Source organism: Bubalus bubalis, chromosome 16 (genome assembly GCF_019923935.1).
Source record: "Bubalus bubalis isolate 160015118507 breed Murrah chromosome 16, NDDB_SH_1, whole genome shotgun sequence".
Lineage (NCBI taxonomy): Eukaryota > Metazoa > Chordata > Mammalia > Artiodactyla > Bovidae > Bubalus > Bubalus bubalis.
Window position 1 is genome coordinate 10,745,239 of NC_059172.1, and position 71,736 is coordinate 10,816,974.

At 48.2% G+C, this 71,736-nt stretch overlaps 3 long non-coding RNA genes across 5 annotated transcripts; 1 reads left to right on the top strand and 2 right to left on the bottom strand.

The window, feature by feature from the left end:
• Positions 1 to 3,539: 3,539 nt before the first annotated feature.
• Positions 3,540 to 12,666, bottom strand: LOC123329708. 2 transcript variants are annotated; one of them, XR_006545239.1, is made up of 2 exons: positions 12,529 to 12,666; positions 3,540 to 4,318 (listed from the first exon to the last, which is right to left on the bottom strand). It is a non-coding gene; the product is annotated as an uncharacterized LOC123329708 (long non-coding RNA). The 2 variants fall into 2 exon arrangements; XR_006545238.1 differs by lacking the exon at positions 12,529 to 12,666 and adding an exon at positions 5,843 to 6,762.
• A 50-nt stretch (positions 12,667 to 12,716) lies between these two features.
• LOC123329707 lies at positions 12,717 to 25,267 on the top strand. Of its 2 annotated transcripts, XR_006545237.2 has the most exons (4): positions 12,717 to 12,952; positions 16,381 to 16,536; positions 20,969 to 22,956; positions 24,333 to 25,267. It is a non-coding gene; the product is annotated as an uncharacterized LOC123329707 (long non-coding RNA). The 2 variants fall into 2 exon arrangements; XR_006545236.1 differs by lacking the exon at positions 24,333 to 25,267 and having other exon boundaries at positions 12,731 to 12,952; positions 16,368 to 16,536; positions 20,969 to 22,001.
• On the bottom strand, positions 18,327 to 20,972 carry LOC102390251. Its single transcript, XR_326529.3, has 3 exons — positions 20,661 to 20,972; positions 20,070 to 20,546; positions 18,327 to 19,739 (listed from the first exon to the last, which is right to left on the bottom strand). It is a non-coding gene; the product is annotated as an uncharacterized LOC102390251 (long non-coding RNA).
• Positions 25,268 to 71,736: the final 46,469 nt, after the last annotated feature.

Below are 71,736 nucleotides of genomic sequence, written 5' to 3' on the forward strand. Positions count from 1 at the left end.
CAGTGGCTCTTGCCTTTCCCAATTCCCTCTTGGCTGCACATGAGTGTTAATCATAAGGATTTTGGGGGCCTTTGACCCAGACACCGATGGGGCTGCACTCCCCTGTGACCCTGGCCTCCAGCTGTCTTTGCCCACCAGGGGCTTCTTGGAGAGGGGCTTTGCTTAGAACTCACTGGGATGCAGCTGAGACTCCCTCATGGTTATCATCTCCAGCAGGGGCCTGAGTCCCTCTAGACCTTAGAAGGCTGTAAAACAGGAAAGGTGGAATGTGCAGTCTCATCAAGGGGGAAGGCGTTCATGAGGGTGCCAAAGCTGTTTTGGAGGCACCAAAGGCCAGCCCTCTACCTTCATCTGCCTATGCATTCAAAGCTTCCCCTTAAGCCTGGGCATATATTCTCACTCAACATCAAATATGACCTTGCTGATAGCAGGACCATATGGCTCAGTCTCTAAGTGGTATTGGAATCAAATGACACAATTCAATGGTTCACAATTCATCTAATAGATTTTTTCCAAAGCTCACATTTTTTTAAAGGGTACTTAAGAGGAACCAGCTCACAAGTTCTGCAAGACACAGTTTTGTCTTCCTGCAATTTTTTTTCACACCCATGTTCAATGGCACTCTTCTCTTAATCCTTCTCCTCCATCTAAGTCCTGGCCTAGACCTAAGGAACTGGCTGACCACTCACAGACCCTCCTATGTGGTTGAGGAAGGAGAGAAATGTCAGAATCCTCTTCCAACAGCAAAGGCCTGAGGACACCGAAACCACATCAGTCTTTCCTGTTCAATAACAAGGGAGGCTCCCATTCACAGACCCTTGGTGGCTCAACGGTGCAGAACTCATCTGCAAGAGACATGGGTTCGATTCCTGGGTCAGGAAGATTCCCTGCGGAAGGAAATGGCAACCCACTCCAGTATTCTCACCTGGGAAATCCCAAGGACAGAGAAACCTGGCAGGTAACAATCCATGGGGCCATGAAAGAGCCAGACAGGACTTAGCAACTAAACAACAACAAACACGGCATTGTGCTTAATTTCAGTAACACAACAGCAAAGATAAGAAAAACTGCCATTTATTTGTTAAGCATGTGGGCTCTGGAGCCAAACCCTTTGGCGCTGAATCCTGGCCCTGACACTATTTAGCTATAGGAACTTGGACCTCAGTGTCCTGGTCTGTAAACAAGGGCTGATGTTAGCACCTACTTCCAGGTTCGTTGGGAAGATGGAATTCGCTGATACAGGTAAATTGCCCGGCACCTGGGAGTGCTCCCTCAGACCATTTAAAGCAGCAAAACTAGGAGACAGGTATTATCACCACTGCCATACCCAGTGGCCCAAAGAGGCTAAAAAACTTGCCCAGATGGACACAGATCACATGTGGGAGGTCTGCACTTAAAACTCACGCAGCTGCAAATGGCCTTCCTTTCGGTGGCTAAGTAATATTCCAATGTATATATGTACCACATATTCTTCACCCATTCATCCATCATAAATTTTTAGATTGTCTCCATATCCTGGCTATGGTAACCAGCACTGCAATGAACATTGGGGTACAGGTGTCCTTTTCAATTATGGCTTTCTCAAGGGATATGCCCAGACATATATACACTACCATGTGTAAAATAGATAGCTAATGGGAACCTGCTATAAAGCACAGGAAGCTCAGCTTGGTGCTCCTTGATGACCTAGATGGGTGGGAAGCGGGTGGGGTGGGAGGGAACCCCGAGAGGGAGGGGACATACGTACGCCTATGGCTGATTCATTTCACTGTACGGCAGAAACTCACACAACATTGTGAAGCAATTATATTCCAATAAAAACAAAACAAAAAACTCCTGTGGCTGATCCCAAGCCCACCTTCTAAACTCTTGTACTCAATGGACAAACTCCACTTTTACAGATAAGAAAAACAAGGCTCAGAGGAGCCCTGATCACCCCAATGACAGAGTAAGAATGGTCCCCACAGTGCTGATCTGGACCCTCAGCACCGCTCTGAAGGAGGGCTGAAGGAGCTCTCTGAGAGGTAAGCTGCCAGCTGACCAGAGCGTGATCAGGCGCTGTGGTCCAGGCCCTGACCCTGGGCCATGCGGTTCATGGTGACTGTACCACCTCAGCTTTCTGCAGGGAGGAGGGCTCTCATTCCCACAGCGGTCAGGGTCCCCAGCAGCACCTCCAAGAGCAATCACTGAGCATCTGTGTATGGCCTGGAGTAAGTGGCAGCCGCAGAGGATGACTCATCCTGGGCTGAGAAACCTTTGGCAGATGTCCTCTGGACACTGAAGTATTGGCAGGTCCAGCTGGATGGGACAATGAGACAGAAGCCTGGCAATTGGCCTGGAGAATCCGCCGCCATCTCCCTCTCCAGGCTGGACCACAGTCTTTTGTACACAGTGCTGGGTGGATGCTGTCTGGGCAAGAACTTCCTTTCTACATGCAAGTGTCTGATGCCCCTCGAGGGAGAGGTGAACCCTACCGTGCTATCTCCAGGAGTTGGGACAGATATCACTATACCATCCAAACTCCCGCCTGCACGTTCTTGTAACCAAAGGAATAACGATGAGCGTGCACAGAAGGCCTACTGTGTGCCAGCCCTGGACTTGTTCATTCCATCCCACCATTGTATCCTGTGATCCTGACCACAAATTGTCAAGGCACGCATTATTATCCCCATTTACCAGAAGGCTAGCCTGAGGCTCAGAGAAGTTGAGTGCCTAGCCCAAGGTCACTCAGCTTCTGATGGCTGAGGCAAGTTTCAAGTGCTATCTTTCCCACTACACTTAAGTGCCTTGTCTTGGGCTAAATCCAAGGCCTGGTCTCTGTGAAAAAACCAGGAGTTGGTTAAGAGGAGCTAGGGGGCCGATGACTGCCTAGCCACCTGGAAGACTATTGCTAAGGGGGATCTTGAAGCCCCGGCTTTTGCTCAGACACTCCCCTGAAGAAACAACTCTAAATTCCACATCCAAGAGGGACATCTGGGAAGTCTCGGGCCTTGGGGCCTCCTTGTCCAGGCTCTGGTGTGTCTGGCCAGGAAGGGGGCCTGGAGCCGGGGGCTGCTTCTCTTAAACTGATTTCCAATAAAACTCAGCCCCCAGAGAGCCATCAATCTGAGGGAGAAGGAGCATGTGACACTCGGGGGCAGCCCCAGAGCGGATCTGCAAAATCCCAGAGCAGGCCCGAGGCAGTCTGCCCCGAAGCTCCTGCCCCCAGGGGCTACCAGGTGGCACCGACTCTGGCCTTGTATGGGCAAAACTGTCCTGGAAAGCCTGGCTTTGGAGTCGGCTTTGTCGCTATTTTAGTCCCCGGGGTAGTGTCGGTCTCTCCCCTCGGCTCTCATTGGCTCAAATATCCAGCCAGGCCTGCCAGGACCCTGATGCAGCCTGGGGATGGGGGTGGAGCGGTGTTAGCTTGAGTCCCCAGCCCCAGGGAGGAGGAGAGCACTAAAAATAATAACAACAATAATAGCAACAACTAGCTGTTATTTCCACCAGGCATCATACTGAGAGCTTTCCATGTACTGTCTCTTTAAGACCTTCAAGCGGGGGGCATCATTGTTATCCCCCTTTAGGGAGCACCTTCTAGCAGAAGTTAGGTAACTTGCCCAAGGTGACAGAGTCAGCTGAGGCGGCAAAGCCAGGCACACGGACTCTCAGCCGCTTGGATGAGCTACATCCAGCTGGCAGGCAGTGCTGGAAGGGGCTTCTGCCTGCCGGCCTTCAAGCCAACCTTTCCTCCCCACAAGGGAGGCTGGGCCTCCGCTGTGGCACTTTGGTGGCAGGTCCAGGCTGAGATCACCCAGGCTCCGAGGCCAGGGCATTGCCCCTTCCCTGAGCGCGTTGTCCCCAAGGTCCAGTCAGGTCCTGGCTCTGCACTGTCCACCCCCGCTGAGTCTGGCCCAGTCGTAGGGCCCGGGAGAGACGGTCTGTACAGAGAAAGGTGGAAACTCTATGGGCAGCTGGTGGGCGGGGACCCCAGGCCTCAGCCAGGGTTCAAAGAAAAGATGGGGCAGGGCAGGGGAGGGCGGAGGGGAGCACTCCACGAACTTGAGTGTGAGGACCTGCCCTCCCTGCTCTTTGGCATTAGGGAGGATTCCACGCCCTGTGGATCTTTGGAAGCAGATAGGCTTGAGTCCAAGTCCAGCTTCTGGCACTTAGCAGCTGTTTTGCCCTGGAAAATCCTCAACCCCTCTGAGCTTTGGTTTCTTCATCTGTAAAATGGGGTTAGTGGCTCTGCGGTCTCTTCAAGTTGTTGAGAGAATTACGTGTAGTGTGAGCATCTGTCCAGGTTTGCTTGGAACTGATAGGGGGTGGAGGACGGGTTCTGGAAATGCAATAAAAATGGGAACGTCAGGAATTCCCTGGCAGTCCAGTGGTTGGAACTTGGTGCTTTCACTGCTGGGCCGGGGTTCAATCCCTGGTTGGGGAACTATGATCCTGGAAGCCGTGCGGCGCTGAGAATGTCCCAGGGAAACTGGGGTGAGCTGATCACTCATGAAGTCTGGTATACAAAGCACAGAGCACAGACCCTGGCTGGGAACACACCCAACGCACGAAAACTCTTTTGCGTTACCAGGCCCTCTTCTGAGCTGTGGCTCCCTCCACCAGCCTGGCTCATCACAGACAGTCTGCCTCCAAGCCCAGAAGCCCAAGACCCCACCAAAGCCCAGTGCTGCCCTCTGGGCCCTCCTCCCCACTGCAAAACCCTTTGTCCTCAGAACGCGCCCTTCCCCCGCCCAAGGCAGGCTGGGTGCCAGCAGTAATTACAGAATCACTTATTCACAGGAGCGGCACGTGCAAACCCTGATCAGCCGCAATTAGGCAGCAAGGGCCTTTGAAAGCCTGTCAGCCAGTGCTGGGAGGGGGTGCTGAATGGGGCAATCAGCTTCGCCAGCTGGGGGCAGGGAAAGATTGGAAGTCTTGGGGAGGCTGCCATTGAAACGGCTTCCCCCCACCCCCTCTCCAGCTGCTGTGTACAATGAAGGGTGGGGGTGCGCTTGCAGAGGACTGAACAGCACAGGGCAGGCTGGCATGAGGGAGACGTGGTGGGCGTGAGGCCCCAGGAGGGAAGGGTCTTTGAAGACAAGGCCACCCTCATCACCCCAGTGTGGCCCCATAAAATAGACCTTCCGAACACCCTCCTTTGGGGGTCGACCCTGTGGTATCCTCTCTGGGTCGGGAGGTTGCATTATCTTAAGGGAAAGAACTTCTTTAAGGCAGTGCTTCTCCAGCTCTAAAGTGCTTGCAAATTACTAGAGTTCTTGCTAAAATGTGGATTCTGGTTGGGAGTCCAGGGAGGGGCCTGAAATTCTGCATTTCTAACCAGCTCCCACACCGGTGCCCTTGAGTCGGACCACACTTTGAGCAGTGAGATTATACATCTCTGGGGAAGGGTGGGTGAAGGGAGAGGAAGACCCTGGGGTCGTTTTCCTGCTCTGTGACATTGGGCAAGCCCTCTCAATTTCCAGAGCCTCATTATCCTAACGTAGAAAAGAGGGACATCATGCCTGCATCACAGGGCAGAGAATGAATGGGAAACGAGGGCTGTGGACAAGGCCCGCATTTATGGGGCGGGGGCTGGACTTCAGCTTGGCCCAGAAAGCCCCGGGTAGTGGGGGGTGAAGGGGTGAGGGGGAGGGGGATAGGAATCAGCCAGAGCTCAAATTTCAGAACAAGATGGTGAAACTGCTTCTCCCACCTGGGGTCTGGATGTAGTTTGCGGGTCCCCCAATGGTTCAGCAAGTAAAGAATCCGCTTACAATGCAAGAGACTCAGGAGACATGCATTTGATCCCTGGGTCAGGCAATCCTCTGGAGGAGGAAATGGCAACCCACTCCAGTATTCTTACCTGGGAAATCCCGTGGACAGAGGAGCCTGGCGGGCTACCATCCATGGGGTCACAAAGAGACATGACCGAGCACACGGCACCCAAGGGAGGCAAGGGGGTGGGCAGACACCAAGAAGAAGAGACTGGCCTAGGATGGCCTGATCTGGGCCTCTCCCCTGACTGCCCTTCTGCTCTGGGGTCTCTGGGCTCCCAGCCTGGGACACTTTTCCGCCTGCACCCGACTCACTCCTGGGAGCCCTCAGCCTCTTTCCCCCGCCCACCCACAGACAGCCCCATCCCTGGTTCTCAGCACCAGTCAGAACCAGAGGTTGTAGATAGCTGGCAGCCTCTGCTCAGGGTCTCGGATGTCTGGTTCTGGTGACCCTGACCCCAGCCTCTCCCAGGAGCCCTACCTTCCTCCTCCAGGAGGGAGGAGCTCCCTGCTGCAGGCTGCTGCTCCCGGGGCCACGGTCTTCCAGGGCAAGGCACTCAGCACCTGGTGCATAACAGGTGCCCCCAGCAGAACCCAGACCCACAGCCCAAGGGCAGCAGTCAGGGTCAGAGCTCCCGGAAACTTTCCGGGCTGCCTCTCCATGCTGATTACCTGAAGGGCAGGTGGAAAATCAACAGGGAGAAGCTGGCAATGGCTGAAGAGGCCCTGAGAAGTTCCTTCCAAGGCCCTTCTCTGCCAAATCCCAGAACTTTGTGCTATATTTTAAGTTTTCTCTTTTCTTCTCACTCCTTTTAAAAACAGGTTTCCTATCCATTAGATTACTTTTCTGCAAAAGTTAATAACATTTAACCATTTACAAACATGTGTTAGTTCACTTGCTCCTTGGAAGAAAAGTTATGACCAACCTAGAGAGCATATTCAAAAGCAGAGACATTACTTTGCCAACAAAGATCCGTCTAGTCAAAGCTATGGTTTTTCTAGTGATCATATACGGATGTGAGAGTTGGACTATAAAGAAAGCTGAGTGCTGAAGAATTGATGCTTTTGAACTGTGGTGTTGGAGAAGACTCTGGAGAATCCCTTGGCCTGCAAGGAGATCCAACCAGTCCATCTTAAAGGAAATCAGTCCTGAATATTCATTGGAAGGACTGATGCTGAAGCTGAAACTCCAATACTTTGGCTACCTGATGCAAAGAGCTGACTCATTTGAAAAGACCCTGATGCTGGGAAAGATTGAAGGCAGGAAGAGAAGGGGACGAGAGAACGAGATGGTTGGATGGCATCACCGACTTGATGGACATGAGTTTGAGCAGGCTCCGGGAGCTGGTGATGGACAGGGAAGCCTGGCATGCTTGCAGTCCATGGGGTCGCAAAGAGTCGGACACGACTGAGCGACTGAACTGAATTGAACTATTTGTTATGAAATAATTCACGTGAACTATAAGGTCTTATCCGTGTACACCCACCCAGCTTATACATCATTGACACATGCCTCCTGATGCCTGTATGGGGTCACATCTTCTCCCCGATCCCAGAGGGGCCACCATTACAATGCCCCCATCCGATCCCTCCAGCCCCCAGCAAGGCCATAGCAGCCACGCCCTTTTTATGGAGTCACTTCTCCACCAGGAGCCTAGATGGTGCTTTTTGCATATTATCTCACTTAGTCTCCACGACAAAAGTCACTCTAGGTAAGGTGACTATCCCTTTTACCAGGGAGGATTCTGAGGCTCAGAGAGGTTGAATAGTTTGCCTGATGTCACACACACAGCATTCGGACCCATGGAAGGTAGATTCCCAGACAGCCCTTTGCCAGATGCCAGTTAGGTCTAGGAGAGCCCCTCCCACCCGAGTAAGGGCAGGGGGAGGGGGTGGTGGCCCTTAGGGAGTGACCACCTGACTACAGTCTCTAAAGTCACTGGCAGTTCCCAAAGTCCAGTCTCTTGGGAAGTGAGTGGTAAAACCATGGGCTGGCCCCAGGGATGACTTTTGGTCTTCCTATGTCAGGACTAATTATAAACTGAAGCCAGAGTCATAAACTTTGCTTGAAAACCATCTGTGCAACTTCTTCCTATAAATGAGTCATTCCTGGGGGTCCTGTGTACTCCACTTGGGCGCAAGCAGGCCCGGGGTGGAGGATGGGGGAATGAAGGGTGGGGGGTGGTCTGGGGAGGACTCTGAAGGGATGAGTCTTCAAGGCCAAGTTCAAACAAAGCCCAGAGCAGTGTGGAGAGGCTCCATCCCCCAGCCTGCCCCAATCTCCTACCCCACCGGAATGCACCCCCGCTCCCAGTGGTCTGGGGCCCCAGGACACAGGAGAGAGGAGAGTGTGTGTTACCTCGGCCCAGGAACAGGGACCAAGGAGCAGAGACAAACCTTTTCCCTGCCTCCTGCACCTGCAGATTAAAAAAATAAACAAAGATGATAATTGCAAACCCATTTCCTTTACCCTGATCAGCTGCCACCAAGGCACCCTTCCTGAGCCGTTAATACTGGGAACAGCCATTCTGGCCCTGCAAAGACTGTCGTACACCTACCAGGGTTAGGAGATGCTGAGGAGAAAGGGACTGGGTTCCTCCTAGGCCCTTTCACCCAAGGGGTAGGGGAGGGAGCCTGTGGGGAAGCAGGGCTCTGTCTCCTTAAGCACACACACATACTCCTGCTCGCCCCTGCACCTCCACCCCCTCCATCCCACCCCAGCTATGATTCCAAGGCAGAGATTGAGCCTCCGTTTCTATAATTCCTCCTGCCTGTCCTCTTACTGTTTGGATGTATAATTTGGCTCTGGAAGCAGGTGAATAGGATCTCCTATTTTCTTGAATGAATACAGGAATCTACGAATGATTCCCATTGGACAGATGGACAAACTAAGGCTAGACTCTGCCACCAGCAAGTCATCGCAGACGAGGCTCCCACTTCCATTCTTTTCTCTACAGCTTCACCCCAGAATCTTATAACATTTCCCAATTTTAATAATTTTGATAGTTCTGTTCCATTTTTTTTTAAAATGTGGATCTCTGTTGCTGATGGTAGCATAAGACTGAACAGAAACAGCAGTTAAAAACTGATGGGGAAGCTCAGAAACAAATCACCAGCCAAAGCTGGACAGCTTGGGTGTCTGGGTGTCTTTGCCCCTGGATGCAAGAACAATCCTTGTTTGTGACTTCATTTTTCAGATACAAATAATGAGTATCATTTGCCAATCTTTCTTCTGGTAAAATGGTTCCCGGTTTCCACATGGCTCAGCTTTATGTTTGTTTCTGTCTCCCCCACAAGACTGGGAGCTCCCTGGCGGGAGGGAGTGTATTTTATACATGGATCTCTGTGACCCCTGTGACCAGGACAGGCCTTGGCCAAAAACAGGTGATCAGCTAATGTTTGAATAACAAAAATAATGGCGGCTGTTTCTTGAGGAGGCAGCTTAGTTAAGGGTTATAAGGACGAGCTCCAGGATCACGTTTGCCTGGGTCTGGGTCCAGACTTGATTTTCTTAAACTCTCTGTGTCTCAGGCTCTTCGTCTGTGAAATGGGCTGATAGTACAGTCAACCCCTGATTTCCACAGGAGACTGGGTCCAGGGCTGCCCCACCCCCACCTCCATCCCTGTAGATATCAAATCCCGGGATGCTCAAGTCACTTATATAAATGGCCCTGTGCCTGTGGACTCTGGATCCGAGCATATGGAGAGCCGGCTGCACTTCCTTCACAGAGCTAAGTATAAGACTGAATGGCTATGGCAAGCCAGCTCGAACCAGGCTCACATCCGTACACCACAGCAAGGAGGACACGGTTCCATTCAGTCGCTCAGTTGTGTCTGGCTCTTTGTGACCCCATGGACTGCAGCACGCCAGGCCTCCCTGTCCATTACCAACTCCCAGAGCTTACTCAAACCCAAGTCCATTGAGTTGGTGATGCCATCCAACCATCTCATCCTCTGTCGTCCCCTTCCCCTCCTGCCCTCAATCTTTCCCAGCATCAGGGTCTTTTCCGAGTCAGTTCTTCACATCAGGTGGCCAAAGTATTGGAGTTGCAGCTTCAGCATCAGTCCTTCCGATAAACACCCAGGACTGATCTCCTTTAGGGTGGACTGGTTGGATCTCCTTGCAGTCCAAGGGACTCTCAAGAGTCCTCTCCAGCACCACAGTTCACAAGCACCAGTTCTTCAGTGCTCAGCTTCCTTTATGGTCCAACTCTCACACCCACACTTGTATCTGTTTAGCCTCTGCCTTGTGACGGTTCCTGGCTAAGCTGTCCACGTACTCCGGTCACTCCACCATCACAACCCCTGTTCAGTGAGGTCTACTGTCGCCCCTTTTGCACATGTGGGGAATTTGAGGTTCAAAACGGTTAAGAAACTGCAGAACTGGATTTAATTCAAGGTTTGCCTAACTCCAAATGCCATGCTTTTAACCACCATGCAAAGCTGCTGGTGATCTTGTGAGCGAGTAGAGATGCCAGTGGATGGCTGACCCAGCACATCCCTTCTCCTCTGCCAGTGTCCCCCATCCCCACCCCCTGTAGGTGCTGGAGACGGGAAAACATCCTCTCCACAAGGCCAAGAACAGCAGCCACCAGCACTGCCGAGCCCCTGAACCAAAGTCTTCAGCGGCTAAAGTTAGCCTCTTGTGTGGGATAAACAACACATTTGTTTTAGCCATCATTCCTTGGGTTTCCTATTACACACAGCCAGGAGCCTTCCTGATGATCCATTGGCAACAGGTGATCTGTATTTCAAGGTGTTCACACAGGTTTCTTGGCTGGATGAAGCTTAAACACATCCATCCACTTTTGAATCTCCCCCAAACCACACTGAAACAATAATCAAGGGATGGTTTTGAAGCCGTGAAACTACAAGGATAGGGAGAATAGGAGAGGGGAAAACAGCATGAAAAAGCCTGCTGCTAACCGGCAACCAGACAGGTTGTAGCTGACTTAGATCCCAGACGGCTGGATCCTAAACCAACACTTGGGGAAAAGCAGACATTTAACCTGATTGGTGCTGCAGAATCCCCTGGAGGATCAGTAATTGTCAGCCCCCAGGATCTCTGGAGGGCTTCACAGGTGGCTCAGTGGTAAAGAACCTGCCTGCCAGTGCAGGAGATGCAGGTTCGATCCCTGGGTCAGGAAGATCCCCTGGAAAAGGAAATAGCAACCCATTCTGGTATTCTTGCCTGGGAAATCCCATGGGCAGAGGAGCCTGGCGGGCTACAGTTCATGAAGTTGCGAAAGAGCCAATCACGACTGGAAGTGGGAATGGTGGGCTGAAATAAGGGGTTTGGTTGAAAGTTCATAGAAAAGCAGGTGGAGTCACAGGTCCCCTTCCCATTCCTTGCAGTTGGGCAACCCCACTTGGACCCTGCTCCTCCCGCTCACCCCCACCTGACAGAAGATGCTGAGAAACTGAAAGAATCTTGTCTGGAACTCCCGCGACCCCAAAGAAACCGACACCAGGGGTTCCCAGAAACACGGGTTCACTCCAACCCCCCTACAGTGAAGCTGCAACACGGCACCCTCTGCTAAGCTAAAAAAACAAACAGAAAACAAAAACCCCTGACACTTGCATCCCACATGAGAGATTCCAGTTTAATGGTCCGGGATGTGGCCTGGACACGGGGATTTTAAAATCTCCCCACACAAGTATAATGTGAAACCAAGGCTGAGAACATCTGTTGAGGACATGTGTCTCCCTCACTGAGGTCCATCAAAGCCACTCTAGCTAAGTCCCCAAGGCAGAGGCTTCTGGAAACATCTTGGAAGGAGAGACCAGTCTTTATCTCCGGTCCAAACTTTCCTGGGGGCCAGAACCGGCAGCTCCACTGGATGCTTTAAAAGCACCTCAGATCCAGACACACACCACGATATTTACCCTCAAACCTTGCCCTCATCACCCCTCATCCCAGGGACAGCCATTGCCATAACAGAAGGCAGCATCCTAAGACTCATCCTTGACGTGCCCTGTAAATTCTGTCTTCTGAGCGTCTCCCACGACTGCCACCTTTGTCCCCCCATCTGCCCCAGTCACACTGAACAACCATCAGCTGTCAGTAGAACGTAATGTGACTGTCTCCTCCTGACAGATCTCCCCATAGGTCCATTCTCTATGCCATCCCAAGCAAGACCATCTCAAAACACCAGAGCTAGTCATGCCGGTCATTCCTCTGCTACAAGCCACCCATGCTGGATCAGTTGCCAGGGGCTGCTGTAACAAAGAACCACAAGCCAGGGGCTTATGCAGCCGAGCTCTATCGTCCCACTACTCTGGAGGCCATAAGGCTGGGACTGGGTGAGGCAGGGCTGGTCCCCTCTAAGAGCCGTGAAGGAGAATCTGTCCCACGCCTCTCCTTGGGCTTCTAGTGGCTGGCACACGGCTCTCCCTGTGTCTGTCCATGGTCTTTCCCCTGCTTGCATCTGTCTCTGTGTTCAAATCTCTCCTTTTTAAAAGGACATCAGTCATATAGGATGAGGGCCCACCCTCATAACCTCCTCTTGATGGTCTGCAAAGAGCCTATTTCCAATAAAATCACTCTCACAGGGGACTTCCCTGGTAGTCCAGTGGTTAAGAATCTGCTTTGCAATGGAAGGGGATGCGGGTTTGATCCCCGTTCAGGAAACTAAGATGCCACATGCCATGGAGCAACTAAGCCCGTGCCCCCTCTGCTGAGCCACGTGCTCCGGAGCCCACGTGCCGCAACAAACTCGTGTGCCACAACCAAGACCCAACGTAGCCAGATAAACAAATAAATGTAAAAACTCACATTCACAGGTACTGGGGGTTAGGGCTTCAGCATCCTTCTTGGGGAGGGAGAGACACGATTCAACCCGAACACATGGCTTCTCACTGTTTTTAGAATTAAGACCAACCTCACCCCAGGCCATCCTATTCCTGCGAGGGCTGGCCCAGCTGCCTCTCCCGCTTAATTCTCTCCCTTGCTCTCTGGGCTCCAAATGCTCTGGCCTCCTTCCTCTTAAACGCAGCTCACCTTTCACCGTCTCCTGGGGAGTGGAACTCTCTCCTTCCTGCCCCCTCACTTACCAGCTTTTACTAGCCCCCTCCACCCCCTCACAGTCTCTCCCAGGTCAGGTCATGTTCCCTGGGACACACTCTCCTTTGCCCTCTCCACCCTCAAAACATCTACATGGCAACGAGCTATTCATGCTGTCTTCTCCACCAGAAAGAAGGTAAGCTCCCTGAGGACAGGCACTAAATCCGTTCTGTTGACAACATCACGCATGCACTCCCTCCATGTGGGCAGAGAATCATATGCACGACAGGAAGATGTCATCCTCCAATACAGAGGCATGATAGCCTTCTTAGTCGCTGTGGAACCAGAGTCTCAGGTTGGAATCCCAATGCCGCAACAGCCATGGTAGGTCACCTAACCTTCCAGAGCACGAGTCTTCATTGAACAATGGGACTAAGGACACCCTCCCCCATAACACCTGGCACCCTGCCCTGCAAGTTCTAAGTGGGGGTTCATTCTCCTCTGCCTGGAAAATGTATGAAACTGGGGATCACAGCAGGGGCAGAGGCTCCCAGCGCCACTGTGCCCGCATCACTCTCCCTGTCTGGGGTGTATTTTATTCTGTCCAGGGTGGGAGTGGGACCAAAGCAGTGGTCTAACCTCTGACGCAGTGTCCCCCCTTTTATAGTAAATATTTAGTAACATCCCCTTTACCTCCCAAGATGAAATTCTTGGGAACAAAAAACAACCCGTTCACTAAACTAAAATACAAATACACACACACACACTCTGCTCTAATGCTAATACAAAGGAGAAACAAAAGAAAAATATTTTATACTAAAATCACAGACATTTCAAAACTATTTCAGTAATGATATGACTACACCAAAATCACACATTTGAGAGATGACCGCAAATGACCCAGCTACAAATCCAGACCACCCCGGAGCCTTAAATCAGCCGCTCAGACACCTCCTGGGGCATTGCCGGGGAGGTCTCTATTTTCTGAGCTGGTGAAAAATGCCTGGTAAACAGTACAAAAGGGATTAATGTAATTGCAATCTCAAAAAATGAACCAAATATAAAAAGGCAAAAAATATTTTGTATTTAGATGTCAAACAGAATGATATTCCAGGTTCAGATACTTAAAAACAGATTTTCCCCCACAACAGCAGTTTTTGAAGTGTGGTCCCCAGACCATCAAAGTCAGCATCACCTGGGAGTTGTTAGAAACACATACTCACTGCAGACCCAGTGAATCAGGAAGCTGGGTCGGAGCTCAGGGGTCTGTGTTTTCAGGCCCCGTGCGTTCAGGTGTGGAAGTGCTGCCCTGCAGGAACGTGGGAGGCAGGAGAGTTTCTGCCCAGCCCAGAATCTGCAGCATCCTTGGCCAGTGGGCCGCCCGTCACTGGAGTCACCCAAGATGCACCCACTGAGTTCTGAACATCCCAGCTGAGAACCACTGGACCATCTATGGTGTCAATAGGAATCCTCTCTTCTCAGGTTTCCTGAAATCCTTGACCTTGGCGTGGGACCACTGAGAGGGGGCAGGCATTGGAATGAGCAGGCGGCGGGGCAGGGAGTCGCGGAGCCAGCTGGGATGCCAGGTGTCCTGGCCCAGCCATGCTGCTCACCCCCGCAGGGTTGGCCAGGGGACTGGTTCTGCTTCCAGTGGCTGGAAGTGTTGGGGGAAAGGGAGGCTGAGCTTCCAAAGGGCCTTTCAAACCGCAGCTGCGCACGCTTGGCCGTGGAGGCAGGCCTGGTCTCGGCTCCCTGGCTGGTACAGGGGATGGCGCAGAGATTTGTCCTCTAAGCAGCTGTGACCATCTGAGAGTCTGAGACATTACCCATGACCCAGCCCAGCCCATTCCACGAAGGAAGGAGAGGGACAGCCTCCTGGGGTCTGGGCTCCTGCAGCTGTAAAATTTGGTCCTAGAATGCTGAGAGTGCCCGGAGGCCCCCAGGAAGGGTGCTGGACCTAGAGCCACGCTCCCACCCTCCATGAACTCTCCCCACCCCCGGCCTGACCGATGGGCAGCCCAATAGACCAGGAAGGGCGGGGATCCATGAACGGCTCCAGTCATTCCAGTCCAGCGTGGTCTGGACTGTGTCTATGCCAGCACGTGGGGGTGGCCGGGGGCCCATCTCCCTCCATGGTCGGGGGTCTGCCTGTTGGTCTCCACACACACACACAGGAGCTAGCATCACACTGGTGGTTGCCTTGGCAGAGATGGTCAGTGCTCACTTGAATCCACATCCTCCCCTCCTTCTGGGGCATGCACTAGCCCCCCAGGTCCCACTTCCTCACTCAGGAGTGGCCATGTGATGGGGTTTTAGGCAACAGGACAGGAGTAGAGGCAGCCTGTATCAATTCTTTTAAGTGTAGCTGGACCGCCTCACATTCTCACTTTCTCTTTCTGCCCACTGGGTGCAGATGACAACAAGGACCTAAATAATCGTAGAGCCTCAAAATGGAGGGAGCTTGGGTCCACTGATCACTGTGTGGAGGAAGCCACATGCAGACAGGAGCAAGCCTCTCAACCTTACATGTGAAAGGAGCATACTTCCAGCATGTGGGCACCATCAGAGAGTATGTGGTCTACACTGGCTAACATATCCCATTAGACCAGCGTGTAGAGACTCTCAGGTCTTCTCTGTTAGAGTTGGCAGTGGGGATGGCATTTGTCAAGGTCTTTCCCTTACAGTAGGGTGTGAATCTCTAACACTGATCCCGCCTTCCACTTAAGTAAATTGAAGTTGATCATTGGAGGTGTCTTGGCAGCCATGAATGCACTCATCAAAAGTCAATGACGAGTCATATGCCAAAAGCTAATGCTTGTCAACACGCCAAGCCCCTACTAGGCTCTGAGGGCACAAGGTAAACGTGATGCTTTCCTGCCCAGGGTCTGAGGGGATAGATCTTGGCCACGTGATAATGGTCACCACGGGGAGGGACACATTGGGGGCATGAACACCTGGCAGGTAGAGCCCAGATCCAGGAGGGATTTGTGCTGTCCAAGAGGCTGGGAAGACTCTACCCAGCAGTGGCAGGTAACTGGGACAGCCCTGAAAAGAGGAGGGAGAGGTTAAGAAAAGAAGGGGAGGGAGGGAGAAATTCCAAGAAAGGAGAAGGGCTCGTGCAAAAGCAAGACTTGTGAAAGGGCTGAGTTGTTTGGGAAGTAGTGATGGAGACGAAGTATCCTCAGGACCAAGTTAAAGACAGGGTTGGTGGGGGATGGGGAAGGCGTCAATGGGACCAGATCACAGAGAGCCTGAGTCCAGCATGAATGTCGGAAGGTTATGAGGAATGGAATGACACCATCCTTACCATCCTCATCCCAGGGTAAATATTTCACATACTGTGATAGAAGAGCTGTGTAGTCTGCTGACACTCACAGCAAACCCATGGGGTAGGTTCTCTATGATCCCATTTTGCAGATGACAGAATTGAGGTTCCAAGCATTTAAAAACTTGCCCAACGCCACCCAGTTGTAGGGCTGGGACTTGCACTCACTAGAACATGAGCTTCCTACTTCATTTAGGTTACTGCTGTAGCAGAGTCAGACCACAAATATTTTGGGTGCGGTGGTGAATGAATAAATCTAATTCCAAAACTCTACAGCGCTAATCAGACTTTTTATTTAGAAAGATGCCCTTGGCTCTAGCGGGATGGAGAACAGAGGCGGCAAAGCCAGCAAGAAGGTTTGGCAGCGTCCCAGGAGAGGTTGGACCAGCACAGCGGTAGAGGAGACGGAAGTGATGTAGAAGAGCTGGACTGGGCAGACTTTGCAGACCAATCAGGTAATGGGAGCTACAATTTATTGAGGATAATACGATGAGATGGTTGGATGGCATCACCGACTCGATGGACGTTGAGTTTGAGTAAGCTCCGGGAGCTGGTGATGGACAGGGAAGCCTGGACACAACTGAGCAACTGAACTGAACTGAACTGAATAGGAGCTACAGTTACTAAGTGTCCAGCCCTGTCCTAAGCACTTCACCAGTATTAACTCAATATCTCTTCCCCGCAGGCCCGTGAGTAGGGGGATCTCCTTAGCTCCATTTCGCAGATGAATACATTGAGGCACGGAAAGATGAAAGGTCACAGATCTAGTAAATGAGGGATGTGGCACACCAGGGTCAGAGCTCTGTGCAGGGAGGAGGAGGGGCAGGAGCGGAGGCAAGGGCGGCTCCCAGGTTTCTTGAGGGGTGACTGGGGCAATTAAGACCAGCCAGGCAGCAAGCCAGGGGACTGTCCGGCCTCCTGGCTGGGCCAGCGTTCTGGGTGGCTGTTTGTCTGCGGGCCCCTGAGGTCACTCTGGAGGGAGCCGTGTATGGGACTACAGATGACTCCACCCAGCACACCAACCCAGCAGTGATGACTGCTGCCGGGGGCCTGAGGATGCTTATGGCCACGAGGGGCCAGGCTTGCAGAAGTGGGGGCCTGGGTGGGCAGGGGCTGAGCCCTGACAACGGGGGAGCCAACCCCAGCTCCCCACTTTCTCCATATTGCCAACAAATGACCAGCCCCCACCCAAAGCCCCCTTTGGGCACCTGACCTTTGCCCCTCCTGGCCGAGGGTGTGGTGCCTGAGCTGGGAGTCAGGATGTGGGGGCTCAGGCCACGTGGAAGGAAAGGGCTGGGGGCAAGGAGCCAGGGAAGGACACGGTCCGGCTCGGAGTCCCTCCCGTGAGAGAGACCTGCAGCCACCACATGGCCCCAGGCAGCAGAGGAAACAGGAGGCTTCTCAAAATAGACCAGGAGCGTGCAGCTCGGAGGCATTTCCCTGCTCCCACCATCTGGCCGAGCCTGGGCCGGAAGAGAGGCAAGGGGGTGGGGGGGCGGGGGGCAGGGGGTGGGGGAGCAGCGTGTGGATGGGCTCCCCCTGAGCCAAGCCGACGCCCAGCACCTCTCCCTGCCAGGTTTGCCCTTCCTCTTCTGTGGACTCTCATGACAGGGCTGCCAAGGCAAGGACATTGCCACGCAGGAAATGAGGCGGGTGCGGCTCAGAGAGGTGAAGCGTTTGGTCCAAGGCCACACAGCTGGCAAACGGCAGAGCTGAGTGGGTCTGAGTCCCGGATGGAGGCACGAGGCAGCCTGCCCACCCCGGAACCTACTAGGAGTCTCCTGCCTGTTGGCTCAATCTCTGCTTAGACCAGCTCCCCTTGAAAGCCAAGTTCATAAGCACCCTCCTGGTGGCACTGGCCTGCCTGCACTAGGCGGGCCAGGGCAAAGGGAGGCTCGATGCCGAAGAATGGTAGGGGCATGGTGAGCAGACCCTGCTAGGGTTCTGCAGGGGAGGAAGGCGGGGCCCCCGCAGAGCCTTGAGGTTCTCCCATGCTGGGTGGTTTCCTCAGGATCGCTCAGCCCAGAGCGTTCGATCCCCTTCCAGCCCCAAAGAAGGGGCCCCGCACAGGCTTCTCCCGCCATTACCATCACAACCTGCCCGCCTGGAGGCACCGTCACACCTGCTCCTCTCAGCTGCCCCGAGGGGGTGGACAGGGCCGGGCAATTCCTCCTCGTTTTAACCGAGGGTCCTGAGGCTCAGAGAGATGAAGGGGTGTCTCTGAAATGAGGCAGCCAGCCAGGACTTCAGTCTGTGGTTTTCATTCAGTCGCTCAACAAGCATTTGCTGGATGCAAGCTGTGTCTGGGGATACCGCTGGGGCCACGTACTCAGGGAATGCAGTCTTGAGACGCCTACTCCAGGGCACTTTCCTTGGCCCCCGGACTCCTTCCTGCACTTGGAGCAAGGAAGGTGGAGGGGGTGGCGGTGTCTTGTTTCCAGCGCTGGCCCAGCAGGGTGGGTGGCGAGGGTGGGGTTGCTGGGTGTCACCACGAGGTCACGCCGCCCGACACTCAGCCCAGAGGAAGGCCCACAGCGCCCAAGGCTGGCACTGCGCTACGCAACCCAGTGAGCAGACCTCGGGCCGGTCTCAACGCCCAGCAGTCTGGAGGTGGGCTGAAGGCAAAAGTGGCCTCGAATCTTCCATGAAACAGTGCTGGAGTGAAGGAAGGAAATGAGGAGATGGAAGGAAGAAGGGAATGAGGCAAGAAGGGAATGAGGCAAGAGGAGAAAAGAAGGGAGAAAAAGACAGAAAAGCAAGGATGACTGAGAGAGCCTCTTCGTGAGAAGAGGGGAGAAGAGGACGGAAACCATGATCTGGAACTGAAAGCCCAGTTCTGAACCCCGAAGAAGCCTGAGTCTTGCTCTCCCATCTTCTCCCCAGAGCTGTGGCCGCCCCGAGCTTCCTGGAACCCAAGCGAGCAGTATAACAGGGTGTGTGGGTGGGGCGCACCAGGGAGGGCTTCCTGGAGGAGGGGAGCCAGGACCCAGGTGATGGAGATGAGCGTGGAGGCTGTGGTTAGCGGCTGGTGGCAGCCTCTGCAGGTACCTGCATCCTGCGGCTGTGTCCCTTCTCTGCGGGCTTCCCTTTCAACGAGAAGTCTAGGTGAAGGCCAACCTGGTTACGGCCTTCCTCCCCGCTTTGAGGCTGCTGAGGGAGCTGGAACTGGGGGTCACTGGGCTCCAGGGCCAGCTCCTGGAGCAAATAGCACCAGGCCCTGTGTACCTGCCTGGGGAGCCCCTGGTGAACTACAGATCCTGGTCTTGTGGAGCGCACCATCTGATGGGAGAGACGAACACCTGTGCAGAGTGAGCCACGAGGAGGGCAGACAGGGGACCTCTGAAAAATAGGGGCTTCAGGTGAACCCAAAGTGAGCCTCCCTGCCCTCCAGCAAAGGCTTGGCTTCCCTGAGCCTTTTCCAGGCCCGCCCTGAAGCTGGGAGTCCCAGGGGCCCCTATATTTTCACCAGGCAGGTGGGAGCAGGAGAGAAGGCAGGGAGGAAAACTGCATCCATGGACGCCTTTTGGTCCTCTCCAGAAGCGCTCTGATCAGGATTTGGTTGACATCTTCCGGTCCTCTCCCAAATCACTCTGATCGGGATTTGGTTGACGTCTTCTGGTCCTCTCCCGAATCACTCTGATTGGGATTTGGGGACTTCCTGAAAAAAAAAAAAAAAAAACCCACACTCATGGAAGCCTAAAATTCATCATTAGAGACATTTGGGAAGAGGAGGTGTTGAGTGTTTTATAAAAGAACTTCAGATCGAGCCTAATTAACCTTGGTCCAAATTACCTAGCTTACTCCATTAAGAACGTGCATTTGGGAGTCAGGTTGCTGTGATTTGAACACTACCTCCACCGCTTTAGATTCCCGGATAAGTTATTTCACCTCCCCGAGCCTCAGTTTCCTCCTCTGTAAAATGGGGAAAAGTACAGTACCTACCACACAAGGTGAAGATGAGATAAGGTTGCATACATAAAGCCCTTACCTGATTCTGTGGCATTTAGAAGACATCCAGTAGTTGTTAGCTGTTATGATTTATTTTTGCTATTGCTGTCTTCTTTATGATGATCCACACAACACCAACTCTGAACCAAGCCTTGTACCTGGCACTGAAACCATGAAGAGGAATAAACCAGTCCCTGTGCTCCAGGAGTTCATAGTCAGATACACAGGGCAGGCGAAGGTCAGCAGGCACTTGTTCACGTATTAGTATGAATTAGCTTCATAAACCACTTGTCTTTGAAAGGGCGATGGTTGTGAGATCAAGTCCATGGGAAAGAGAGGTTCACACCGTGGAAAACACTTGCCTGTGCCTAGAACATCAAGGGAATTCATCCATCCTGTTTTGTTGTATCGGGATCAGAGTGGGGATACAGAGCTGACCTCTGGAACATAAACCAGGGAAATCAGCTTCCAGGCAGATTCTTCCAGATTTTGCTGGTCCTTGGCCTGAGGAAGTTCCCTGCAGGAGGTGGGGGAGCGGGAAGGCATCCGCCTAAAGTTCCAGAAAGGAAAAATCTTCTGGGCCTGCCAAAAGCATATCATTGTTCCCACCACACCCCAGCCTCAGACCCACCTCCGCAGGGACCTCCGCCTTGCCTTGGCCTTGAACTTGGGAACGCTGGCTTCTCTGCATTCTGTTCGCTTGGGAAGAGCTGCGGGGCTTATTCTGGGAAGTTGGCTCGACCTCCTGCCCTGTGTTCCCCGCTCCTCCCCTAGATGGGGACAGACACTGCATGGGGCCTGGGCCACCCCCGTGGTCTGCAAAGAGGCTCGGTTCAGAGGCAGGCAGAGCAAGCCTGGGAATGTGGGTGGTGGAGTGGGGAGGCTGGGTGGGCTGGTGACCCAGATTTCACTTCCTGTCCTGCTTCCCTCCATTCCCAGACACCAGCTGGGGCTGGACACAGACCACAGGCCAGCAGGGAACCGACAGTCATCTCCTCGCTGTGAAGCCAGGACTCAAGTTTTGCTCCAGCCTGGAGTCAGGCGTCCTGGAGCCCACCTGGACCCCGCCTGGACGGCGTCCCCAAGGCCTTTCTGATGGAGGCGAGGAGTGTGTCCACCAGGTCCACCACCCCCACCTCCGCTTCGGCACAGGAACAAACTGAGCCCGGGGTGCAGCTGAGACCTGACGAAAGTGACACAGTGGGTTGGTGGCAGGGGTCGCATCCAGGCCCAGCTCTTCTGACTTCACGTTGCTGGGAGGTTCAGGATAAATGCAGGCGTGAATAAACAAATGTATGAAAATCCTGATGCCTATGCCCCTGCCACAGTAACAGGGGAAATTAAGAATCCATTAGACAGCTCTTCATGAGGACTCTAGAGGACCAGGACACCAGAAAGAAGGAAGAGGGTCTGGCAGTGCCCACACCATGCCAGTTCTTGGAGTGGGGGCATCCCTAGAACTTATTTACCTCTTCTGGGATGGGAGTGGTGAGGGAACGCTTTCCTTCATTTAGTTAACAGAAGTTTATTGGGGGAATGTCAAATGCTGGGGGCTTCCCAGGTGGCGCTAATGGTAAAGAATCCTCCTGCCAAAACAGAAGACATGGGTTCGATCCCTGGGTCGGGAAGATCCCCTGGAGGAGCAAGTGGCAACCCACTCCAGTGTTCTTGCCTGGAAAATTCCATGGACAGAGGAGTCTGAGGGGCTACAGTCCACGGGGCCCCAAAGAGTCAGACACGACTGATCAACCGAGCACACACCTATCAGCATTTGCTGCCGTGAAATTTGCCCAGCAAACCCCTCAGATAAGGTCCCTGCACTTGTGGGCGAGACAATCAAATGACAAGCCAGCAAAGGAATGCGGGATGGCCAACAGCAACACCCGTGTGACAGGAGCAAACGGGGCTGGGAGGCACTTGACAGAAAGGAGGGTTTGGAGGCCTTTGCCTCTCTGAAGAGGTGACATTTAGGCTGAGCCCACGGAAAGAGAAGGAACCAGCCTGGTGGAGCTCTGGAGAAAGGGCTGTTCCAGGCGGAGGAAACAGCAGGTGCAAAGGCCCTGAGGTCAGCATGATCTCAGCATTGTCACCAAAAAAGATAAAAGGCCACGACAGGCGGCTGCAGCTCCGTGAGGGAGCAGGGCCGGGGGTACCAAGAAGGTCTGTGATGCGGGCCAGGCCACACAGGGTTTTGTGACCAGGGTGTGAAGCTTGGGTCTTATTCTGAAAGCACCAGGGATCCAGGGAAAGGTTATAAAGCAGGAGGGTTGATGGGATCCAGTTTATGTGTTAGGAACATATTTTACTCTGAATGGGCTTCCCCGGTGGCTCAGACGGTAAAGACTCCACCTGCAATGCAGGAGGCCCGGGTTAGATCCCTGGGTCAGGAAGATGCCCTGGAGAAGGGAATAGCTACCCATTCCAGTATTCTTGCCTGGAGAATCCCATGGACAGAGGAGCCTGGCCGGCTACAGTCCATGGGGTCGCAAAGAGTCAGACGTGACTGAGCGACTAACACTTGTACTTTCAACTCTTTACTCTGAATAAAGGGTGGATGGGGACGAGACGGGAGAGAGGCGGGCAGCAGGGAGACTGGCCAGGAGGCTGTGCAATGATCAGCATGAGCGATGCTGTCACCCGGAGGGAGGCAGTGCGGACGGGAAAAGAAGCGGGCTGCCTGAAGAGAGCTATAGGGAACAGGAGTGCCAGAGCTGCTGAAGGAGTTGATGACTGAGAGAGGGAGAGACAAGGCTGCTTTCTGGCTTTAGCGACCGGACAGATGGCGTTTCGTAAGCCTCGGGGAGAGTGAAATGAAGTGCTTGGCTTCAGACAAGCTAAGTTAGAGACGCCTTTAGACATCCAAGGGAGATGTGAAGGAGACAGCTGGATGTTCACAGCAATGACAAGAATCCTGATACTCATACATGGTTTGTGTTTCTATTTCCTGTTTGCCGTGTGTCTCTCCACCAGGCTTTGCCCTGCAAGGGCAGGAGCTGAGCCTGGCTTTGCTCCTAACCCCGTTCTCAGCCCTGAGGCCAGTGCTGGGCTGGAGCCTGGTGGGCGGGGAGGTAGGGAAGTGCTCAGTAAATATTTATAAAATAAACTGAACAGAGAGAGGCTGCTGGGTGCGTAGCCTGTTTGCTGGGTGGGAGCTGGAAATCAAGCCCCCCCACCCGCGCCCCAAGAAAGACCCTGCCCGAGGAAACTGTCCAGGTTGACTCCCTAGGAAACTCGGGTGGGTAGCTGGGTGTGTAGCCTCTCTCTGCTGGGTGGGAGCTGGAAATCGAGGCCCCCCGAGACAGACCCTGTCCGAGGAGACTGTCCGGGTTGACCCCCTGGGAAACTCGGCCGCTGGCTTCCAGCTTTCCTATCTCTCACTGTGGTCTTCTTCCCTCCGGCCAACTTCCTGCCAGGAAACACAGCCCCTCCAGGCATAAATCATTAACTAGCACCACCTCTTAGGCAGGCGCTGTGCTTCGGTTCCCAAAGCACTTTCCTGCCATTATCTTGAGTGATCCTTCAGACTACCGTGGGAGGTGGGCAGAGGAAGGCCCACTCGATGGCTGCTCCCCCAGGAAACGAGGGAAGAAGTGTTCAGGGCCTCACTGACATGACCGAAACTCACCAAGAGTCTGGGGGGTGGTGCTCTGTTCTCCTGGGATATTGCCCTGAAAACAGAAAGGCATAGAAGCCCCCAAAAAGAGTGTGGCTGGTGGCGCTGCAGGCTTTGTGACCACTAACCAGAAAAGCGTGCAGGGCCGGGGGGAGTACCCTTGGGAACCCGCTCCACGGAGCCGCTCCCCATTTTGAACAGGAGCCGTGGGACAGCCAGCCTCCCTCTATGTTGCTCCACGTTCACAGCCCAGGCTCCCCCTCTTCTGAAGACGATGCCCACCAGGGGTCCTTTCCAGCCTCCTCTGCAGAGTCACCCACGTTCCCAGGCTCAGTCTGCCACCCCCTGAGCTGAGCTTCCCTGCAGGCCACGGAGGTGGCCCAGGCCCCATGTAGTATCTGTGTCCCCATCCGTGAGAGGAGGCTGGAAAGAACCTGCTGTGCTGCCTTGGCCAACTCCCTCTTTTCTCCCTGGGCCTCAGTTTTCCCATCTGACAAATGGGAAGTTGGATGAAACTGGACGGGTCCCTGGAGCCCCTGCAATTCTTTGAGTCTCTCTCTCTGATCTGAAGGTCCCTGGACCCCAGCTTTAAGCGGTCCCCAGGGTGTGAGCTGAAGTCTCTCGCCCCACCCCACCCCTCCCATGCCCCTGCCCCGGGTCACCCCTCTGGTGTCCCTTGCCCGGTGCCAGGTGGTCCTCCAGGAGTCCCTCCCATCTCCGAGCAGCCTCCGCTTGGTCCAGCAGACACGTGCCACCTGTTCTCCACATCGAAGGCCCGTGGCCCAGGCTTGGAACAACTTCCCTCGGTTGGGCAAGGCTGTGACAGGAAAGGGACAAGACCTGACCCCTGCTTGGAAAGCCAGTTGTGCAACACAGCCCTGTGAGGGCAGGCACGTGACCAACAGGAACAGCCGCCGGAAGGAGCCAGGGCCTTCTCTGAAATGAATATCTTGGCAAGATCGACGGAGAAAAGGTCCTTTTGGACGCCACTGACTCTGGGTCACAGCTAATGCCTTCAGAGCCTGGCCGTGGCGCCGTGTCCCGGCCGCGTCCCCGAACACGGAGCCTTGCTGGCTCACTGTCACATGGGACGTGGGGAGCTGCAGGAACGTACAATATAAGCTACCCTTCCGGCTTCTGCACACCCAAACCTCTTGTTTGTACTTACAGGCAGTCTAAACCTGCAGTACATTCCTCTGGGCATCCTCTCCCAAGGCAAGCGAGCAGCATATTTTTAGTAACAAATGAAAGTCTTTTGTATCAAGCCTAATAGATAAAGTAGATGATGTCTTCGGATGCTAGCCGGGGTGGAAGTAGGTATAGAAGAGAGTTTAATGGTGAAACAGATTCTTTTTTTTTTTTTCCTTATAATGTAAGGTGTTTCTGAAGATGATGAAATATTGACATCATTGTTTGGAATAAGTGCATGATAATGGCTATGTGTATTAGACACCTATCTACCATGTTCCAGAAACAGGGCTCAGAATCAGATTTTTTTTTTAAAACTTCTTTCAGTGATTAAAGGCATTAAACTATTCTTTTCCCCCTCGAATCCATTCTTGCTGTTTTTTCCTTTCAGAGAGCTTTTTGTATGCAAACGTTCTCTGTACTGGCACAAAGTTGTTTATAACACTCCCTTCCTCGTTTGATGTCTGCAGGGCCTCTAGTTATGCCTACACTCATTCCAGATACGGATGTTTGTGCTCTTTTTTCTTCTTATTAGTTTCACAGACGAGGAAACTGAGGTTCCAGGAGATAACGGGGTCACCTGAGCGATAGTTAGTGGGTTAAGAAGCTGGAATCCAAACCACATCTGATTCTCCCTGCCCCCACCAGGCCCTTTATGATTATCTTTAAGCACAACATTTAATGGGTGATTTACAAGTGGCCCAGTCATAACACCTCCATCTGCTCGGCGTGTTCCTCAAAAAGTTATTCCTGTTCCTTCGCGTCCCCTCATGACCTCAGGCCGCCACGTTCCTGTGTCCTCCGTCTCCCAGGCGGCCCAGAGCACGTCCTGTTTCTGTACCACCTCCCTCCCTCTGCTCAGCATCTGAAAGAATTCCCCAGCCCTGTCGCTCTCTTCTCTCCCCTTCATAGCGGTGACCGACACCCAAACGGACCCTATACACCGACTTGGTGGTCGTCCGTCCCCCCCCCGCTAAGATGGACATTCACATGGGCCAGGACTACATCCCCTGCTCCAGGCACATAGAAAGTGCGTGACAGATATTTCTAGATGAGTGAATTAAGTGAAAGTGATGAAATTCTGCTCCTCAGTCCCCCTCTTGATATCGTGAAGGCCGCCCATCTTCAGGGTGACCTGGGGGGTGGTACCCACTGCTCTGCCGCCCACCCCTGCTTTCTCCCTCCCATCCCACAGCCCAGATCCCGAATCACTGCCTGACTGCCCTGCACACATATCTCCTTCTCAGAGTTGGCTCCGGGGGTCCCTGACCATGCCAGGAGGGACTTACAGGCCCGCCAGTAACCCCAAGGCCGAGTCCAGACCAGAGACCTGGACCCCTGGCTCCCAGACCCTACAACAGAGTTCAGGCTACTGTGAGCCTGGTCCAGGCCCGAGCCCTGGGGACAGATGTTCTTGGAAGATGCATCTTTACTCCCACCCCCATCCCAGAGCTGCGTGCACACGTGTGCACCCACATACAGACACACACACACAAGAGCAACAAGGATAAAGAAACCAATAGTTTACAGTGGTGATAAGCTGTTTGAAAAAAAAACAGTTTAGGAAGCGGTCGAGAGGGTCTTGGGATGGGAGAGGCCGGTGAGATGGGTGGTCCTGGGAAGGCCTCTCTGAGGGAGATGAAGGGGAAAGGTAGGGCAGCTGAGGGCACCACCCACCACCCACAGCTCCCCGGGCACCGTCATGCAGGCTCTGTCACCCTGTGAATTAGGAAGGGGTGTTGCTGGAGCCCCCCCGGGCCCACCCACCATCCCCGTTTCTGCTCCAGTGAGCTGTGTACATCACCAGCGTTAACCAAAGCTTTCTCAACAAACGCACTGAGGCTACTCCACACCTTCAAAGCCACAAACAGACCAAGACCCAGCGACCGGCCCTCTTCTTCCAGCATCCTGGCAGGGAGACTATTTTGACTGGAGGTGAAGAGAGAAAAGGAGATGGTGAGGTATCCGTGCAGGGAGAGGGGCTGAGGCCGAGGAAAGCCAGCCTCCCTCCCTCAACATTTTGATCCAAACCGACGATGGCCACAGGCACCAAGGCTGCACCGTCCCCTACCCGGGCATTCGGCCAAGACGTCAGGCTCTTGAGCAAAGGGTCCCCAGGGCTTAGCTGCTGGGCTGGCCTCCTGGACCTCAGAAGGAGAAATTCCCAGAGTAAGAAAGATGAAATTCCTTCCCATGGGACACGGTGGACGAGGGGTGATACGATAGAGGGGTTGGCTAAAACTGGGAGGACTTATACAATGTTGCATGGGAAGAAAAGAACTGCCCTTTATTGTATAAGCACTCATCAAAAGTGACCCTATTTTTAAAAAAAAAGATAAACTTGACTAGTGTGGCAAATCCTTGTTCTCCTCTCGTACCCCATACTCCCTGACTCGCGGCTTTGGACAGCGAGCCTCTGTGCTTCTCTGCCTGGGGCTTCCCACCATTTGCAGGGAAAACAGTGCTTGGGGGAGGTCTGAAGTGGCAGCGAGTTAATGTCCTCGGGGGGCTGACTTCAGTCAGTGCTACAGGGAATGGATGGATAAATACCCGGCTTGCGGCCCCTCTCATGGGTCTGTGTCGTGTATTACCCAGTCCCCCAGGAGTTTCCCACTCGATGGAGGCCAGCTGTGCATAGCGGCCACCTGCTCGGTAATCCAATCTGTGTCAGTGTCCTTCTGACCTTATCCCGTCTCCCCGCCCCCTTGCCCTTTCCTGGGGTCACATCCCAAATAAATGGCACTCAAATCCCCTCTCAGGGTTCACCCCTAGAAGAAGCTAAAATAACCACATAGATGATGTTCTGGAAAGGAGGCCATGTAGCGGGGTCTGGGTTCAAACCCTGGCTTCATCTACTTCTCTCCAGGTGAAAACTTCTGAGCCTCGATTTCCTTACCTATTCAGTGGGAGTGATAATAACAGACCAAGATCAACAATTTGTTGAAAGAATTGAATGACATAATTCATGTAAAGCAGTTTTCTTAGTAAATAATACTTGTAAACACTCAAAAACTACTAGCTGTAATTAACAGATGGTCATAAAACAGCCAAGTAACAGACAACAACATTTACAACAGGTGACAAGCAAAGGATTATTATTCCTGATAAACAAGGACTCAAAGTTCTTATTCAAAGGACGTGAATACATGATCACAGAAGAGTAAATGAAAGGACCCAATGTCTGCATTAAAAGACGTGCAACCTAACTTCACTAATTAGACAAGAAATGCTAAGAAAACCATAGTAATTCAAGGACATAAAAATTATCCAATTGGCAACATTTCTTAAAGATTGTAATATCCTCTGATGATGAGGGTGGGGCTAAAACAGACAGCTGATGAAAATACAAACTGTTCCAATCTTTCCGTGGGGATAGTTTGGCAAGTTACTGTTCAAATCTCAAATTCACAAGCCATTTGTGGGAATTCCTCAAACAGAAATTCCACACATCTGCAAAAAAGGCTCTGGGGAAAGAATGGTCATTACAACATTATGCACAGAAAACAGTTGTAAAACCCAAACGTGGTTGATAGTGGGTTAAATGACTGCATTACATCATACCCAAACAGCCAAATTCCAGGAATCCATGGAAAAGAAAGAAAGGGGACCTCCCTGGTGGCCCAACGGCTAAGACTCCCAGCTCCCAATTCAGGGGGCCCAAATTCGATCCCTGGTCAAGGAACTAGATCCCACATGCAGGAACTAAGAGTTGGAATGCCCCAACTAAAGTTGCTGCATGAAAGTGAAAGTGTTAGTCCCTCAGTCATGCCCAATTCTTTGCCCCCCATGGTTTGTAGCCCGCCAGACTCCTCTGTTCATGGAATTCTACAGCCAAGAATACTGGAGTGGGTTGCCATTTCCTTCTCCAGGGGATCTTCCCAACCCAGGGATCAACCCAGGTCTCCTGAATTTCAGGAAGATTCTTTACCATCTGAGCCATAAAGGAAGATGCTGCAAGCCACAGCTGAAAAAAAAATCCTACATGCTCCAACTAAGGCCTGGTGCAGCCAAAGAAATAAATAGGTGTTTTTTTTTGTTTTTTTTTTTTTTTTAAAAGGAGAGAGATTTACATGTGTTGTCAAGATGACATTTATTATGAGGTAGAAGTCACACAATGCTATTGATAGCAAGACCATACTTTTCATTAAGTAACATTTTAATACATCCTTGTAAATTTTTGTAATTGGATAGATAAATCTGAAAATAACATATACCAAGCAGTGGCGATTATTTCTGAGGTTCAGGATTACAAGGATTTTGTATATCCAAGATACACGTTTCTATACGGGGCTTCCCAGGTGGTACTAGTGGTAATGAGCCCTCCCGCCAATGCAGGAGACTAAGAGACTGGGCTTGATCCCTGGGTCAGGAAGACCCCTGGAGGAGGAAATGGTAACCCACTCCAGTATTCTTGCCTGGAGAATCCCCATGGGCAGAGGAGCCTGGCGAGCTACGGTAGTCCACTGGGTCCCAAGGAGTCGGACGTGACTGAAGTAACCTAGCACACATGCACGCACATCTCTGTAATGTTTAAAATTTTGAAACAAGCATATGCTCAGAAAAATCCAGGCCAATCTGTTCTGTCTCTTCTCTTGAGCTAGCAGGACACCATGCAAGCATCGCCACCCAGCTCCCAAGACCACAGGTAATTCTGAACACCAAGGAGGCGCCTTACAACAGACCATTTCAAGTGAAGAAAGCTCAGAAAATAGTACATACACCATAAAATTAATATTAATTTATATTTTCATATATTATTAGTTAATTAACCTTACTCATTAATTAACAATAATGAATAAGGCGACTATTAATATCAAGAAAAACACTGGAAGAAGAAAAGAGCAAAATATTAACAGAAGTGGCACGCTGGTGATTTTTTTTCTTTCTACTTGGTTTGTATTTTTATATTTGTCATATTTCCTACAATGAGATCAGTTCAGTTCAGTCGCTCAGTCGTGTCCGACAGTTTGAGACCCCATGAATCGCAGGACACCAGGCCTCACTGTCCATCACCAACTCCCGGAGTTCACTCAAACTCACTTCCATCGAGTCGGTGATGCCATCCAGCCATCTCATCCTCTGTCGTCCCCTTCTCCTCCTGCCCCCAATCCCTCCCAGCATCAGAGTCTTTTCCAATGAGTCAACTCTTAGCATGAGGTGGCCAAAGAACTGGAGTTTCAGCTGCAGCATCATTCCTTCCAAAGAACACCCAGGGCTGATCTCCTTTAGAATGGACTGGTTGGATCTCCTTGCAGTCCAAGGGACTCTCAAGAGTCTTCTCCAACACCACAGTTCAAAAACATCAATTCTTCGGTGCTCAGCTTTCTTCACAGTCCACCTCTCACTGGAAAAACCATAGCCTTGACTAGACGGACCTTTGTTGGCAAGGTAATATCTCTGCTTTTCAATATGCTATCTAGGTTGGTCATAACTTTCCTTCCAAGGAGTAAGCGTTAGGTGGATGTAAAGCCTCGCTGAGCACCTGCAGCTTTTTTCCTAGTAATAAAAAGGACAAAACGGCCGTAAACAACAAGATCTCATCCTCCGGCCCTCATGAAAAGGTCTGTGTCTCATCAAATTTCAGTCTGGATTAGGTTTCAGTGAAATGGAAAGGGTGAGTGGCTTTACTCCAGCTAGATGTAAACTGCCAGGAGCCCGCTCATGAGGGCTACCCCCGGCCCTTTTCCCAGATTTAAGGGACAACAATCATAGACATTCCTTACCCAGAAATGATCAATAACAACAACATTAGTACCAAAAGCTTTTCCCAATGAAACCCCAAATCCCAGCCTCTCCCACTCAGGGCTGAGTTCTGCCTGGAAATGAAAGGAATGAACATTCCTTACCGGCAGAAGCACAGGAGGGGCCATGAGCCTGGAGAAGGGCAGCCCCCTTTGATGCCTAAGACCCCATCTTCACCAGGAAGTTTCATCCGTTTCATGTGGGTTATTCAGACATTAAGTACATGAGGTGTTTCAGCCACCCTGAGGACCATTGTCTCAAGCAGGAAGAGATAAACAAGTCTCCTCACTTCAGAAAGATGGGGTGATAGGAGATTCAGTGCTTCACAAAGCATATGGATTTGAAAAGAGATGCCATCAAGTTGGAGTAATGTCAACTAACATTAGGGGGTAAGTGAGAACATCCTGAGAAATGATCACTTTATGTCAATATGTAGATCATCCTGTGGACTGTAGCCCACCAGGCTCCACTGTCCATGGGATTTCCCAGGCAAGAATACTGGAGTGGGTTGCTTTTTTCTTCTCCAGAGAATCTTTCTGACCCAGGGATCGAACCTTCTTCTCTTGCACTGACAGGCGAATTCTCTACCACTGAGCCACCACGGAAATCTGTGTCCATTGCTACTGCTTATTATTTATGGAGCGTATTCTACATGTTATACACAAATGATGTCCTTAATTACCCACATCAACCCTACAAGCATTATCATCCCCACCTTACAGATGAGGGAAATGAGGCACAGAGAAATGAGTGAGGCCTAGACTCCAATCCAGGTCATTCTGACTTCACCACCAGAGACAATGGCTGCATTCAGGGAGAGATGTCACCAATCAATCCTGGTGGGTTCTTTAGGCAGGATGCTCAGTATATTCATTTCCTGTGGTAACAAGTCACCACAAATTCAGTGGCTTAACACAGAAATATATTAGAGTTCAGAAGTCTGAACGAGATCCCACTCGGCCATAGTCAAGGTGTTGTCAGAACTGCATTTCCTTCTGGAGACTCCGGGGAGAATCTATTTCTTTGTCCTCTGCAGCTTCTAGAGGGGCCCACACTCCTTGGCTCCTGGCCCCTTCCACCACCTTCGAAGCCAGCAGTGACCAATCCAGTCTTTCTCACAATGACATGTCTTTGTTTCTCCTTCTTCTGCCCCCTTCTTCTGATGTCAGGACCCTGGTGAATACCCAGGGCTGTTGCTGCTGCTGCTAAGTCGCTTCAGTCGTGTCCAACTCTGTGCGACCCCACAGATGGCAGCCCACCAGGCTCCGCTGTCCCTGGGATTCTCCAGGCAAGACCGCTGGAGTGGGTTGCCATTTCCTTCTGCAATGCATGAAAGTGAAAAGTGAAAGTGAAGTCGCTCAGTAAGTGTCCGACTCTTCGTGACCCCATGGACTACAGCCTACCAGGCTCCTCCGTCCATGGGATTTTCCAGGCAAGAGTACTGGAGTGGGTTGCCATTGCCTTCTCTGATACCCAGGGCACACCTAGGTAATCCAGAGTAATCTCCTTGAAGTCTGCTGAGTAGCAACCTTCGTTCCATCTGCAACCTGAATTCCCCGTTGCTATGTAACCTAACACATTATTCGCAAGTTCAGGAGATTAGCATGTGGACACCCTAGGTGTGTGTGCTGGTGGGTGGGGGGGACACTCTTCTGCCACCACACTCAGAGGCATTGTGACTGCCTGGAGTCACCAAACCCAGAGTTTCATTCTCATCTTCTCGTGGAGTTTGAAAAAACTGATTCACCCTGACCAAAAATGCCAAGAAACTGATTCCTCGGCTAGGAGCATCAGTGATTTATCCCAGTGGGAAGGGCCCCTGTCCTGGTCCTGGTGGGGTTAGAAAGACCCAGCTGAGACCATTCACCCATTCTTACTTACATTTACTGTTATCAAAGGAATACCTGCTCAAAGAAAACAAGCAAACATCAGAGAAGTGCGTAACTGTGGGGCCCCATAGTGTGCTCCTCAGAACCTGTCTCTGGCTCTCGCTGGGCACAGGCCGGCCTTCTTTTCCCAGCCTCCCCTGCGGCCCGGTGTTGCCACGTGACAGGTTCTGGCCAATGGGAATGAGCAGAAGAGAAGTGCGCCACCTCCAAGCCTGGCCCCAGGAATCCTCCTTAGTCATCCTCCTGGGACACCAAGTACGGAAAAGGGCAGGCTCGGGATGCAAATGGATCACTGCTTGGAAGAGAGAGGTGCATGGGTTGGGACTTGAGTTTGACATGATGAGCTAGAAATAAAGTTCTACTGTGTGTGCCAGGCAGCTTTGGCACTCAGTTACATCAGCTATCATCACCTTAACAAATACTGAGACACTTCAGTTTCGTTCAATTTTTCAGAATTATTTCTACCAAGTAAATATAAAGCATATACTTATAAGACAAATATAGAAATTGTATCTTGATACAAATGCTGTTTTTGCAACTTGTTTTTCTCACTTAGCAGTCAGCCAAAGGCATCTTTCAGTACATGTAGATCTACTTAGCTGGTTTTTCTTTAAAAAAAAAAAAAAATTCTTTATTGAGGTAAAACTGATTTGCAAATAAATGCACATATTTAACATGTACAATTTGATGAGTTTGGACATATGCAAACTCTAAAGATAATAAACATATCCAGGGACTTCCTTGGTGGTTCAGTGGTTTAGACCCTGCATGTCCAAGGAAAGGGGACTGTGTTGGACCCCAGGTTGAGGAACTAGATCCCACCATCTGAAACTAAGTGTTCATATGCCACGACTGAAGAGCCCACATGTGCAGCAGCTAAGACCAGGTGCAGCCAAATAAATAAGTAAATACAAATAGATGTGGTTTTAAAAAAAAATTTTTTTTTTAAATTTATTTTCGGCTGCACTGGTTCTGCATTGCTGTGATCAGGCTTTCTCTAGCTGCGGCAAGTGGGGGCTGCTCTCTAGTTTTGGGGTACAGGTTTCTCAAGGCGGTGATTTCTCTCATTGCTGAGCATGGGTTCCAGGGCTCATAAGCACAGCTGCCCTGAAGCATGTGGACTTTTCCTGGACCGGGAATGGAACCCATGTCCCCTATGTTGTCAGGCAGATTCTTAATCACTGGACCACCAGGGAAGTCCCCAAATAAATATTTATTCTAAACTGTTTTTAAAAAGGACATATCCAACACTTCACAGGGTTTCCTGTATGTATGTATGTGTGTGTGTGTGTGTGTGTGTGTGTGTGTATAATTGACGTGAGAGCTACCTTCGTAACACATTTTGAAGTCCACAACACCATGTTGTTAACTACAGACACTATTGTTTCTCAGACTTTGGGCTAAGACTAAGTGTGGTATCTACTTAGTCTTTTTAGTGGCATTGAATTTCTTGGGGTAAAGTCGTCCTGTATTTACCTGGCCAGTACCCACATAGATATTGGACCTTGAGCCTCATTATACGCTCAGTGTAATTGTCAGGCAAGAATACTGGAGTGGGTTGCCATTTCCTATTCCAGGGGATCTTCCCAACCCAGGGACTGAACCCCGATGTGCTGCACTGCAGGCAGATTCTTTACCATTTGAGCCGTCAGGGAAGCCCTAGATATTTCAAATGACTCTAGTTTTTTGATATTATGAATGACACTCGCCACGGGTGTTCCTGCAAATCTATCTTTGCACAGCCTCGTGTAGATTTCTAAAGGCTGTGTTCCCACCTGGAGAAACTGCTGGGGCCAAAGGCTCGCTCATTCGCCCATTTTGAAGGACTAGCATCAAACCGCTTTCTCCTAAGTCTGCACCAATGTCAGCTCCAGTGAATAGTGCATGCAAGTGCCTGTTTCCCCAAACCCTCGCCGGCGCTAGGTCCCATCCAGGTGTTTCATTTCTGCCAACATGTTAGGTAAGAAATGGTAGCCTGTTTCTTTTGGCATGCCTTGGTGCCCCTCATGAGTATTAGTGAGGTATAATGGTGGTTTGTGTTTGTGCTTTCATGATGAAGTATTTTGGTGAGTGTACAACAACTGTTTAGGGAATGGGTGATCCCGAGGGACGTCCATGTGACAGAAACACTCAAAAGACTGCGTCTGACCCACCACGGAGCCCGCGCCTGGTGGCTACCTGTTCATGCTGCCTGGAGCTGGGTAAAGGATGGCCACATCCTCCCTGTGGGCTTGTGACTTCTTTTAACAAATAATTATTAAATGCCTACTGTGTGCCAAGCACTGGTTAGGTACTGGAGATACAGAGGAGAGAGAGACTGAGATAGGGCCACTGCTGCACTCCATCCTTGCTAAAAGACAGTGATTTTGTTCAAGCTTCAGACAGCACTGTGATGGATCCTTCCCCATGCTACACAGGGCGCAGGTCCTTGACTGCCTGAATATTCAACCTGATCTCATTCCCTGGGCCACGTGACTCGCTGGAGTAAGGGCATGTGACATCATTCTGGCCAATGAGATGGTCAGGCATGCCTGACAGGGGGCTGTGGAGAAAGTTTTCTTTGTGTCTGAAGAGGGACACAGGCCCGGACCCTTGCGGTCAGGAGCTGCTGCCAACTTCTTGGCACCAGGAGGTCAAGGCCCAGAGGATGACTTGATCACCGGAGGCTGGTAGAGAGGAGAGATGGGGGCTCTCTGGACCCTGGATGTTCTTTCTGGGCCACTGGATTAACCCACACTAGACTTCTTCTGTTTATTGTGATGGCAACAAAAACAATCCTTCCTGATTAACCACTGTATAGCAAGTCTCCTGTTACCTGCAGCTGAAAACAGGCTTTGTATCCCTGAACCCTCAACCAGCGAGGCAACAGTTCACATGACAGACACAGACTCTGAGAATAAACAGGAGTTAGCACCACTCCAGTACTCTTGCCTGGAAAATCCCATGGATGGAGGAGCCTGGTGGGCTGCAGTCCATGGGGTCGCTAAGAGTTGGACACGACTGAAAGACTTCACTTTCATGCATTGGAGAAGGAAATGGCAACCCACTCCAGTGTTCTTGCCTGGAGAATCCCAGGGACGGCGGAGCCTGGTGGGCTGCTGTCTATGGGGTCACACAGAGTCAGACACGACTGAAGTGACTTAGCAGCCCCAACAGGAGAGTTCCAGGCAGACAGAGTTGCACGTACCTACAGGTGATATGCTTTATGCCTGAGAAGAAGCTGAATTCAGTTGGTGTGAGGAGCGCTAAGAGATGAAAATGGAGACAAGATGGGGCTGGCATGAAGGGTTTTGTGGACCATCATCAAAATCTTGACCTGCATCCTGACGATATCAATGAGCCACTGAAGGTCTGAAAATGGATTGAAATGGTCTTTGGATTGGCTGCCATGGGAAGGAGAGACTGGAGGGCGAAGAGGAGAGGCCGCGGGACCATTGGAAAGCTACTCTCATGCACTTTTTGCCTTGAGTTTCCCTGGCTTCCTCCTCAGGGTGGTGGTGGCCTCTCTCACCTTCTGTGCTCAAGTTCCAGGAAAATAATTCAAGAACTTTGAAAGTTGAATATTACCTTCTGTGTGCCAGGCTCTGCCAGGAGACCCAACCCTGGTCCTCCAGACACCAAAGACCAATAGATGGAACCCGACTGTCAACTGAAAGATAAAGAAAGTGGGGTGTATACATAGAAAGGGACATCATTCAGCCTTAAAAAAATAAAAAGGAGGGAATTTTGACACCTCATACATCATGGTAAAACCTTGAAGATATGCTGAGCAAAACAGGTCAGTCACAAAAGGATAAATACTACGTGATTCCCCGATACAGGTTCCCAGGGTAGTCAAACTTACAGATACGCAACGCGCAATAGTGGTTGCCAGTGGGCCCGGGGGTGAAGGAAGAATGGGAAGTTGGTGTTTAATAGGTACAGTTTTGGTTTGGGAAAATGAAAACATTCCGGAGATAGTTGATGGTGATGGACGCGCACTGTGAATGGACTTAACGCCAGTGAACAGTACACTTAGAGGGTTAAAATGGTAATTTTTATGCTATGTATATTTCACCATAAAAAAGAATGAAATGATGCCATTTGCAGTAACATGGGTGGACCCAGAGATGATTATACTAAGTCAGCCAAATAGAAAGACAAGTATCACATGATACCGTTTATATGTGGAATCTAGAATACGATATTTATACAAATGAACTTGTTGACAAAGCAGAAATAGGCTTACAGACACAGAAGACAGACTTACGGTTACCAAAGGGGAAAGTGGGCGGGGGACAAACAAGGAATTTGGGATTAACAGATAGGAACTGCTTTCTGTGGAATAGATCAACAACAGGGTCTACTACATAGGCAGGGAACTTGGCTTTTGTTAAACGATTATGAGACAATTATACTATATAATCAAACCAACGTTTGATCCCTTGAGGAACAATAGGATTGTCTTCATCTTGTTTTGTTTTGTTGCTTCCATAGTAAGCAAACGATATCCTTGCACAAGTTTCCTTATACACTGATGAGAAAGTGTCTTGATGGACACCTCAAAGTAGAATTGGTAGGTCACATTTTAATGAACATCTTTTTACTTTAGTGAAAGTGAAAGAAAGTGAAGTCGCTCAGTCGTGTCTGACTCTTTGCGACCCCATGGGCTGTAGCCTACCAGGCTCCTCTGTCCGTGGGATTTTCCAGGCAATAGTCCTGGAGTGGATTGCCATTTCCTTCTCCAGGGGATCTTCCCAACCCAGGGATGGAACCCGGGTCTCCTGCATTGTAGACGCTTTACCGTCTCAGCCACCTACTTTAGTAGGTATTGCAAAATCTTCTCTAAAGAGACTGTACCCTTCTTACATACCCACTAGCAAATATTATTAACATTTTTGCTGAATTTTTTAGCATCATTTTTGCTAAATTGATGGATGTGAGTTTTTATTGTTGTTGTAATTTGCATGCTTTCATTTCTAGTAAGGTTGGGCATTTTTTTCTGTAAAGTTGCCAAATAAACCATAGGAAGCCCAGGATGTGGATATACAGGGAGTATAGGAACACAGGACATGCTGCTAAGTCACTTCAGTCGTGTCCGACTCTGTGCAACCCCATAGACGGCAGCCCACCAGGCTCCCCCATCCACGGGATTTTACAGGCGAGAGTACTGGAGTGGAGTGCCATTTCCTTCTCTGAACACAGGACATACTTACACTAAAAACTTGTGTTTTTATGTCTTACATTTTTATCTGTTAAATTCTGTGAACTGCCAACTCAAATACTTTGCTTATTTTTCTGTGGACTTTTTAGAAAATTCACTGGGGGATGGAGTTCATATATTCTGGACCCAAGAGGTCCATTTTATGAGTTCTAAATATTTTGTCCCCATCTGTGGCACATCTTTTACTGGATATATTATGTCTTTGGTCACATAAAGGGTTGGATTTTTTTATATAAATATAATTTCAGTGTAGTCATACAGATGTGAAGGCATTTCTACTATGTTATCTTCTTTTAAAAGAGCCTTAAATCTGTCTGGAATTTATAACTATATGTGGTGTGAGGCAGCAACTTCCACATTTTTCCATACAGATAGCCATCTTCCCCTACAGAATACGTTAAACTGTCCATCTTTTCGTCACTGATTTGTAGGGCTCCTCTGTTTTTTCTATATTTCCATGCTTACTTAGGTCTATTCCTAGGCTCTCAGTCCTGCTGGTCTGTCTGCCTCTGCCCCTCCAAAACACACTGCTTAACTATTACTGATTTAGCAAATAGAAATCACTCCACTTTTCTTCCCAACTGTTTGCTCTTCTAGGCTAAATGTTCTTCAATATGAAAAGTTTCCCCAATGTGACAGCAGAGATTTATTTCCAGAGGAAAAAATATTATCAGCCCATACCAAAAAAAGCCCTTTTCTTTTGTATCAGAGTGTCAAAAAGTGGTCTCACAACATAGCCGTCAGGCACAGAGGCTTTGAAACCAGGTTACAGATTTCAGTTCCTGGCTCTGTTCCTTTCTAGTCCTCTGACCTTGAACTTAACGTGTGTATGCCCCCATTTCCATATCTTAAAATGGGGATGAAAAATAGAATCCACCGCACAGAGCCATCATAAGGGTTAAACTAGTTAACATGTACAAAGAACTTTTTACCTACTCTTATGTAATTTGTAAACACAGAATTAATGTAACTAAGGGCTTATGCTCTGATGTCAGCCTGCCTGGAATAGAACAGCCCTCTTCATTCATTTATTTATTAAAACAACAACAACAACAACAAACAAACAAATTCTTTTGTGAAATATGTCACAGAAGAGGCTATGAAGTTAAGGTACAGTAGATCCTCTAACCAAGAATTATAAAGGGCTTCCCAGGGGGTGCAGTGGTAGAGAATCTGCCTGCCAATGCAGGAGACACAAGAGACACAGTTTGATCCCTGGGTGGGAAAGATCCTCTGGAGAAGGAAATGGCAACCCACTCCTGTGTTCTTGCCTGGGGAATCCCATGGACAGGGGAGTCTGGTGGGCTACAGTCCATGGGGTTACAAAGAGCTGGACACGACTGAGCAACTGAGCACACAACAACTACAAAGCAAACACCCATATAATCACCATCCAGCAAAGAAACTGACCATTGTTAACAACCAGAAGTCCCCCCTATTCCCTAACCACCCTCCTCACCACCACCCAGGCGAGTACCGTGAAGACTCTCAGTATAACCAAAATGCCAGTCACTCTAATTACCCTCTTATCCCTATTAATTTTTTTGCATTAAAACCTACTTTGTCCGCTATATATGCAACCACACCACTACTGTTTTTATTGAGAATATATTTGACATGTTGTGTAAGTTTAAGGTGTAACACATAGAGCTTTGATACATGCTGCAATACGATTGCCATGGGAGCTAATACATCTATCATGACACATAATTATCATTTCTCTTTGTGTTTGGAACAATTAAGATCTAGTCTCTTGCTTCCCTTGTGGCTCAGCTGGTAAAGAATCCGCCTGCAATGTGGGAGACCTGGGTTCGATTCCTGGGTTGGGAAGATCCCCCGCAGAAGGGAAAGGCTACCCACACCAGTATTCTGGCCTTAAGAATTCCATGGACTGAATAGTACATGGGGTCACAAAGAGTCGGACACAACTGAGCGACTTTCACTTTCACTAGTCTCTTAGCAAGCTTTAATATCTATAATACAGTCTTGTCCACTCATTACCTTTGAGGGTTTAATATTTACATAGGACAAGTTGTTTATTCTTGTTTTTTAGTATGACTTTACATTTTAGACGTCTTTTGTAAACAGCCCATATCTTCATTTTAAAAATCTAATCTAAAATCTTTATTTTTTACCTAAAGTAATTGGCCTATTAATTTTAATGCATTTACTAATATATTTGAGTTTAAGTCTACCATCCTTTTTTAATTCTTCTTATTTAGTCTACTTGTTATGTTTCTTTTTATTTTTCTTCTTTTTTCCCCTTGGATGGATTGAACATTTTTATGGTTCCATTTCTCTTCTCCACAATTAGTATCAGGCCTTCCTTATGCACTCCTCAGACTCTCTGAGTTATTATCCTAGAAATTGTTACATGCATCCAAAACTTGCCAGGACCCACTGTAACTTCATATCAGATTCTCTTTCTAGACCATGAAAGAAGCCTAGACCTCTTTAACTCAATTTATTCAATGTTTCAAATACATGCTATTTTTGTGGTGTGTGTTTTTATTCTTTTTATTTTATTCATTTTATTACAATAAAATGTATTTTAAGAATACATTCAGTTCAGTTCAGTCGCTCAGTCGTGTCCGACTCTGTGACCCCATGAACTGCAGCACAACAGGCCTCCCTGTCCATCACCAACTCCCAGAGTTTACCCAAACTCATGTCCATCCAGTCGGTGAAGCCATCCAGCCATCTCATCCTCTGTCATCCCCTTCTTCTGCCCCCAATCCCTCCCAGCATCAGGGTCTTTTCCAATGAGTCAACTCTTCGCATGAGGTGGCCAAAGTATTGGAGTTTCAGCTTCAGTATCAGTCCTTCCAGTGAACACCCAGGACTGATCTCCTTTAGAATAGACTGGTTGGATCTCCTTGCAGTCCAAGGGACTCTCAAGAGTCTCCTCCAACACCACAGTTCAAAAGCATCAATTCTTCGGTGCTCAGCTTTCTTCACAGTCCAACTCTCACATCCATACATGATCACTGGAAAAACCATAGCCTTGACTAGACGGACCTTTGTTAGCAAAGTAATGTCTCTGCTTTTGAATATGCTATCTAGGTTGGTCATAACTTTCCTTCCAAGGAGTAAGTGTCTTTTAATTTCATGGCTGCAGTCACCATCTGTAGTGATTTTGAAGCCCAACAAAATAAAATCTGATGCTGTTTCCACTGTTTCCCCATCTATTTCCCATGAAGTGATAGGCCCAGATGCCATCCATGATCTTAGTTTTCTGAATGTTGAGCTTTAAGCCAACTTTTTCACTCTCCACTTTCACTTTCATCAAGAGGCTTTTGAGTTCCTCTTCACTTTCTGCCATAAGGTTGGTGTCATCTGCATATCTGAGGTTATTGATATTTCTCCTGGCAATTTTGATTCCAGCTTGTGCTTCTTCCAGCCCAGTGTTTCTCATGATGTACTCTGCATAGAGGTTAAATAAGCAGGGTGACAATATACAGCCTTGATGTACTCCTTTTCCTATTTGGAACCAGTCTGTTGTTCCATGTCCAGTTCTAACTGTTGCTTCCTGACCTGAATACAGGTTTCTCAAGAGGCAGGTCAGGTGGTCTGGTACTCCCATCTCTTTCAGAATTTTCCATAGCTTATTGTGATCCACACAGTCAAAGGCTTTGGCATAGTCAATAAAGCAGAAAAAGATGTTTTTCTGGAACTCTCTTGCTTTTTCCATGATCCAGCAGATGTTAGCAATTTGATCTCTGGTTCCTCTGCCTTTTCCAAAACCAGCTTGAACATCTGAAGTTCATGGTTCATGTATTGCTGAAGCCTGGCTTGGAGAATTTTGAGCATTACTTTACTAGCGTGTGAGATGAGTGCAATTGTGAGGTAGTTTGAGCATTCTTTAGCATTGCCTTTCTTTGGGATTGGAATGAAAACTGCCCTTTTCCAGTCCTGTGGCCACTGCTGAGTTTTCCAAATTTGCTGGCATATTGAGTGCAGCACTTTCACAGCATCATCTTTCAGGATTTGAAATAGATCAACTGGAATTTCATCGCCTCCACTAGCTTTGTTTGTAGTGATGCTTTCTAAGGCCCACTTGACTTCACATTCCAGGATGTCTGGCTCTAAGTGAGTGATCACACCATCATGATTATCTGGGTCTTCAAGATCTTTTTTGTACAGTTCTTCTGTGTATTCATTAGGCATTGTTATATTCTCTTTATACATAGTCACTGTTTGTTTTGATTTATCTCTTCTTTACCATTTTCTTTTTCATTCCTTCTTGCATTTCTAACCTTCCAGTTATAATCATCATTCTTTGGCCTGAAATTCCTTTAGAATTTCCTTAATGGCAGAGGGTTTTGTCTGAACAATCTTTATTTTGAGTTTATTCTTTTTAAACAGTAAGAAAAATTTTGGCATAAACAATAGAAAAGAAACTAGTATTATGAAGCTCTCTACCCATCACAAGTTTCATCAATTGACCACCTCAATAACAATCCTATTTTCTTCGTCTCCACCCCCTGCCACATCCTCCTAAATTACTTAGAGGCAAACACCAGACATCATACTACTTCACCTGTGAATATTTCACATGCATATCTTTTAAAATATTTATTTATCTGGCTGTGCTTGGTCTTAGCTGCGGCATGCGGGATCTAATTCCCTGACCAGGGATCAAACCCAGGCCCCCTGCATTGGGAGTGCAGAGTCTTAGCCACTGGACCATGAGGGAAGCCGCTTTATACATATATCTTACCAGAAGGAGACTTTCTATTTTTTAAAATTGGTATTTATGTATTTATTGGCTACATCATGAAGCACGTGGGATCTTAGTTCCCAGATCAGAGATAGAACCTGCACCCCTTGCATTGGAAGCACAGATGGAAACTTAACCACTGAACCAACAGGGAAGTCCCCAAGACTCTCTTTCTAAACACAGTCATCTTATCTACTCCCAAAATATCACTGATGGATATCGACAAAACTTGTGGTAGTCATTTTCCAGTATACATACATATCAAATCAGTGTGTTGTACACCTTAAACTAATACAATGCTGCATGTCAATTATATCTCAACACCAGAAAAAGAAAACAGGGGGAAAATTCAGTAAAAATTCCTTACATCATCTTACATCATCTTACATCATCATACATCATCTTACATCATCATAAATCATCTTACATCATCTTACATCATCATACATCATCTTACATCATCTTACATCATCTTGCCAGTGTGCACGTGCCCCCAGTTGTCCTGTTCATTTTTGTTTTTACAGTTTATCTGTTTGAATGGCAAGTAAACAAGTTCTGTGTATTATTATTGGCCAATTTGTCACTTCAGGGTCTTCTATCCATTTCCTCCTCCATCTTCCTCTTTCTTGCATTTTGTGGCTGTGGTTATTGAAGAAACAGTCTGGATTTTGCTAACTGAACCTCTATTCTGTCATTTAACACATTTCTCTTATTCTCTGTGTTTCCTGTCACTGGATCTGGAGACTTAATCAAACTGAGGTTCAATTATTTGGCAAGACTGCTTCACAGGTGAGCATGGTTTGTCCATTAGGAAGCACATAACGTCCGTGGTTTCTCATGGACACATAACTAGGGACTGAGGGTCACCACCAACATCCATGAATTCCTTAGAGGTTGAAGAATGGTGACATTCTAATGCTAGTCCTACTTCAGTAATTAGCTGGAATACTTTTGTGAAGAAAAACATTTCCTCATCAATCACTGGGCTTCCCTGATAGCTCAGTTGGTAAAGAAACTGTCTGCAATGCGGGAGACCCCAGTTCAATTTCTGGGTCAGGAAGATCCCCTGGAGAAGGGATGGGCTACTCACTCCAGTATTCTTGGGCTTCACTGGTGGCTCAGCTGGTAAAGAATCCACCTGCAATGCGGGAAACCTGGGTCCAATCCCTGGGTTGGGAAGACCCCGTGGAGAAGGGAAAGGCTACCCACTCTAGTATTCTGGCCTGGAGACTTTCATGGACTGTGTAGTCCACAGGGTCGCCAAGAGTCCATGGAGCAACTTTCACTTTCACATCGTTTGGTAATCCTGAAGGCAAAATAATTGATTTCCCCTGCCAGAGTCCAGCTCCAGCAGCCAGGGAATCAGCCTGAAGGGGTGAGCGGTGTCGGTGGATGATGATGTAGTTTCTGACTCATAGTACGGAACTACATGTTTATTTCAAGCTTCAGGTTCTCTTTTATACTTTGACAAAAGCATTAGGTCAGTTTGACATTTTCAGTTTTCCCCACCCAGATTTACTGTCTCCAGAAATCATTATTGTCCTACAAACCGAGTTCCTGCTTCAGCGATTCTCTCAGAATAGGCTTTAACTATCTATTATCTACTTCCTCTTATGTGTCCTATACTTAACTTGTGATTACATTGTAACTCATGCTACATTCCTTAGTTTATTTCTTATCTTCCTAAATCCTGTTTGCCCCTAGCATCTTAAGATCACTATCTCCTAAAAAGTCTTCTAGCTATTCTTAATTATTCCTAAACCCTAAGCTCAGCAAACTTCTTTTTCCATAATCATTCCCCTCACAAACAGGTCTCAGATAACAATCCTTCCCATGGCCTCAAGCTGCGGCCTGTGAGCTCATCCTGGAACATTCTTTGTAAAGATCCTTGAACAAATGTCAATGGTTACTTTATAGATTATTTTCTGGGCACAACAGCAAAAGGCTTTGTGCCTTCTCATGATCCTCTCAAGAACAATAAGCACCTTAACATTCTTTCCAGCCAACTCAACCGAAGAAAGGAAAGAAGTCAGAATCACAAGGCCTAACTCCTTCTTCCCGGGTCCGTGCCTGTGGGACAAGGAGAGGGGGTTGGGGGCCATGCCTCCATTTTGTCCGTAATGCCCAACGCGGCTCCCGACATTTCCCCCTTTATTTAGCATTTCCAAAATAAGTTAGTCCCTTGCTATCTCCCAAAGGTGATTCATGAGATTTTTAAATATCATTATAGATTTATGTATAGTCCATGGGTTCGCAAAGAGTCCATAGGGTTGCAAAGAGTCGAACACGACTGAGCGACTTTCACTCACTCACATAGATTTATGCAATTAAACACATTTGATGTGCTTCACACCACTGCAGTTATAATACATACTGATGCACCAACTGTTCCATCTATGGTCAGTATGAGCTTAAATAAATGGGCATCAGGGACATTTTGAGTTCTTCTTTTTCTCCTTCTCCTTCTCTCCCTCTTTCCCCCCTCCCATCCCCCATCTCCTCCTTCTTCCCTCAGTTGTATCCCACTCTTTGCAACCCCACAGATTGTAGCCCACCAGGCTCCTTGCCTGTCCATGGGATTTTCCAGACAAGAATACTGGAGTGGGTGACCATTTCCTTCTCCAGGGGATCTTCCTGACCCAGAGATAGAACCCAGGTCTCCTGCATTGCAGGCAGACTCTTTACCATCTGAGCTACCAGGGAGTTACCCTAGTAGTCCTTAATAGCTTCTTTGCTTTCTGGTGAGAAAAGATACTCCAGCCCCCCCACTCCCCACCCCCCAGTACATTTCTCAAAAGTTCTATGGTAACTTTCAGTGGCCAGTGGTATTTAAAGACCACAATCTGGGCAGCAGGGGTGCTTCTTACACCTGGGCTAGTCATTGTTTCTGGACTTTTCTGTGGACAGAATTAGGATATCTGTTCTTATTTTTAAGATTAAAAAATATCACAAGAAGAAAAATATTATGAGTTGATGTTCATATTTCCAATTCAAATTTGAGAGTACAGGTTTTCACTTAATCTCATCAAGCATGTTCTCACATCAAAGATCATGGTCCTCCCTGACATCAGCATATTTATTCACTTGCTTTATCCTACATGTGGCCAGGACAAGGGTGAGGCAGGTGAGACACAGATGGTGTAAGATTTAAGGCGGCCTCACTCTCAGGGCTGTGTAGGTGATGGGCGCCTCCTTCTACTGTGAGCCCTAAGGGTCTCACTAACCTCACCCATGGTTCTGGCCCTGATTCCATTCTATACACACAACAGTCTGAGAGCAACAATACCAACATTAGCACCGACAATATGACTAGTAGAAACAGCCTAAGGTGCGGCTGTTGTTCTGGCAGTTCTTTATTCCTTGTCTGTATTCTATTCAGGATGTGTAGCAGATTACTATGCTTAAAATGCTTAGAATAATTCCTTTCTATACCATTGGTCCACTTTGACACACAGTTGGGCTCCTCTGTTTTATTTTACTTTTAATTGGAGGGATTAGTTCTTAAATTTCATTGTGTTCTATAATTATATAAGAGATTTACAAGATAAGTCATATTTACAAGATAAAGGTATTCAAAGACATCTAACTTCCATCCACATCTCTGTTCCTCCTGCCCACATGTAATCTTTTTAAGAAAATACATGGTCGTCCCTTTTTTGTAATATAAACACACACATGCATGTGTGTGTGTCTCACAATTTCAGGTAAGAGGTAGCGTGCCATACACACCTGTACTTAGCACACCTTAGGAATCATTCCAGAGTAGCATTAGAGACAGTCTTCATTCCTTCTTACAGTTGTTCAGGCTTCGTTTGTGGATGTGTCATGATTTATTCAACCAGTTTCCAATGGATGAATTTGGGTTATTTCCGGTCTTTTCTAATACATATAGTATTGCAATAAATAATCTAGTGCTTTTGTCTTTTTGTATTTTTAACTTTGCTTGAAGAATATTCTTCAATATGCTCGAGGGATGTTTTCACTGAGGGTATAATTGTAGCTTGACATTTAATTTCCTTCATCACAGTGAAGAAGTAACTAAAATATCTTCTGTTACAATTATTGCTAACAAGCCAACACTCAGTCTAAATGGCTCCTTTGAAGGTAATCCTTTTTGCCTTTGGCTGCTTTTAATAAACTTTTCTCTTTTTCAGTGGCTTTTTGCAGCTTCACTATAATATTTCCGAGTAGAGATTTCTTTACATTTATCTTGCTTGAGATTATTTTGACTTTTGAGATTGGTAGATGGGTATCTTCCTTCAATTCTGAAAAATCCTCAATCATTATCTCTTCTAATATTGCTTCTTACTCTCTCGTTTTCTTATATTTTATCTCTGATGAAATATAGGTTGAATCTTCCAGCTGCATCCTTTAATATTTATCATTACTTCTATAGTTTTCATTTTTCCTTGCTAAAGATTTCATATTTTTTTATGACTTGTTTTGAATTCACAAATTCCCTATTCTGATGTGGTTAATCTACAATTAAACCACTCACTGAGCTATTCAATTTTAGTTACTGTATTTTTTTCCTCCCTAAAATTCTATTTGGTTCTTTTCCAAGTATTCTATAATACTTTTAGAGTTCTTACCTGGAGTAGGAAGTGGCAACACACTCCAGTATTCTTGCCTGGAAAATTCCATGGACAGAGGAGCCTGGCGGGCTACAGTCCATGGGGTCACAAAGAGTCGGACACGACTGAACACATATATAGTTTTTTGTGTTTTTTTTTTCCACAGATATTTTCAAGCCCACATTTCATTTAAGCACAGCAAGCATCCGTATTTTATTCTCTGGGTCTAATGATATCAATATCTCAAGTCTTTGGGAAATCTCTTTCTATTGGTTCTCACTCCTTTCACATTTCCTTATGCATTTGGTTATCTTGTGCATATGAAAAATTAATCATAGAAATGACTTGAGAACAGTAGGGCAGTGCTCTTCCTCATAAGAGATTTTTTTCCAGAAAATATTTTTGTTTACTTCTACAGAGCACCTGGAGGCACAGATAATCTGAGATTACCCTAATTGAATTCAAGGGTGGAGATTTCCCTGGGCTACCTGCTAAAGCAAATCTGAGTTGCAAGGCTGCTCAGACTACTTTACTTCTTGCTTACCCGTACACTGAAGTTATAGATAATTGAGGTTCCAACTTGGAAGAAAAGAGTTGCCAGTTTTGTAACTGATTCTGCTAGATTAACAAATGACCTCACTGTGAAGATGATTTTGAGTACTGGGTTGATAATACTTCTCTGAGTTTTCACCTTCTAGATTTTGGGTCAGTACTTCATCATTGTCTTGTCAACTTTTTATGCTTTTAACAAAATGAATTTAAATTTCACTCAGCTTTTTTTAAAGTGGTCACCAGTAGGAGGGCGTATCCAAATTATTTAGCTTGCCAATAACAACATTGGAAGTTTATCTGTATTCTCATAAGTTTTAGAGATAGATGTCTACAAGCCAAGGAACTCCAGGGATTTCTGAAAGTCACCAGAAACTAGGAGAGAGGCGTGGAATGGACTCTTGCTTCAGAGCCTTCAGAACGAACCAACCCCGTCAACACATGAACTCCAGGAGCTGGAGGACGCCAGTACCGCCGGCTGCCACGAGAAGTCAGGCCGTCCGTGTGCTCCTCGCTCTAGATTCAGAGGTGCGCGTCTTGAGTCATGCCTCCTCCTCTTTTTACCTTTTGGAATCTCATAATGGCCATTGAACAAATATATAATGAACACCTACCATTTGCCCTGTGCTTGTTCCCAGTGCCGGGCACACACCACAGTGAAAAATGAAGACAAAAATCTCTGCCTTCCTGAAGCTTTCATTCTAGTGAATTTCAGTTCAGTATCTTGGCACTTTGGCTCCTTCAAACCCTCCCCCATTATAATGACCCTAGACATTCCCTGGAGGAAAGCTAAGCGAGTTCCGGGGTGATGGTTTAATAAATGAAGAAAGGCTGAACGCTGTGACACAGCCGGTTCCAAAGGAAACAAGGGGAGTGAATTGTCGTTTAGGACCTCATTCTTTAAGTGAGGACTTAAGGACAGCTGCCTCAACACTCACTGAAACCACTTTAAGCTCCTCCACCTTTTCCCCTGCTTTACATGTTTCTCTTTTCTTTCCTGACCTGGGAGCTCCCTTTTATATCAACTGCAATCAAACAGCTCTACTCCAGTCCACTGCAGGGATTGAAGGCAGACCAAAGTAATATTTTAGACTATTAATAATATGGCGATGGTATTGGATTAAGCATTATTGCTTTGCAAACTATTATTGCATATACCAAGGTTTCTTTTCCAGCATATATATCAAAACCAACCAAAGAACAAGACATCTACATTTATTTTTAAAAACCTCCATGATGTATGCATATGGAATCCATAAATGGAACACTCACACATTAAACCTACCACTCAGAATCGTTTTGTGCATAGAACATGTACAGCAATTACTTAGTGCCCGGGATAAATAGTCTCGGATTATCTCGCAGAATCTGTGTCCACACCCATGTATTTGGCACTGGTTGTATCTCGTTCCAGGTCACCTTGTAGAGTCTTTTCTCTAAGCTGTTGGATCTCAAAGTCCACTGTCATCTAGATCAGTTTAGGTGGGTGCTTTTAAAAGATACAAGTTCTCCTTAGAAGTTGTGATTTAGCATAATTGAGGTTCTGCGTTTAACCAGCTCTCAAAGCGATTCTGCAGAGAAGGCAATGGCACCCCACTCCAGTACTCTTTCCTGGAAAATCCCATGGATGGAGGAGCCTGGTGGGCTGCAGCCCATGGGGTCGCAAAGAGTCGGACACGACTGAGCGACTTCACTTTCACTTTTCACTTTCACGCATTGGACAAGGAAATGGCAACCCACTCCAGTGTTCTTGCCTGGAGAATCCCAGGGACGGGGGAGCCTGGTGGGCTGCCGTCTATGGGGTCGCACAGTCAGACACGACTGAAGCGACTTAGCACCAGCAGCAGCAAAGCGATTCTGATGCAAAGAAGCCCTGCTCCTGGGTGTTCTCCTCAGTCCTGGCTCGTTGTTTGGTCACAAGTGGCCTTTTCCTTTTAATTTACATCTGGTTTGTGCTTGGTCTTTTTGGTAAACCTAATCCAGAAGCTCTTTACTTGCTCCTGTCAGTGACAGCAGCTGTCCTATATCCCGGGGTTTACTCCTAGTCTGCTGAGTTTAGCCCTAACACCTACTATTACCAGCAGAGTGCAGACCTCCTGGAGGCGTGAGATTGTCTTTCCAGAAAGGTCTCTCTGGTCACCTGCAGGACTGCAAAGCCAAGCACAGCCGTCAGTTTGGGATGGGTTCTAAGGTCACTCCTGGTATCGACATAAATCACCAGAAACACCCCGGGCTAAGCCGGCTAAGTTGCTTCAGTCGTGTCCAACTCTGAGACTCTATGTACTGTAGCCTGCCAGGCTCCTCTGTCCATGGGATTCTCCAGGCAAGAATATTGGAGTGGGTTGCCATTTCTTTCTCCAATCATGTAAATTTCAAAACCAAGTATTAAGAATATAAATAACTTCATTTTACTGAGAACTACTTACCAGAGGCCTTCTGCATGGGTTTTTAGACGTCTAGAGCTATTTCCATGGGGCTGGGAACATGAACACTGAGGTGAAGGGGGGTGGGGGACACAAGTCACAAAGGTAGAATGAGCTTGTGCGATTTTGGAAATAGGCCCGTTTCTTCTCAGAACAATCAAGCATACCCTAACTCTTCATAGCTGAGGACACTCTATTGCAAAACTCGAGGGAAAAGTCAATGAAAGCGTTGATAAGAAAGCAAAGAGCTGCAGCCATTCATACATGCCCCGAGGACTTACTGAGTGCCTACTATGTGTCAGGTGGCCCAGGAGATACCACAGTAACAAAACCAGGCATGATGTCTGTTCTCATGAGTCTCCGAGTCTACCAGGGTAGACAGACGTGAACTAACAATTCAAATAAATAAACAGTGATCAATGTCAGCAAGTAGACAGTCAATGGTCAAAGTCATGGACCCTTGGGCAGGGAGCTAACGGCCAAGGAGCACTGATGAGGGATATGACACGGAGCTGCTATATGTGCGACCATGTCCCAGATGGTCCAGAAAATAATAATCATACTGATGTGTGTGTGTGTGTGTATATATATATATATATATATGGATAGATAAATCAATGAATAACATGATAAAGCAAATGATGTAAAACGTGAACATTTGGGGAATCGGGGTTAAGGATGTACAGAAGTTCTTTGTACTATTTTTGCAACTTTTTTCCCCTAAATCTGAAATTATTTAAAAATTAAAAGCTTTCCCAAAAAAATCAAGAAAAACTTCAATGCTCCCCTCATGCCTGTTTTGGGGTAGAGGGTGCTCAGAGGGGAGAGGAAGGAGAGAGATCTGAGGTCAGATCTTAGAATTGGCACACAGACCCAGGGGCTGTGCCTCCATGCAGACAGAGTCGCTTCCGGCTGGCAGGGAAGGGCGCTGACAGCGAGAAACATTATTTCTGGCCCTTTTCCAGCGCGGGTGGAAACAAGAGGAAACAGTGAAAGCTCTGTGAGGCCGAGGAGCTCGTCCCTGAGGACTGGCGCCGGGGAACGGGAAACGAGGCGTGGGCAGGAGGTGGGGTCCTGGCGGCCTCTGTGGACCAGCAGGGCTTGCTGGGCACAGTGGGGGCCACTGCCCAAGGCTCTCCCCCACCACAGGGAGGGGGAAGGGGGCGCTGGAAGGGGCTGGGAAGAAGGGAAGGGGAGAACTAACACTTGCCCGGCACCTCCTTTCTGCCACGCATGGCTCTGGGTGGTTTACCTAGGCTACCTCGCTAATGCTCAAAGTAAGTTTTGAGATAACCTCTGCTATTATCCCTCATCCCATGGAGATGTGGAAATAGAGGTTTAGAGGCGTAAGGAGAGAGATTCTGTTTGGGGCAGTCTAGGGGAATAGATCTACTGACTGACTTTTATGCTCAAAGCAGTTTTAAAAAGCTGGTCAAAATAATAATTTTTTTTTAAAATTAATCAATGATCTCACGAGAAAGTATGGAACACTCAAAAGCCAAAAAAATAAGTGCAATCAGGAATCCAGAGTGGTGGGCAGGGCAGGAGGCTGCCTTTCTCCTTGAGGGCATTCATTTGTCAAGTCATATGAAGCCTAGCTTTGGTTCTCATGGGCTGATAGAGATGAGAAACAAGAGTGAACGCCCAGAGCCCACTGAAGACGGGGCACCGCTAGAAGACCCCAGCCTCACACAAAGCTTGAGCTCCAGTGGCATCTCCACCAGGTTAGGGAGAAACTAAAAGCAGAACTCACCACTCACCATCCCACTAAATCCTGGAAAGAAATCTTAGCACTGAGTGGCGAGGAAAAAGCGTTTTCCAGGAGATAACATAAGCCCAAATTGACGGTAGGTGGTTTTGAAGCTTGAATTCACATTCCCTGGTGAAACTGAAATATTTCAAGCTGAAGTTTTAATGTATCCACCCAGAGATTTGGAAATGAATGGAGAAGCAGGAAGAAGCAAATTTTCTCTTCTTTTCCTGGATATTCAAAAGTGAAAAGGTAAACAGAAAAAAAATAATGTGGACTCTAGGATATTAACCAAGCACTCGAAAATGTAGACTAGCAAATGCAAAGATTTGCAGAAGTTGTGAAGATGAAGTACAGCAGAAATTGCTTGGTGGGGGCTGGCAGAAAGCTGAATAGCAAGCCAGCCCAGGTGTGGCCAATCTCCAAAAAGCCCAGCAAAAATACTTTACCTTTAGTTGAGAGCTCATTTTAAAGAAGAGTTTCTCAACCTCAGCACTACTGACATTCTGGGTACACAATTCTTTGTTATACGGGCCGATGCATTATAAGATGTTTAGCAGCGTCCCTGGGTTCTACACACTAGATGACAGAAGCATCAAGGCCCAAGCCAAATTGTGGCAACCCGAAATGTTTCCAGACATTGCGAAATATCCCCTGAGGGGGAAAATCACCACTGGTTGAGAACCACTGGCCTAAAATAATAAACCTAGATCCCTTGAATTCAACACAAGCTGCATACACATGTGAGAAGCACAGAGGAGAGATGGCGAAGACTCATTGTGGTCTGGTGGGAGGTGGAGGGAGGCAACTAATGCACAGAGAAAACGGCATAATAGCGCAGCAACGGCAGCTCTCAGCAAGAGCGAGCCAAACTACACTGCCGGAAAGAGCCTTCTACACGTAGCTGGGGGCATGAGAATCCAGCTCATTGCAAGGGATGACATTTTTTTTTAATTGAGTGAGCACAGGAACAACACAAAGACCCTTCACAAAAGAATGGGAAATGCCATTAAACCTATCAGTAAAGAACACTGGCCAGGACTTCCCTGGTGTTCCAGTGGTTAGGAGTCTGCCTGCCAATGCAGGGGACGTGGGCTCGATCCCTGGTCCGGGAAGATTCCACAGCTGCGGGGCAACTAGCCCTGCGTACCACAGCTAGAGAGCAGCGCCTACTTGCCGAAACGAGAGAAAGCCCACGCACAGCAGCACACCCAGAGCAACCAAAAATTCATTACCTTTTAAAAGCCGTGTTAACTCTTAAAAAAAAAAAAAAAAAAAAAAGAACATTGGCCAGAAAAAAAATGTTACCACAGAACAGATGAAAAATTTGACCAAACATTGCTTTATGAATAAACAGATCCTATATAACAACCATTCCAACCAGTCCATTCTCCTCACAGAAACCAGAATCATCTTTTAAAAATGCAAATCAGGCCTTGTCACTCCACCAGGTCGGTTTCTCTAAGCTAGGGCCCCCTTGAGCCTACAGAAGGAAGCACCTGACACCCCCATTTCTTCCTGGGGACCCTCCCTCTGCATGGGTCCTGCCTGCTCACAGCGCAGAAGGAACCTTCACACTGAGGGAAGCTACAGAGACCTAGAGCTGGAGATGCGCGTGGGATGGTGGGTGCGGAGCAGGGAGGTGAAGGGCCTTCCGAGGCCCTAACAGTGGTTGTAGAGGCAGGCTTGAGCTCTGCATCTGCAGTGTACGTACACTTAGCAATTTGAGTACATTGAGAACATCTGTGAAGGTCAAGAGCCTGTCTTTTGGACAAGGGGTTTATGAATTGGGGCATTTATTTGTTTCAATTTTTTTTTCCCCTAGATTAGATTTTTAAGTTTATTTTTAATTGAAGTGTCAGGTCACTTTATTTCTCTTCCTTTGTCCTTGTCTTGTTGCAACAAAAATTAAGAATGACGGACTAAAGGGTTTAAAACAAAAGCCAAGTTATAGCTCAGTTCAGCCCAAGGAGACAGATCTTTTATTAGACAGACACTTCAAAGACATGGGAGCAGGCCAACCCCAAAGGAGTCGTCTGTTTTATGAATTAACAAATCTTAATAAAAACCATTGCCTCTGTGAGGGAAGAGCACAAAGCAGACATCTAATCAGGCAGTGAAGAGATGGCAAGACAACGGTGAGAGGCAAGACAAGAGCTGGAGGAACTGAGGGCAGGAGCATAAGGAAAAACAAAATAACTTCAGAGATGAGGAAGCAGTCAGGAGGAGGACCTAGACACAGAAAGTAGAAACAGAGGGTATAAACAGGGAAAGTGAATAGAATAAGACAAAATGTAGAAAGTGTTCTTTTTTAATGAGAGAAAATGATAAATATAGAAAAAGGACATGAGAGAGCCAACATACACATAATTGGAGTCTCTAGACAAGAAAAACAAAACAATAAAATAAAAAAAAATAGAACTAAAGGAAACTTTCTTGAAATAAAAGATATAAATTTATATAAATGATACTATGTATGCCAGAGAAAGTTCACCTAGAACTGAAAATTCCAAAACTCCCTTAATAAGATTATTGGACTTTAAAGATAAAGAAAATATCCTGTGAGCAGACAGGCCCCCCAGAACAACACTCATTAAAGGATAAAATCAGGCTAGCCCCAGCAATTTTCAATGCCAAAACAGTGGCACAATACTCATGGGATATTTAAGGGAAAACGTGTATGCCAAGGATTTTATATGCTGTCAAGCTGTTCCTCAAGTATAAAAGCTCCAAACATTTTTTAGACATGCAGGAACCCAGGGAATACTGTTCCCATGATCCCTTCTTGAGAAAAACATCAGAGAACAAACTGTAGACCACCAAGTGGTGACTAGGGAAACCACAGCAAGAGGACCAGGAGCAAGCATTGAATATATTTAAATGTAGAGCAGCGACAAGAAATGCGGACATCTGAGTGTAAATTCATATATGCCGTGACAACATAGAAATGCCACATCTAATAAAAAATGGGGTGGATGAGAAGAGAGAAGATGAGCATAGACTATGTTCTCTGATGGTCCTGTCTATCTGTAGGAGCTGGGAGTTAAAGATCATCACACACTGAGAAATCGAATAATATATTTAATATATTTATTATAACATTTAATAATACAAATTCAGTTCAGTTGCTCAGTCATGTCCAACTTTTTGCAACCCCATGGACTGTAGCATGTCAAGTTTCCCTGTCCATCACCAACTCCTGGAGCTTGCTTACACTCATGTCCATCAACTCAGTGATGGCATCCAACCATCTCATCCTCTGTCATCGCCTTCTCCTATCCTGCCTTCAGTCTTTGCCAGCATCAGGGTCTTTCCCAATGAATCAGTTCTTCACATCAGGTGGCCAAAGTATTGGAGCTTCAGCTTCTATAATACAAATATAAACATATATAGAGATCATTTTGCATTGTGTTGAGAGAGAAATGGGGAGGTGGGAATTGTACCAATTTTCCATTGTTCATTCTGGGACAGTGATAGATACTGTCTATATAGAACTAAGTGTTCTATATATAACACTATAATTATGAAGGTAAACACTAGAAAAAAAAAGAAGGCTTCCTAAATAAGAATTTTAACTGCTCTGACTGAAACTCCCAGTGCAATACTGAACAGCAAGGACAAAAGTGGGCACCCTTGTCTTGTTTCTGAACCTAGTTAGGGAAACTTTTGGTCTTTCACTGTTGGGAATGATGTGAGCCATGGGCTTTTCATAAATGTCCTTTCCCATGTTGAAGAAATTCCCTTTTATTCTTAGTAACTGCGCGTTTTTATTATAAAAAGCTATTGGATTTGTGGAACTAGCATTGCATTCCTGGGATAAATCCCATTTGGTCATGGTGGTGTTGTTGCTCAGTTGCTCAGTCGCTCAGTCGTGTCCGACTATTTGCAACCCCATGGACTGTAGCACGCCAGGATTCCCTGTCCTTCGGCATCTCCCAGAGCTTGTTCAAACTCATGCCCATTGAGTCGGTGATACCATCCAACCATCTCATCCTCTGTTGTCCCCTTCTTCTCCTGCCTTCAATCATGGTGTATAATCCTTTTAATGGGCTGTTGGATTCAGTTTGCTAGCATTTCATTCAGAATTTTTGCATCGATATTCTTAAGAGATATTGGTATGTAGTTTCCTTTACTTGTGGCATTTTGTCTGGCTTTGGTATCAGGATAATACTGGCCTTATTGAATGAGTTAGATAGTGTTCCCTCCTTTTCTAATTTTTGAAGGTTTGGAGAAGTATTGGTATTAATTCCTCTTTAAATATTTGAAAGAATTCAACCGTGAAGCCATCTGGCTTAAAAATGTTCTTTGTTGGAAGATTTTTGATTACTGATTCAATCTCTAGTTATACGTCTGTATTTAAACTAATTAAAAAATATATATGTATTCAGATTAAATCTTAAAATAAAATTAAAATCAACCCTTCACTGTACGCAAGGGCATATGGGGCTTCCCTGGGGGCTCAGATGGTGAAGGATCGGCCTGCAGTGCAGGAGATCCAGGTTTGATCCCGGGGTCGGGAAGATCCCCTGGAGAAAGGAATGGCAACCTACCCCAGTATTCTTGCCTGGAGAATTCCATAGACAGAGGAGTCTGGCGGGCTCCATGGGGTCATAAAGAGTCAGACTTTTGACTGTTAGTCAGACTGAGTGACTAACACTTTCTTCAGCAGATGCAAGAGATATACCAATAGAAAGAGGTTGAAGCTAAAAGACAAACAAAGGCATTCTAGTCAAATATGTAACAATAATGATGGCTAACAGCAGTCATTATCTCATTGTCAAACAAAGTGCGATTCAGGCCAAAGCATTAAAAACAATGAAAAGGAGTTAAGCTATGTATCAGGGTGCCACTCAAATGCAGATATAACTATTATAAATATCTGTGCAGCAGATAACCCAGCAGCTCCATTCACCAGGACTAGTTACAGCCGCACAAGGAAAATCAGAGCACGTGAGAAGTCGGAGATGGAAATTCATCTCTCTCATGGTGGTCTCGGGGCAGAAAAGCAAAGATCATGTATTCAGTAAGGCAGCTCTGCTCAAGACAAAAGACCTACAGAAGAAACAATTTTGTTTTTCTCACCTGTAACAGTCCAGGATGCTAGAGAGCTCTACTCACTCGATAGTTCATGGACCCACATTCCTTCCACGTTTCCCTAGGACCACAAAGCAACATCAGCTTTGTAGAACTCAAGTTACCACCGTATCTAGGTTGCTTCTGGAGGGAGCAAGGAGAAATTGTGGAGCTGAAATGCTCATAATCTCAGACCTGGGTCTGTAAGTGAGAAATACTACTTATATTCATATTTTATTGGAGGAAACTTGTCACTGGATAAACCTAAAGAGAGTGGGGTGAGCTGGTAGTGGCCTGGCTTCATGCCTAGGAAAGTGGACAGATCTCAGGGGATCACTAGCAATCTGTGCCAAAGCCCATACCTCTGGGTGCCCACTCCCCCGTGAGGAGGACACACTCAACCCTCCTCCATGGGCCACACGCCGAAGTCCATCCAGTTACAATACTGGCGATCCCTCGGTGATACACAGACCTCTCCACCCGGCCCAGATATGGTTCCCTGTGGTCCGACGTCCTGGAAGCCAAAGACAATTTGTTTGTCCCACCCTCCTGACCAATAGGCAGGAATAAAACAGAGAAAGGAAGACCACAATAAACACCTCCATCCAGAGGACAGAGCATGGACAATACACAGTAGTCCCAGGGCGGGAACTGTCAGGACCTTGACCAGGCAGTGGATGCTGTGTCTGCTCTGAGACAGTCTTCCTTCTCTTCTGCCCCCATCGGAAGTGGGTGTCAGAAAACATGTCTTCCTTGAGAACTGGCTTAGGGCCTAAACAACTATGGGGGAAAAAAAAAAAGTTCCCTGAAAGATGTATTAGAACTCAAAGTCTGTTTCCAGGACTTCCCTGGTGGCATAGAGGGTAAGAATCCACCAGCCAATGCAGGGGACCCAGGATCGATCTGTGGTTCGGGAAGATGCCACATGCCACAGAGTAGCTAAGCTTGTGGGCCACAGCTACTGAGCTCACGACCTAGAGCCAGTGAGCCGCAACCAATGAGTCCCTGTGCCGCAGCTCCCGGAGCCCATGTGCCTAGAGCCTGTGCTCTGCAACAAGAGAAGCCACCGCAATGAGAAGCCTGTGCCCCGCAATGCAGAGCAGCCCCTACTCACTGCAACTAGAGAAAGCTTGCTCACGGCAACCGAGACCCAAAACAGTCCAAAATAAGTAAATAAATAAATGTAGCAGTGTGTGCGTGTCGATCTCAGGCAAGGGTTAAAAAAAAAATCTGTTTGTTTCCAGTCATCTCCTAAGCCAGTAACCACACTTGAAGCTATTTTCTCACAGAATTCTCAAGTCGACTTCATCTTTTTGCTTCTGGGCTCTAGCCACACCTCTTTCTTCACATAAAGGCAGCTATTTGGAGTCCTACCGAAATAAGAGGTTTGCTGAGAAGCCTTGGTCTGATCCCTGCCTTGGGGCTGGACGCCTTGAATGAATGTTTTGCTTGACAGACAGTCTGAAAAAGGCTCTGAGCCGTGACTGTCAGATCTCCTGTTGTTTGGGTGACAGAAACAGATGGCTTTTTCAACCCTGTGAAGCCCCTACACTTTTACATGTTTTTCCCTTTCATCTTGGCTTGAAATCTGCCCAATATGTGTGGATGTCATCTCTTTTCTTCGAATATCTTGCTAAAAGTAACAGGGAATGACCAATATTCACTAACAGTCCAGCTCTCTCCAACTTCTTAAGTTACAGCCGTGGCAGGCACAGAACCTGCCTCTCAGACCTGCAGGAAACAAATTCACCGATGATTTGGCCAGGAGGCCCCAGCTTTCCAGCATACAAAACCCACAACATCTGTGTTCCTGCCACCTGCCCACTGGGGTTTCAGTTACGGCAGTGTCCTACCCGTGGTACCAATTTTGATTCTTCATTAGGGTAAGGACTGGGGCTTCTCAGGTGGTGCTAGTGGTCAAGAACCTGCCCGCCAATGCAGAAGATGTAAGGAACGTGGTTCAACCCCTGGGTCAGGAAGATCCTCTGGAGGAGGGCATGGCAACCCACTCCAGTATTCTTGCCTGGAGAGTCCCATGGACAGAGGAGCCTGGCGGGCTACAGTCCATAGGGTCGCACAGAGTTGGACGTGACTGAAGCGACTTAGCACGCCGGCATACACAGGGTAAGGATTGTTGCCTCTGTGGGTATGTGTGTGTGTGAGAGAGAGAGATAGAGAGAGACAGAGACATAGAGAAAAGAAACGATGACTTAAAGAACCAAGTTTCTTTCTCATGTAGTAGAAAAAGGTAAGCATTCCAGGCTGAGGTTCCTTCCAAATGTCTCGTCCGCCACCTCTGGAGCTGTGTCTTCATCAGCATGGTGGAAGCTGAGCCACCACCATATACAGGTTTCAGCTGACAAGTAGAAAACAGAAAATGTGGGAGAGGTGTCAGTCAGTCAGTTCAGCCGCTCAGTCGTGTTCGACTCTTTGCAACCCCATGGACTGCAGCTCGCCAGGCTTCTCTGTCCATCACCAACTTCTGGAGCTTACTCAAACTCATGTCCATTGAGTCGGTGATGCCATCCAACCATCTCATCCTCTGTCGTCCCCTTCTTCTCCTGCCTTCAATCTTTCCCAGCATCAGGGTCTTTTCAAATGAGTCAGTTCTCATCAGATGGCCAAAGTATTGGAGTTTCAGCTTCAGCATCAGTCCTTCCAAAGAACACCCAGGACTGATCTCCTTTACGATGGACTGGTTGTATTTCCTTGCAGTCCAAGGGGCTCTCAAGAGTCTTCTCCAACACCACACTTCAAAAGCATCAATTCTTCGGTGCTCAGCTTTCTTTAGACTCCAACTTTCACATCCATACATGACCACTGGAAAAACCATAGCTTTGACTAGATGGAATTTGTTGGCAAAGTAATGTCTCTACTTTTTAATATGCTGTCTACCTTTGTCATAGCTTTTCTTCCAAGGAGCAAGCATCTTTTAATATATACTGTCATTAGACCTAAATGTAGAAATGGCACAAAAGTTTCTACCTACATTCTATTGGATAGAACTTAGTCTCATGGGCACACCTATCTATAAGAAGATTTGGTAAATGTAGTCTAATCCAGGTAGAATAGTAGAAGAGATTACAGTGAATATCCTATTTGTCTATATCATAGACACATAGTAACATACTAACTTTATAATTTATTGGGCAAATCTGACATGAAAATTGTAAACACGTTGTATTTTCATGTGACCATGGAACTTTCACAAGGCCTTTTTTCACAGATAATCTCAAACTTTCCAGAAAGAGGAATACTATGGAAAGCATTGCCTGGCCACAATGAAATTAAAGAAGAAGAAATTAATAACTATATCTGAAAAAATAAATATTCTTCTGCATGGAAAAATTTTAAAGTGTTAATCACTTGGTCGTGTCCAACTCTTTGTAACCTCATGGACAGTAGCCCTCCAGGCTCCTCTGTCCATGGAATTCTCCAGGGAAGAACACTGGAGTGGGTAGCCATTCCCTTCTCCAGGGGATCTTCTCAATCCAGGGATTGAATCCCCATCTCCTGCATTGCAGGTAGATTCTTTACCATCTGAGCCACAAGGGAAGCCTAATATTAAACTGGTATTTAAACGACTTAGATCAAAAAAGGAAATACAAACTAAAACTACAGTATTCCCATAAAAGAGTAAAAATGAAATACAGTTACAGGAGTAGTTGGAGGAAAATTTATGGCTTTAAAGATCTACATCAATTTTTTTAAAGGGTGGAGGGAAGAAGAGAAGTAAAGTTAGCTTCCAATTCAAAAAATTAGGCAAAAAGTTGAAAAAATGACAATAAATTGAACCAAGGAAAGGAAGAACTATTAGAGATAAAAGCAGGCATTAATAAATGTTATAAAATAGAAAACATTACATAACTAATATATAAACACAAAAGCTAGTTCTTTGAAAAAAAATTCAATAGCAAAAGGCAGGTGAATGCAAATATACACAATATGAAATGACTGGGGGAATCCCACCGAAATGGAAGAGATTAAGAGGTTCACATGAGATTAATTTGTTTACCTTATGTGCATGAACTTGAAAACAGATGAAATGGATAATTTCCTCAGTAAAAACAATAGGTTAAAACTGTCCAAAAGAAATAAAAACATTTAAACAGATCATTTCTAATAAGGAAATGGAGAGCTATGTCAAGAGTTATCAATTTCAGGTAGCACCAAAAAAGGAAAATTCACAGCCTGATGTCATTTGTAAAAAACAACCTAAAATACCTAAAGAAAATATCTAACAGAATCCAGCTGCATATTAAAAGAGCAATACATCATGTTGACATAAAAATATTCCCTTGGACTTTAAGGATGGTTGAGTATCCTTAAAGCAAATCTATTTATGTAATTTATTTTATTAATTGATCTAGGATGGGGAAAAAAAATATGGTCATCTCCATAGATGCCAAAAAGGCATTTAACATTCACCTCCATTATTTATAAAAGCATTCAATAAAATAGAGATTATTGATATTTGCTCTAAAGGATCCTTTTGAGTCTTGCTTTAGGATTTGTTACACAAGACCAGAGCCATGGCTGTTGTTGTTTAGTCGCTGAGTTGAGTCCAACTCTCTTGCTACCCCATGGTCTGGGGCCCACCAGACTCCTCTGTCCAAGGGGTTTCCCAGACAAGAATACTGAAATGGGTTGCCCTTTCCTTCTCCAGGGGATCTTCCCGACCCCAGGATTGAGCCCACGGCTCCCGCACGGGCAGGTGGGTGCTTAACCCGGGCCATCCGGGAAGCCCCATGTTTCAGATCAGATCAGATTAGTCGCTCAGTCGTGTCCGACTCTTTGCGACCCCATGAATCGCAGCACGCCAGGCCTCCCTGTCCATCACCAGCTCCCAGAGTTCACTCAGACTCACGTCCATTGACTCAGTGATGCCATCCAGCCATCTCATCCTCTGTCATCCCCTTCTCCTCCTGCCCCCAATCCCTCCCAGCATCAGAGTCTTTTCCAGTGAGTCAACTCTTTGCATGAGGTGGCCAAAGTACTGCAGTTTCAGCTTTAGCATCATTCCTTCCAAAGAAATCCCAGGGCTGATCTCCTTCAGAATGCACTGGTTGGATCTCCTTGCAGTCCAAGGGACTCTCAAGAGTCTTCTCCAACACCACAGTTCAAAAGCATCAATTCTTCGGCACTCAGCCTTCTTCACAGTCCAACTCTCACATCCATACATGACCACAGGAAAAACCATAGCCTTGACTAGACGAACCTTTGTTGGCAAAGTAATGTCTCTGCTTTTGAACATGCTATCTAGGTTGGTCATAACGTTCCTTCCAAGGAGTAAGCGTCTTTTAGGGTCAGGTTAATTGTCCCTGCTACTGAGGCAAGCCCCTCAGAGTACTCTTCCCAATGCCCTGAAAATTAGGAGGTTTTGCAGTCTGGCTGATAGAACGGGTGTTATTCTCACCTCTGTGTGAGCACCAGGTAGTGTTTCTGCTAATCCTTTCTGGGTGTTTCTCTCCCCAGCCTCACACACATTCACTGATCAGGGCTCTGTTGGATCCTGGAGCCAGACCCTCTGCAGACATCTGGAATTCATTCTTTTGTAGCTCTCTCCTCTCGCACACACTGCCCTGCCAACTCGAGATGCTTTGGTCTGCCCAGGCTGTCAGCTCCCACTTCTCAATTCAGGGAGTGTGCCAGGATCCATCTGAGTTCCTGACGCTTTCTGACCCGCAGTCTTGGAAGTCTTTCAAAACAATGATCCAGAGCGATGCAAGGCTCACATGACTTACTTCCTATGTCAAGAATCACTGTCCTTCACTGCCTGATATCTAGTGACTTGAAAACTGCTTTTTCATAAATATTTTGTCTGACTTTTTTTGGCTGTTTCAGGCAGGAAGTTAAATCCAGTTCCTGCTGCTCCATCCTGGCTGATGGCACCAAAGCTTCGGGTTCTGCTAAGAAGGAAGAGAAGCGCAGGCAGCACCCTCTGTGTAATTTGCATATCATCTGCATAATATGAAATACACAGAAAGACCCCACACCCCTATGTCCGAGTCCCTTGTTCTGTCTTCCCAACTGAGGAGAAACATACGGCAGAGCCAACCCAGAGAAACCAGGGCTCCCCTATAGTACCTGCAACTTAGCCTGTGTCCTCTGGCTTCACCAAGAACGTGGAAACATTTTCTCCAGGCTACTGAGCCAAGTTTGTGCTGGTTTTCAGTTATCTGAACTGTTTGCTTAGACAGCCAGTTCACCAACTGGTGCCTCCACTTCCCATCTTTGCAAGAGGGCTAACTGAGCAGCATTATACAGCCTCAGAGAATAGCATTCCAAAGGCACTCCATGCATATGCAGACTTCTAGATTCTCTAACAGATGTGCTGTTCTTCACCTTGCTTCTTTTACATAAAAATATATCTTAAGGACTTTTCCATATCAGTTCATAACCCTGTTATTTTTTTGCTGTTGCATATTACTCCATTCTTATGAATGCACCACAATTTATTTAACTCTACTGCTAACAGTTCCCAGTCCTTTATTGAAGCAAAACATGCTTCAGTGAGTTACTCTGTAAATACAGCAAGAATTTTTTTTTTAAAAAACCAGGTATTGTGTGGTAGCCAGGCTCCAAGATGGCTCCTTATAATCCTTTTCTGCTGGGATTCATACCCTTGTGTAATCTTCTCACATACAGGCTGGTCACTTGCTCTGGGGAAAGCCAGCCACCATGTCATGAGGACACTCAAGCTGCCCTCTAGAAGAGACCACAGGGAGAGGAGCTGAGGCTTCCAGCCAATGGCAGTACCAATTTGCCAGCTGTGTGAGTATGCCAGCTTGGACCCTCCAGCCCTAGTTAAGACCTCATGTGATTACAGCCCCCAACTAACGTCAGACTTCAGCCTCATAATTGACTCCAAGTCAATACCACCCAGCCAAGATGCTCGCGAACACTGACCAGAGACCTCATGAGAGATATTAAATAATTATGTTGTTTTACACCAACCACCAACCTTGGGAATAGTTATTGCAACAGCAATAAAGATTGGAACTGGAAGTAGGTACTACCATAACAAAGACCTAAACATTTTGGAGTAGTTTCAGGGCTAGGTAGTAGAAGAAGTTGAAAGGATCTTAAGGACAGTCTTAGTAAAAACTTAAAGACTCTGTTAGGAGAAGCCATATTTCAGAAGAGCTACCGACTGATGCCTTGGTGTGCCTTCCATTTTCCTTCTATTTGAACAAAAGGGTCTATATCAATTATCCTATGCTTATTCTACCATTGTATGTTGGATGTGTGATGGACAAATAATTTGAGCCCATGGTCGACATGTCTTCAGATCAAGAGGAACTATAGGTCGGGGAGCTGTACCTCAGGGACTGTACCTAATAAGCCTCATTGAACTTGGATATAATTTAGATGAGATCCCTGAACTTTGAGATGATGCTACAATGGGATAAAAGAGAGTTCTAGGTGAAGGTTCTTTGTTTGCCAGGACCATCCTTCCTGCTAGAAGGCTGATGTGATGCTGGTACTGTGGCAGCCATCTTGTAACCATGAGGTGGTGGGGGGGGGGGGGGGGAGACGTTGTCAAAAATGGCAAAGAACATTGTCAGAATCTGGGTCTCTTATTTCCCCCCTAAGCCTTATTCATCTTTACTGCCCAGTCCCTAACACCTGGCTTTTTCCCCCTCTGGAAATGGAGAAAGTGGCTTAGCTCCAGGTGGCTTTCTGATGATCAGATCTGCCTTTCATTAAGCCGTGTCTGGTTGTATTTCCTATCCTTGAGATACTCTTTGAATCTGGGTCTTTGATGGCATCACTGAGCCATTCAACCCTCCTCTAGATGTCTTTTCTACAAACAGTAACTTTTGTCTTTGTAGTTTGAGCCATCACCACTCTGTGCTACATTTTTTGAAGCCAAATAAAACCTAGGGGACTCAAAGTCAGGATTTAAACCCCCATGGACTATAGTCTGCCAGGCTCCTTTGTCCATGGAATTCTCCAGACAAGAATACTGGAGTGGGTTGCCATTTCCTTCTCCAGGGGTTTGCCTCAACCCAGGGATCAGACCTGGGTCTCCTGCATTGCACGCAGATTCTTTACCATCTGAGCCACCAGAGAAGCCCCTTTAAACCCCCACTTCCACCCCAATTCAAGTTGAGAGCTTCTTCCCCATCCTGAACTGTTTTATAAGTGTGTGTGTGTTTGTGTGTGTGTGTGTGTGTGTGTGTGTGTGTGTGTGTGTGTGTGTGTATGTGTTTGTGTGTGTGTATGTCCCTGTGAGACTTCTTTAGGGCCAGGGACCAAGCCCTGCAGAGGGCTCTGCAAGTCCTGGTCCCACACATGGGCTACTCACTGATGGTCCAAAGAAGACTGGGCATGGCCAGCAGCTTTCTGTGGGATTACATTCCACAGCAGACCAGAGAACAGCTAACCAATAAAGCTCAGAACACATAAAACAGCCAATAAAATGGGTTTTATGGGGCATGGATCTGGGAGTAACAGGCTGACAGGGTCTGGCCTTTCCTGGAATACCTCACAGGTTCAGGACCACGGGGACAGGGGTGGCTCTGTCAGACTCCTCTGCATGAGATCAGAGGGAAGGTCAGAGGTTTCCTAACGGCCAACCAACTCTACCAGAACAAGTCCTGGTGGGGGCAGAGCAGGCCCATGGGGCAGGGCACATTGGCTGGGGTCCCAGCCCACAGTGGGTTGGCTCTCAGGCTCTCATTTTGGGTTTGGCATGAATTATTCTGCACCAAACAGCCCAGCCCAGGGTTTCTGGGACTCTCCCCAAGGCTGGGAGAGAGGAGCTGGAGGGAAGTGCTGTGCCTCTGTCTCCCCATCTTTACGGGACAGGGTTACAGGTCTGGTCTCGGTCCCTGCTGCCTGCCCACACGTCCCCCAGGGTCAGGGTTCTCAGGCTGTCGGTGCTCTAAGGCGATCCATTAGGGTCTTTGATAAACTTCAGCAATCGAAGCTGGGAGGGCTCCAGGGACAGAGGGGAAGTGATCTGCCCGAGGCCACAGGTCAAGGAGCAGAGCTGGGCGAGTGTACGGTGACTCCTGAGCCACTTCCATCTTCCCCGCCCCCACAGCTGGACCACATCAGGGGTGGGAAGATGGGGATTTTTCTACTGTGGAAACACCTGCTCTGATCAATTTGGTGGAGAGCACCCCGCACTCTCACCCCGGCTCTGCTGTGGACTGAGGGAAAGTCCTCTGTATTAGTTAGATGAATCCAAAGAGACTCAAGAGGAAGGCAGTGGTTTAGGGAAGACTGGAGTCCATTTCTCTCTGAGAACAGTTCATCTTGAGTCCACATTCCACCTCCTCAGGCAGCTCCCGGTCCTGTCCTGAGGTGCCCAGCACCTCCCTCATGCTTGGTCACTGGCAGGCCACAAGAACGCCCACATTTATCTTCAGGGGAAGGACAAAAGCCATGTGCCCCCCATCTTAAGGCCCAGGCCCTCTGTGGCACGTGCCATGGGCTTGCTCCTTCTGGAGCACTGGGGCCCTGCTCACCGCAAAAAGGGGAGACTGCAGCCTGGCCCTGTGCCCAGGAAGATGCAGAAACAGATATCATTGGTCTACGGGCAGCCAGTATCCACAGCTCACCTGGCTACTAGGTACCCGTCCTTCCCACAACAGAACACAGGCATGCCCTTTCTGAAGATATGGATCCCAAACTCCCATCTGGTTACACTTTTAGATCAAAGTGCGGGAGACCTGGGGAAAAACGAAATCCTCTCCAGAGCCCCACATGACTCCTCACGGTTCACGACAGAAACTGTGAGATAATTCGTCTGCCCCTTTCCCACCACCCCAGCCGCACCCTCTCCCGGAAACACAGTAGTGGGAAATAGGAAATGGGAAAACCACAACACAAACTCCCATGTGGAAAAGGGAAGAGGGAAACATTCAGAAGTGGCTGGCGTGTGCATGCTTGTGCTAAGTCGCTTCAGTCGTGTCCGACTCTGTGCGACCCCATAGATGGCAGCCCAACAGGCTCCCCTGTCCCTGGGATTCTCCAGGCAAGAACACTGGAGTGGGTGCATGCTTGTGCTAAGTCGCTTCAGTTGTGTCCGACTCTTTGCGACCCCATGGACTGTAGCCCACCAGGCTCCTCTGTCCATGGGATTTCCCAGGCAAGAATACTGGAGTGGGTTGCCACACCCTCCTCCAGGGGATCTTCCCGGACTCAGGGACTGAATCCGCATTTCCTGCATTGCAGGCAGACTCTTTACCGTTTAAGCCACCAGGGCAGCCCTGGCTGGAGCCTGCTGCTGCTGCTGCTGCTAACTCGCTTCAGTCGTGTCCAACTCTATGCGACCCCATAGACGGCAGCCCACCAGGCTCCCCCATCCCTGGGAGTCTCCAGGCAAGAACACTGGAGTGGGTTGCCATTTCCTTCTCCAATGCATGAAAGTGAAAAGTGAAAGTGAAGTTGCTCAGTCGTGTCCAACTCTTAGTGACCCCATGGACTGCAGCCTACCAGGCTCCTCCATCCATGGGATTCTCCAAGCGAGAGTACTAGAATGGGGTGCCACTGCCTTCGAGGGAGGTAAATCCTACTGGCCTGAACTGTTAGGACTTGCTCTGGCAGAGGAAGCTAATCTGGCCAGTCCAGTTCTGGAAAATTCTCTTTTCCCCAATCTTCTGTGGCTACATCTGAAGCAGGTGTTAAATAGTTTGACCTCCTTGAAGGTTTCTTTGGGGCTCAAACAATCTTAATCACTGGCCAACTGCTACTTGCCTTGGCAATTCTCTCAACAAGCTTCTGGTCAAGGTGCTTATAACTGATTCCAGGGGCCAAGAATCATACCCAAAGATGTTTTCTCAACATGATTCTGAAAGCAGTTTTATTTCACCGTCGCCTGCTCTGGCCCAGCCCTCTTGAAACAGGTTGGAACCTGGGACCTGAGACTCTTTGCTGCAGTACTTGCACTTGGACAAATGTTTCCCCAAGTAACAAAATACAAAGAAACTGTAAGGGACTAAAAATAATTGCATGCATGTGCAGTGGGGGCAAATTATGGACAACAAGATACAAAAAGACCAAAAACACCCCCACACTGCCACTTCAGAGGAGCCAGAAGCAAAAGCAGGGTACTACTGCGCATGCCCGCTTCACATAACCAAAGAGGTCATGTGAACCAAAGAGACAGGCAAAACACCTAAGCCACCCCCATCCGGACCTCTGGCCGCATCCCTACCCTCACCCTGTATTAGGAACCAGCTCACCCCACCCCATCAGCCAACAAGAAGGAAGAGAATCTGCCTCTTGCTGCAGAAGGAGCCCCAGTAAAACCTTGCCTGAATTTCTGGTCTGGGCTCTGGTCAATTTCTATGGATTCACAGAGGCCAAGAACCCTCCTCGGTAACACTCTCACTCTAATTTGGGCTGTGTGGGGTGGCGGAGGGGAGGGGCAGGGAGGGGAATGTGGATTCTCCCACAATAAGTTTGAGTGGGCAGATGATATCCTTAGTCTAACCTTGGTCCAGGGCGAGGCTTCCTGGGTGGCCTTGGAGAAAGGCTCTGAGCCTCATCAGCTGATCTCCTTCTGCGTGGGTTACAAAAAGGGGTGGCTCTCGCCCCTGTGAGGTCCCATGTTTCTAGATACTCCCTATTCCTTCCCATCACTCTTGTCTTTCCTGTAATAATTTGCTAAAACCACAAAGCCACAGAGGATAGCAGACCCATGCTAACATTCCGGCTCTTTCCAACCGCTTCTCCTAGAGCTATGCGTTCGGTCAGTACACTATCAGCCTTCCAAAATGTCATAAACGTGATTTTTCCAAATGCTCTTCCAAAGCATAATGAGGGACTCCAACTCTCTAGCCTGCAATATTTATACCCTCCCCACAGGCAGCTAAGTCAAAATCCCTAAGTCAACGCCTGGCGCTGCAGGAGCTTTTTTTAGGACAGCACCCCACTGCCATCACCAGATTTTGTTTATTCAGGGTAAGGTAAGGTTGCCATAATAAAGGGACCCAATAATGATTTACTGGCTCAAAGAAGACGGGAGTGTGTTTCTCTCCTCTGTCATAGTCCGTGGTGATCATTCCAGATGGGCAGACTCTTGAGTTCCACGAGGTCATACAGGGGCCTGGGGTCCTTCCCTCTTGTTTCTCTGCCATTCCCTAGGCCACTGGCCTTGTCGGCTTGATCACAGGGTTGCAGGCACATCCATGGGAGGAGGGTACGTATTAAGGCTGAGGCCTGGGAAGGAACACACTTCTCTTCCCAATCTATGCCATCGGCAAAAACCTACCTCATCGACAGACCTAAGGACAATACCATATGTGACACAGAGACTTCGTGCCTGGGAAAGCGGAAAATCAATGCTGGTGGACAATTAGCAGTCTCCACTGCTAACTGGAGACTGGGAGCTGAATGAGTAGGTGGCTGCTGTGTGAGTCACGTGGCCTTGAGACTAGGCTGAGAGGACTGTCCTCATGGGCCCCCCTTGTCCCCTCAGCGCATACACACACACAGGCCACAACTGTTCTCCACCCAGAACCACAGGGAGAGCAGACCTCCCCACACACCTCTGCTTGGTAAGCTTTGCCATGCCCCTACAGTTCTCTCTCCGATGATGCCTGCCACCCTCCCTTGTGCCAGCAGGGGCTTGAGGGAGACTCAGGGCAGGCCCCGAACCTGCTGGGAGATGGAAGAGAGTGCCTGCCCGGGTTCTCTGGGAAGCAGACGCCAAGCTGGGATTAAGTGTGCAAGGCTTCCATTAGGAGGCGGGCTGGTGTGACATGAAACACAGAGGGAGGTAGAGCGGGCTGGGGACGCCAGCTGGCAGGCTGCAAGGCAAGAATGAACCTGAGAGAAGGAGAGAGAGACAGGGTGTCCGCGGACGGCCCTGCAGTCTGAGAAGGCTTCAGCAGAGCCATTGGGAGATCCTTGAGCTAAAGTCCAGTTCAGTTCAGTCGCTCAGTCATGTCCAAGTCTTTGCAACCCCGAGGACCGCAGCACACCAGGCCTCCCTGTTCATCACCATCTCCTGGAGTTTACTCAAACCCATGTCCATTGAGTTGGTGATGCCATCCAACCATATCAGCCTCTATCATCCCCTTCTCCTCCCGCCCTCAATCTTTCCCAGCATCAAGGTCTTTTCCAATGAGTCAGTTCTTCACATCAGGTGGCCAAAGTATTGGAGTTTCAGCATCAGCATCAGTCCTTCCAATGAATGTTCAGGACTGATCTCCCTTAGGATGGACTGGTTGGATCTCCTTGCAGTCCAAGGGACTCTCCAGAGTCTTCTCCAATGCCACAGTTCAAAAGCATCAATTCTTCAGCACTCAGCTTTCTTTATAGCCCAACTCTCACATCCATACATGACTACTGGAAAAACCATAGCTTTGACTACATAACTTTGTTGGCAAAGTCCACCAACTGAAGTCCACCTACAAAGAAATCTCAGGTCTCCCAGGAACTGGGAGAATTCTGTCTTAGAACCCCAGCCACCCGCGAAGTTGTTGGTGGGGAGCACGTCTAGGGGGAGGGGCCCAGCCTCAGCCAACGAAGGAGACGGATTGCAAAGCCAGAGCTGCTCTGTTCTGTACCCCCGTCCCCAGAGGCTGCCACAGGACAGCACGGTGGGAAGTTGGGGACCTAGGAAGATAACAGGCTTCGGAATAGAAAAGACAAGACATGTCATGATCCAGCTCGCTACTGACTGGCTGTGTGGCGCTGGGCAGGAAACTGAACCCCTCCGATCCTCAGCTCTCTCCTCTGTAAAATGCCTGGGAAAGGATGGATTTAGAGTGCTGGAGGTGCTCACTAAGTGGTGGTCTTTGTCCTCTCCCCTACCGTCTTAGAGAAGGTAGTGGGCCTAGGGGCTACTCTAAATGTGCTCCCTAAGGGAGGACTCCCAAGTCCATGCTGCTGCTGTCTGGTCAGTAGCCGGGTCCAACTCTGTGACCCCATGGACCACAGCCCACCAGGTTCCTCCGTCCATGGGATTTCCCAGGCAAGAACACTGGAGTGGGTTGCCATTTCCTACCTCGGGGCATCTTCCTGACTCAGGGATCAAACCTGTGTCTCCTGCATTGGCGGGCGGATTCTTCACCACTGAGCCATCTGGGAAGCCTCCCAAGCCTATAGCTGGCCTTGATTCCCTGGGATCAGACAACTTTCCCTCTCACCAACACCGCCCCACCTTACCGCCCACCAAGCAGACCTGAAGTGGCACATAGCAGACCACAGAGGCCAATCTGGCTTTTAAACAAGTGCAAGAAAAACACCCTGAGAAATATCGCCCCCAGGGCCAAGAGAAATGTTTAGAAGAGGCTGCCAGCCAGGCCTGGGATGGCAATGTGCTACCTCCTCTGGGCTCCGGCTTGTTTGAAAACTCATCACCCAGGCTAGGGCTGCAGGCTAAAGCCCAGGTGGGGAAGGGAAGGAAGGAGGCGTCTCCTTGGACAAGCTTGTAAACCCAGACGGCTGTAAAGCCAGACGGCTGGGCAGGCTTCCACCCGGCCCTGGCGCACGCAGGCTCCCAGCTCCCAGCGAGGCGCTCTGGCCCTGGTTTTCTCTCTCCTGCAAGGCCCGTACCCAGAGGACTTTGTATGTCACTTTGTACGTCGCCTCTCCTCCCCTCTACTCTCCACGGATCCCGTTCTCTTGCTCTCTCCAAGGCTGGCCCCGCTTCTGCTCAGTCTCGTGACATTTTCTGGCTCCTGACTCTCTATTTCCCCATCTCTCTCTGTCTCTGCGTTTCCCCGAGGGCCTCATTCCTTCCCGTCTTTGTGGTTCTCATGCTCTCCTGCTCCCTCTCATGTCTGCTCTCCTGCCCATGTCTCCCTCTCTTCCCTCCTCTCCAACTATCTGGCTTCCCAGCCCAGCCCCTTGGAGCCGTGTGGTGCTTTGGAGCACACGGGGGGAACTGAGCCCTAGAAGTTGCACAGGCACCTCAGATAAGCCCCTCCTGACTCTCTTCCTTCTTCCCCTGAGCAGAGCAAAGATGTTCGGAATCAGAGAGCATCCCCAGTGTAACGTGGGGGCCCCCAGCACCCCA